Source organism: Bufo bufo, chromosome 8 (genome assembly GCF_905171765.1).
Source record: "Bufo bufo chromosome 8, aBufBuf1.1, whole genome shotgun sequence".
NCBI classification, from domain to species: Eukaryota; Metazoa; Chordata; class Amphibia; order Anura; family Bufonidae; genus Bufo; species Bufo bufo.
In genome coordinates this window covers 41474756-41546844 of record NC_053396.1, presented here as the reverse complement: position 1 = coordinate 41546844, position 72089 = coordinate 41474756, and the positions used below count along the sequence as shown (strand labels likewise).

At 43.9% G+C, this 72089-nt stretch overlaps 1 protein-coding gene across 2 annotated transcripts; it reads left to right on the top strand.

Moving 5' to 3' along the window:
• The first annotated feature begins 20481 nt into the window (after positions 1–20481).
• On the top strand, positions 20482–50034 carry TNFSF15 (TNF superfamily member 15). 2 transcript variants are annotated; one of them, XM_040406036.1, is made up of 4 exons: positions 20482–20874; positions 38283–38304; positions 39386–39430; positions 49278–50034. In XM_040406036.1, exons 1-4 carry the CDS (start codon positions 20665–20667, stop codon positions 49682–49684), a joined length of 684 nt encoding a protein of 227 aa, XP_040261970.1. In that variant the 5' UTR covers positions 20482–20664; the 3' UTR covers positions 49685–50034. The 2 variants fall into 2 exon arrangements, with proteins under 2 accessions (XP_040261970.1, XP_040261971.1); XM_040406037.1 differs by lacking the exon at positions 39386–39430.
• Positions 50035–72089: the final 22055 nt, after the last annotated feature.

Genomic DNA, 72089 nt, shown 5'->3' with positions numbered 1-72089 from the left:
TTTCTGGCCGCCGACAGGAAGAAGGACGGGGCATTTCTAGAAGGTAGACGATGACGTGGGGAGAGGGCGGAACCGTTTGCCGGGCTGTGGGAGGTTATTTGAGGATCAGGAGGCGTTCTTGGGATTCAAATTAAGCCGGGCTGGGCACTGCAGGGGGGTGTCACCGGGCACCGGAGAGGGAAAAAAACACCCCTCTGGGCACCTTGGAGCCTCATTAGCATATCATAAAAAGGGCTTTTTTATCAAAAGGACAAAACTAAATAAAGTAAGAAGAAGACTGCAGGAAATAAGGTACTTTAGTGAACATGGCGATGGTGACAGCTTAAAATGGTAAAAGCAGATGACAGATTCCCTTTAATCATTTACTTACAGTCCCTGGCTGTCAGTAATGTGACTCTGCACGCTGCTTGCTCCGTCCTTCAACAGATAGACGGATCATGCCTAGCAACCCTATTTTAAGCACAGGTAAAAGTAGGCAGTACAGGGAATAAAAATGTGGAATTAAGGGGTAATTGAATACACAGTGAAAAGTTGAAATAGGGCCACCAAGGTGATATTAATCACCACAATCCAATACTCAAAAAAAATATACGACAGTTATACTTTAAACTATAGGGCTACATCAATTCAGCTGCAATTCAAGTGAATTTGAATAAACCCTATTAGTATTTTTAATCTCCTGACTGCAGTTAACACTAAAGATGATATAAATCTATTCTGTACCAAGTGTAGGTGATGTGGGCAACGCAATATGTGGGTGGGGCTGTGTGTGGCTTGAGAGTGGGCAGGGACACAGGGGCCCCATAATGTCCTATTGTCATGGCGGACGTGCACTGTTAAACAGATAACACACCAACCAGGCTCTGGACGAGAGACGGGGGAAGGGTCACCTCCTAATTTATCCCTGACCTCTTTCCCTACAATGCTCAGCCCACAGACCAAATATTGATGGTAGATTTGCTGTGTCCACCAGCCTATGCTAACAGAACCCTGAACTCCCTGAGATGGTGAAGTGGGGAGAAAGGAGCTGCCAGCTCGCACAGAACCTGGATGGGATAGATGACATAAACAACCAAACAAGAAAATACACTTATCTGCTGAGAGCAGGAACAAACAGCCAACCTTCCTTCCAAGACCACAATGAAGAGTATAATCCGCTCAGAGCACCTTAGCTGGAGACTATTTAAACTAATGACTCCACCCAGTGCACCTGATGCGAGGTGGATCCAGCACAGCATCAAAACAAATACTAGACTCGTGCTGCAATCCTGGCTGACCTCCGCACATCGTCAGAGTGGGGCATGACAGTACTCCCCCTCTACGGGTGACCTCCGGACACCCTGGACCAACCTTATCCGGATGGGACCTATGAAAGGCCCTCACCAGACGGCTGGCGTTGACATCTGACGCCGGAACCCACATCCTCTCCTCAGGACCGTATCCTCTCCAGTGAACCAGGTACTGGAGGGAACCCCGCAGAACTCTTGAGTCGAGAATCCTGGATATCTCAAACTCAAAGTTTCCCTCGACTAGAACAGGAGGAGGAGGCAATGGCGATGGTACCACCGGTTTAACATATTTTTTTAGTAAAGACTTGTGGAAGACATCGTGGATCCTCCAAGTCTGCGGCAGATCAAGTCGAAATGCCACAGGATTGATCACAGCAGAAATCTTATATGGACCAACAAATCTTGGACCCAGTTTCCAAGATGGCATTCTCAACTTGATATTCCTAGTGGACAACCACACCAAATCACCCACACACAGGTCCGGACCAGTCACACGTCTCCTGTCCGCCATTCGTTTATACCTCTCACTCATCCTCTCCAAATTCCCTTGAATCCCCCGCCAGATAGAGGATAAGGCAGAAGAGAATCTCTCCTCCTCTGGCATCCCGGAGGAACCAGACCCAAAAAAAAGGTACCAAACTGAGGATGGAAACCGTATGCGCCAAAAAATGGCGACTTACCTGTGGACTCCTGCCTACGGTTATTCAATGCAAATTCTGCTAAGGGCAAGAATGAGGACCAGTCCTCCTGATTCTCAGCCACAAAGCACCTCAAGTAGGTCTCCAGGTTTTGATTAGTACGCTCCGTCTGACCATTCGACTGTGGATGAAAAGCCGACGAGAAAGAAAGTTGAATGCCAAGTCGAGAACAGAACGCCCTCCAAAACCTGGAGACAAACTGCGTGCCCCTATCAGAGACAATATCCGAAGGAATACCGTGCAATTTAACAATATTATCCACAAAAATCTGCGCAAGAGTCTTAGCGTTAGGCAGACTTGTTAGTGGTATAAAGTGAGCCATTTTACTGAAACGATCGACTACCACCAAGATCACTGTTCTCCCGGAGGAACTCGGTAGGTCCGTAATAAAGTCCATGGACAAATGTGTCCAAGGACGAGATGGAATAGACAATGGAAGAAGTGAACCAGGCGGTCGAGTATGAGCAACTTTAGACCGAGCGCAGGTTTCACAAGCTGCCACGTAATTCTCAATACTCTTACGCAAACCTGGCCACCAGAACCTCCGGGACACCAGATCACAGGTGGACTTACCACCAGGATGTCCAGCGAGAACAGTATCGTGATGTTCCTTGAACACCTTGTATCGTAGGCCCTCAGGAACAAACAACCTTCCTGGGGGACACGAACCAGGAGCCCCCTCCTGAGCTCCCAACACCTCCATCTCCAATTCAGGGTACAGAGCGGAGACCACCACTCCATCCGCCAAAATCGGCGCTGGATCTTCTGAATCACCTCCCCAAGGGAAGCTGCGAGACAAGGCATCTGGCTTGACGTTCTTGACCCCTGGGCGAAAGGTAACCACGAAATTGAACCTGGTAAAAAACAATGACCATCTGGCCTGTCTAGGGTTCAGACGCTTGGCAGATTGCAGGTAAGCCAAATTCTTATGGTCTGTATACACAGTAACGGGGTGAGAAGCCCCCTCTAACCAGTGACGCCATTCTTCAAAGGCCAACTTGATCGCCAACAACTCCCTATCTCCAACATCATAATTCCTCTCTGCGACCGATAGCTTCCTGGAGAAGAAGGCACACGGGACCCACTTGCCAGGAGAAGGACCCTGCGAAAGCACCGCCCCAACCCCCACCTCTGATGCATCAACCTCGACCACGAATGGCTGAGATACATCCGGCTGCACCAGAATGGGAGCAGACGCAAAACGCTCCTTAATAGCCGAAAAGGCCTGCAATGCCTCATCCGACCAGACAGAGACATCAGCGCCCTTCTTGGTCACATCAGTAAGAGGTTTGACTAGCGTGGAATAATTCAAAATAAATTTTCTATAATAATTCGTAAACCCCAAAAATCGCATCAAAGCTTTCTGATTCTCCGGTCGGTCCCACTCCAGAACCGCCCGGACCTTTTCGGGGTCCATACGAAAACCAGAATCAGAAAGCATGTATCCCAAAAATGGAAGCTCTTGCACCGCAAACAAACATTTCTCCAATTTGGCGTATAACTTATTCTCCCGCAGGATCGTCAAAACCTGTCTCACATGATCCTGATGGGTCTTCAGATCAGGAGAATAAATTAAAATGTCATCAAGGTAGACTACTACGAACCTCCCCACCAAATGATGAAAAATATCATTGACGAATCGCTGAAATACCGCTGGCGCATTCGTCAACCCAAAAGGCATTACCAGGTTCTCAAAATGACCCTCGTGCGTATTGAAGGCCGTTTTCCACTCATCCCCCTCCTTTATCCTGATCAGATTGTATGCTCCTCTCAAATCCAACTTGGAGAACACCTTGGCTCCAACAATCTGATCAAAAAGATCAGAGATCAAAGGCAGGGGATATGGATCCCGGACTGTAATACAATTCAGCTCCCGGAAATCCAAACACGGTCTCAGTGATCCATCTTTCTTCTTCACGAAGAACAAACCTACAGCCACTGGAGACTTAGATGGTCTAATATGACCCTTTGCCAAACTCTCGGCGACATACTTTCGCGTGACCTCTCTCTCGGGTTGAGAGAGGTTGTAGAGCTGAGACTTAGGCAACTTAGCCCCCGGAATGAGATTCACAGGACAATCATAGTCACGATGAGGGGGCAATTCCTGAGCCCCACCCTCCGCAAACACGTCCGAAAAATCTGAGAGATACTGAGGCAAGGCCGTAACGGACACTTCAGAAATAGATGTGACAAGACAATTATCCGAACAAAACTTGCTCCAACCAATGATTTGTCTCGCCTGCCAGTCTATAGTTGGGTTATGTTTAGACAACCATGGCAACCCCAAAACTATTGGAGCTGGCAAATCCTTCATGACGAAACAGGAAATAATCTCAGTATGTGAATCACCCACCCTTAAATGAATATCATGAACAACGTGAGTAAGGCTCCCTTGAGAAAGAGGGGAAGAATCAATGGCAAAAACACAAATCTCGTTCTCTAACGTGCAAATACTTAGTCCCAAACCCTGAAGAAACAGAAAGTCAATTAAATTTACCCCAGCACCACAATCAAGAAAAACATCAACAAACACATTTCGAGACTCTAGCGCCACCATAGCTGAAAGGAGAAAACGGTAACTGCAGGGAACTTGCACACCAGTCTGCTCCACCACACCATTCATACCACCAAGTGTGAGGGAGGTTTTTTTTTCTTTTTCTTTTTTCTTTATCACTCTCCCCTGTGGTTCAACATACGGACAAGAAAAAACAAAATGACCCCTCTTTCCACAAAAGAAACATAAATTGTGCGCTTTACAAAAGTCTCTACTATCCGAATGGAAAGATATCTGACCTAACTGCATGGGTTCCTCTCCTAGGCCAGAATAACAAGCAATATCTCCCTGGGCAGCTGGTGGAACAAAACTGCACGCGGGAGGAATCCCCTGCACAGAGGGACCCTTACCCCTCTCTCTGATACGTCTATCCAAACGTATCGCCAAAGACATTGCATTTTCCAAAGTATCAGGGTATTCATGAAAAGCCAGAGCATCCTTCAACCTTTCAGATAACCCCTGACAAAACTGGCTACGTAACGCGGGGTCGTTCCACCCCGACTCAGTAGCCCACCTCCTAAACTCTGTGCAGTAAATCTCAGCAGTATGTTTACCCTGTAGTAAGTTACGTAATTTTGATTCTGCCATTGAAACTCGATCTGGGTCATCGTAAATCAATCCCAGGGCTTTAAAAAATTCCTCCACCGACCGGAGAGCCAGAGAATCGGGCGGCAGGGAAAAAGCCCAGGATTGCGCGTCCCCTTTCAGCAAAGACATGACAATACCCACCCTCTGATCCTCATTACCTGATGAAAATGGGCACAAACGAAAGTACAACTTACATGATTCCTTGAAACGGAAAAAATCATCAGTACCCCCTGCAAATTTCTCCGGAAGAGCGACTTTAGGCTCCCCAACATTTTGACCTGTACCTGAAGCCAACACCCTCTGACACTGTGTGACCGTACTACGTAGATCCGCAACCTCCAGGGACAAACCCTGCATGCGGTCAACCAGGGCTTCAATTGACGCCATCCCATAAACACTGAGAAATGGCGGTCACAGTATGGCGGATTATAATGTCACGGCGGACGTGCACTGTTAAACAGATAACACACCAACCAGGCTCTGGACGAGAGACGGGGGAAGGGTCACCTCCTAATTTATCCCTGACCTCTTTCCCTACAATGCTCAGCCCACAGACCAAATCTTGATGGTAGATTTGCTGTGTCCACCAGCCTATGCTAACAGAACCCTGAACTCCCTGAGATGGTGAAGTGGGGAGAAAGGAGCTGCCAGCTCGCACAGAACCTGGGTGGGATAGATGACATAAACAACCAAACAAGAAAATACACTTATCTGCTGAGAGCAGGAACAAACAGCCAACCTTCCTTCCAAGACCACAATGAAGAGTATAATCCGCTCAGAGCACCTTAGCTGGAGACTATTTAAACTAATGACTCCACCCAGTGCACCTGATGCGAGGTGGATCCAGCACAGCATCAAAACAAATACTAGACTCGTGCTGCAATCCTGGCTGACCTCCGCACATCGTCAGAGTGGGGCATGACACCTATTGCCCGGGGGCCCCATGAGTTGTCAGTCCGCCCCTGCGAAGGGTATGCTCCAATCTGCTGCTCCAAGGTGGGACCCTTTCTAGACAGACACAGGAATCATATGTGGTGATTACAGACCTATATCGCTTCTGAACACCAACCTGAAGATATGGGCCAAAATCTTAGCTGTCAGGTTGGGTTCTGTAGTCCTTTTACTTATAGGATGTGAACCATCTGAATTTGTAAAAGGTAGGGATGACAGGGACAACACTCAACATATATTTCACTCTACCCATATGGCACAGTAGTAGAAAGTCCTCCCTAGTTCTCTTAGGCAGCCAAGTCACTAGAAATGAGTGGACCCTAGAGAAAATCTTTGTATGCCCCCTGCAGCAACTTTTTTGTACCCTCTTTTCCTGTGCAGCACTCCTGTGACTTGTCAAGATAGATCTCTCAGACCAGGCCCGGCAGCCTCACTGTCTGTTTCCTTCAAGTATATACTGTATGTATGTCATTGTACAATACTGTTGAGGGGGCCCTGACAATAAAATCTTTTAGTCCTCCTTCTGGGTGGGCCCATTCTGAGGTCAGGCCCCAGAGCAGCAGCTTGCCCCACTACCCCTATAGCTATACCCCTGATTTTAGGTATTGATGCTGGAAAGGCATTTGATAGATTTTGCTGGGTTTTTATGAGACTGGCTTTACATAAATTCAACCTACCAGATGCCTTTAGTCAGCCGGTCTTCACTGTATTTGGGCAACCCCACTCTAGAATGTGGGTTAATGGTACACTGATGCCTGTCTTTGAAATATCCAAAGGGATTAGGTAGGGGTGCCCTCTCTCTCCGAGATTAGGGGCATCCAATATGGAGATAGAGATCTGAAGTGTACTGCCTTTGCAGACGAGTTATTGTTTCTTGTCACCAACCCAGAGACGGGGATAAGGGTCTTAGATGATAAGCTGGGGGACTTTGGCAGACTCTTTGACTTCACAGTAAATCCCACCAAGTTGGAGTTGTTAAATATCACATTGAGAGAGGAGACTAAGTTGCAAACCCTTTCGCTATTTCCCTGGATGAGAGGGTCCTTAAAATATTTGGGAATACAGATCCCGAGATCCTTACCAGATTTATACTCGACCAACTATGTTCCCCTGTTGGACTCTGTGAAGTGACTGTTACAAATGTATAATCTCCTGTTTGTGTCTTGGATGGGTCAGAAAACATACTGAAGGCTTATATACTCCCTAAACTTCTTTAACCCATACAGATGGTACCAATATACTTACCAAGTTTTTTTTACTGATGTTAAGCGAATGTTCTTGCGCTATGTATGGGGAAGGAGGAGGCCTCGCATCACTCACAGCATTTTGGTCAGGGGCCGGGAGGAGGGCGGCCTGGCCCTACTTGATGTTCTCATGTATTATCATCCAATCCAATTAAACAGGTGGTTAGAACTGGCGAAGCCAAGGAGGCATCCTGATGTAGCCACGCTTTTCGCACACAGTGTTGGCTCTTCTTTTCATAAATATCTCTGGCTCCTGGATCAGCATCATTTTACACCAGTGGATTCTGATCCTATGCTTAGAGGTTTACAACATGGCTCACCTTTCATAGCAAACTCTCCCCAACTCCCTCCATGTTGATGCCAGCCAGCCTGATTCCGGCTTCCATGCAAGTCCCTTCAGATGCCTATCCGGATGTGTGGGCGTCCCTCTCCTTCACTACAGTGGAGGATCCCCTGTAAAAACAGAAGGTCCCATCTCCAGATATTTTTCCCAGCTCTCTTAGAATGTCACCCTCTTTCCTTATTAGTATTAGTGATGCGCGGCATAGGCAATATTCAAATTCTCTATATTTTGCAAATTTAGAGCCGAATATTCGCCATAAATTTGAAAATTCGAGAATTCGTGATCTCCAGTCATTATTTACTTGATTGCGAAAATCGGTAATGTAATATATTTGCGAAAAAAAATTGTGATTAGAATATTCACGATCAACACTAAGGGGTAGGCAAGTTTCTTATTGGTTGCTAGGGATGTTGCTAAGTGCCGATATTTGTGATAAATTTACGATTAGAATATTTGCGATCAATGCTATTCGCGAATACGAATATATAGCACTACATTCTAAATATTCGCAAATTCTCAAAGTCGCGATATTCGCAATTAAAATTCGTGATTCAAATATTCGCGCTCAACACTATTCCTTATGTCCTTTTCTCACTTTCAGGCAGTATGTCAAAAAGCACAGCGAAAACACATGTTTCAGAGACCGCTTACCTCTTGAGCAGTACCACTCCTCATTATTACCACTCCTATATTAAAGCTTAAGAAAGTTTCTGCTCTTTGCTCATTGCTGCGAGATCAGGGGAAAGAAGCCACCTTTTTGTTTGATTGGGAGAAGGAACTAGATACGATCTTAACAGAGAAAGAGACAAAGGGTGTCATTTATTAAGACCAACGTTTCAGATGCTAGTCTTAATAACCCCGTGCACTGGCAATAGATCCACCAAAGTTATGAAAAGGGTCCGGCCTATACATAACTTCAGCATATCCACCGCCGGTCTAAATCTACTCCAGCGTCCTTGCTGGCTTAAATGAAAACCAATTTTTACACCTAAAACAGGTGTAGATAAGTAAGACGTATAAGTAAGACGTGCCTACCAACCTGTGCCGTTCCCCATCAACGCCCCCCTTTTTTTAGACCTGGTGTGAACAGGAAAAAAGTCACCGATTGCAGGACAGATAACCATTGTGCCGCAATCTTCGCAAGAAATACGCCAAAAATGACCCCCAAAGGGAATACTAGTGTCTTCCCATGGTTTCTCACCTTGTGAACGTCTCCAGGAGAGTCTCCAGAAGAGTATAGGATGCTTGAGTTTTTATATGAGAGAGGTCTTTCCGGCTGAAAACAATGTTGGAGATGTGGGAGAGAGGTAGGCTCATTGTTCCACATTTGGTGGACTTGTCCTGTGATACAGCCTTTTTGGGAGTGCGGGTTGTGATCAGATGGATATCCATGACTGATTTTCAGATCTCTCTTGATATGATTAAAGGGAACTGATGGGATATATGTGACTCCATTTTGTCTCATTTAGCCACGTGTATTACATTTGGTTAGTGCACTACAAAACCTCCCTCCCCCCTATGGAATGTGAGACACTTCCTTAAACTGTTTCATGAAATCCATACATGTTGAAAGTATGAACAGCCTTCTAGCCATAAAAGGACATCTGACTCAAGTACTTGCTAGCCTATGTGTATATACCTGATTGGTCAAATGCTGTTACTAGGAGTCAGCTATGATGTTAATGCAGAGCTTATGTGTGACCATACTATTGGTCAAATACTAATGCTAACATATGATTGGATGTAAAGGAAGCTCAACCCCCTCTTTTAAAACTGTTTGCCAGCTGTGAATAAACCAGAATGGATTGGAAATAGACATGTGTTCATGTGGTCTATCTTCTTCATTCTCCCGGTACCGGTAAGGCTTAATTCAAGCTGGCCACTGAAATCATGTGTTAAGGGACACACCGTTAGGGAAGAGAATAAGATATTCATTACAGATCTGGGGACTCAGTCCGGGATTGGGAGGGTCAACTCTTCTGGTCTACCGTGAAAGACATCAATTTTTGTCCGCCTTGGACCTGGGAGCAATGACCAAAAATCCCATTCAAGTAAGTCGAACCATCTATTTATGATTTCAGTGGATTGCGATGTCTGGGACACGCGCAAAAGCTCAGGGAGCTTGTTGATTTTAAGCGGCTCATATCATAGGGTCCATATCGTTAGGTAAAAATGTTGATTATAAGAGGCTTAGTAAGTCCATATCGTTAAGAGATAGTGCACTATATAAGGATATCTGTTCCGGGAACAGAAGGATACAAGCTTGAATTAACTCTTATGTATATATAGTATAAGTATTTTAGAAGTATTAAGATTATCTGTCTGTGTGAGATGTTGGCCGGGTGGTAAGTTTACGGTCGCATCCCGCTTTGAAATCATTCTGTTTCTATCACTGCCAACATGTAAACTTTGTTGCACGGTCTAGTCCCACAAATTATTTTCTAGTTAACACATGAGTAGACAATTGGGCAAGATGTGAGAATTGACAGTTAAAATGTGAAACAGAATGTTATGCTAGGCTGGCAGGATTGAAAAGCTGCAAAAAAAAATCTGTTAGAAGCTTACAGACAGTGTACATCAGAGCTCCTGTGATTGTGAAGGGGGGCTATAGTGAGTGACAAGACACAGCAGAGTCAGGAAGTTAATTCATGGCAAGGGAAAAAGTGTCTCAGTGTTTGCAATTAGAAAGGGCTTGTGTTAAACGTTCAGAAATGAACTGGTTAAGTTTTGTTGCCCTAATGATTTGTGTGTGTTTAAATAGTGACGATTTATAGTCCCTGGAATTAGAGATTACAGCACTAAAAGATGGACAGTTAATGCATAAGTGTATTGATAGTTGAAGAGAGAAGTTGTTAAAGGATAATAATAGCCTGGTGCAAGCTGAGTTATGGTGGAAAAGTGTATATGGAAGTGACTGAGAGAACTTGAAGTTAGAGAAATGAAATGAGCAGCATTTCTTATTTCAAGATGGAGGATTTTGAATCCTATAGAGAACAAAGGTTGCCATGAGGCATCCCTCCCCCCCACCACATTCCAAAATGTCACTTGTAGTACTACAAAAAAACTTCTTCCTGTCCTGTTTGAGATGTGTTTTCAGGGAGAGCCCCCTCCCATCTCACCCCTCTCCTCTGCTCAGGAATTTCATATGGGGGTTGAGGGGGGAGGGGGGCTGCTAATTGGTAATGCATCAGCAGAATGTGAAGATACTAACCTGTGTTATCTATAAGATATTCCAGACAGGGCTCCAGTATTGATTGTATCTTTCCAAATTGTATGTTCCGATGGTTTAAAATGTGCCTGCAGTGATGATGCTAATTGGAAGTGTCCACTCGTATCAATCTAAGGTTGCACCCAATAAGTTCTTATTCAGATGTGAGTAAAAGTTTGAGGAACATGTGGTACATGGCATATAAGATGATTTGCTAATTTTAACAAAATGACTGTATGATTAACATGTATATTGTTTTACAGCGACAGACCATCAGCAATTGCTGTGTTTGTCTGTGCTGCAAGTTTTGGGATGTAACAAAGAGATTGTGTGATTGGGTGAAAGATACATGATTCAGTGGAATGTGAATGGGTGTGGCTCTGAGTTATATGTACGTAGCAGAGCTGTGTGTGTAATTCATATTTTATGTATAAGAGCGTGGTATGAGCTGGTTTGTGAAGATGAGTACATGAAAATGTATATGAATGCGTATGGAATACGGTATTTGTTTTTAAATATGCGCATTAAGAATTTTATTTTATTTTATTGGAAGTTTTTTGGGTTTTTTATTGGTACCAACAGCATTGATCAAGCTGTACATTTTTATTTCAATGAAAAGTTTTTATGGGCCCTTTGTGTGTTCATGTCTGTATTGTCAGATCTGTTTGTTTCAATGTTTGCAGTTACATGTTACATGTTCAGTGTTGTGCTTAACATCAGAGCTCTGCTCGTATGGACAGCTAAGATACTAATGGCAGAACAGAAGACAGACCAAAGCGTCCACCAAAAGGGGCGGACTTAGGTGACTCAGAGTGTCAGGAAGGAAATGTGATCCCTCTATGGGAATAAATGGGGCACTGACAAGGACATACAGAACAGATTCCTTACCAGTAGAAACCATGGACAGGGAATACATCATGTCATGTATTTAGCATTATACTAGATTGCCCAGTCAGCCTATTAGGGAGAGATTTGTTCATTAGGCTTAACTTGCAGGTATCAGCAAAGAATCAGGACATAAGAGTACACTCAGGTCTCATTCCAGTCTCTACACCAGTGCCACTGATTCTTGCAAACATACAGGACCACCCAGAATAACATTAACCCTGCATTATGGTCCTCAAATGAATATGACACAGGATTCATAGATTGCACACATTACACAGCTACTGTGAAACCAGGTGTCATCTCAATGTTCCAGAAACAATACCTGCTGTTAAAAGAGAAACTTGATGGGCTTAGGCCAATGATAGAAGAATTCCTACAAAAGGGAATCCTGGAAGAGGTGATTTCACCCTACAGCACGCCCGTGAATCCAGTGACAAAGGCAGATGGTGCTGCCCGCTTTGTACAGGATTTAAGGGCCATCAACAACATCATTGTGCCTATAGCCCCTTTTGTACCTGATGTCACTTAATTATTATCTGCCATTCCAGCAGACGCTGTTTGGTTCAGTGTGATAGATCTGAAAAATGCTTTCTTTTCTATCCCAGTTGATAAGATAACCAGACTACTTTTTGCTTTTTCCTTTGACAGACGCCAACTGACCTGGTGCAGAGATGTCCCAGGGATATGCTGATTCACCTGTAGTGTACAGCATAGTCCTCCGAGCGATGTTAGAGTCATGGTACATCCCCCCAAGGTTCTGTGCTGCTGCAATATGTCGATGATTTGTTACTGTGTAGCATGTCAGCGGAGGCCAGCATTCAGGATGGTTTATCACTGTTATAATGGTTGTCAGGATGTGGTCACAAAGTGACACTTAAGAAAATGCAATGGTGTAAAATGCAGGTTGAATACTTGGGCTTTGTCCTCACAAAAGGTGAACGGAGAATCAGCGCAGAAAGAGTCCAGTCTATTGCGGGTTTGGTCGCCCCGCACACCAAGAAAGAAATGTTATCTTTCCTTGGTATGATAAATTACTGTAGACAATGGATTCTTGATTGCTTTTACTATTGACAATGTTTTGAGGCAAGCCACTCTGGAAGAAAATCCAGATTTGATTAAATGGTCTTCTGAAATGTACAATGCATTTGATTGTCTGAAATGTTCGCTCATGTCGAGTCCAGGGCTGGGCCTCCCTGACTATAATATGCCCTTCCACATGTTTGCACGCCAAAATTGTAAAACCATGGCGGGTGTACTGACACAAGAAAACGGAGGCAAGTTGCGTCCTTGTGTGTTTTTCTCAAAGGTAATGCCCACCTCTGTCCAGGGGATGCCGGCATGTCTGCGTTCTCTTGCAGCCTGTGCTATGATGGTAGAGTCGGCAAATTCTTTCACAATGTGACATTACACCATTTTGCACACCACTCATGATGTTGTAGGCCTACTCAAGGACATCCGCACTCAACACAGCAGGCAGCTGAGCTTATTGCACTCACTAGGACATGTATTCTACATGCTGATAGACCTGTCACCATTCATACTGAGAGTAGGTACACACATGGGGTAGTGTGGGACCATGGTATGATCTGGCAGAGGAGAGGATTTACGGCAGCAGATGGTAAGGATCATGTCTCACAGGGCAATGCGCTGGCAGTTAAGATGGCGAAATGAGTTGCCAAAAGCAACCTCACAGGTTTGTATAACCATTGGGAGATGCCATGTTTGGCATCTCCAACCCCTGAGATGCTGCAAATACTTACTGATCTTCAGTGGTATGTCACTGAACAGGAACAGCAGGACTGGTGTTATCCAGTATTGCAGAAAAATCCTGAGATAGGATTAGTCTGCGAAGAGGGGAAGTTATGCATTCCCCAACACAGTGCTTCCATCTTAAGTAGCACATTTCCACAGAGTAGGACATTCCACAGAGTAGGACATAAACAGCATTGAGATACTCATGGGTAGGCCTTTCCCCACACCATGGGCAAGACGCCCCCTGGTGGTACAGGAAGGGGACTTGGACCTGATCAGAGAGAAGTACTAATCTGATCAAAGTCCTCAGTAAAACTGAAGAAAAAGTGGCTTGTAAGTCTCCTTCTCTTTCACAGGAACCAACCCGTCCATTCCGGATAGGCAACCAGGTGATGATCAAGATCTTAAAGAAGGGAAAGGAACCAGGAAGTTTCACCTACGGACAACCCACCGAGGTAGTCGCGATCACCAGAACAGCGGTCCTCACTGAACAGTCACCCACGTGGATCCACGCCACAAGGATTAAGTTGGTGAAGAAAAGAGAGGTACTAACGGGGGCAGACAGCCCTGACCTCCAACGAGGCCCAGAGGTACTAACGGAGGCAGACAGCCTTGACCTCGAAGAAGATACAGAAGGGGTACTAACGGAGGCAGACAGCCTTGACCCCCAACGAGATGACGCAGTCGGGAAATTCCTCGAGATGGCTGAGATGTAGTGCCTTAATAATTGTAATTTTGTGTCTCCTACTTACTGTCCCATGGCTGTGGAACAGACAGATATACCTGGAAACAGAATGCAGAGGGGAAGACAGTCTATGCAAGACAAAGGAGAACTTATGGCTGTACCTGGCCAAAACTCTGAACTTAACTGACTTTTGTCTCCAAACCACTTTATCGGCATCTAACATTTTGGAGACATGTCTGGTAGCAGTCCCCACCCCACTAGACGTATGGACGGAGCTCCTACGTTCCCAATGGAACGACACAGACTTGGAGGATCATGATGTTAAATATGGATATGTAAATCCTTATCATGCTTGTTATGACTGTCCTACATATGAGAATCTGCAGAGTAATATGATAGAAGTAATTACAGGTCTTGTCACAGCAGCAGAAATATGTTATAACTTCACCTGTGATGAGACACTATTGCCTCCCTGCATACAAGCAAAAATGCAGAATAAGATTAAGCCAAATATTTGTGATAGAGATTTAGATAGTTGTAAAAAGATAATATCAGGAAAGAATATGCAATGTAATATTACAAAAACAGTACCATCCCTAGACAAACATGTACCTCTACCAGCAGGATGGGTATTGGCCTGTGGGAATACTAGTTACACATACATACCGGCCAATATTACAGAGGGACCCTGTACAATAGCCAGGCTGACATTAGCAATGTTACCACTATTTCCAGCAATGCAGACACGACACACGAGAGACACTTCCCTACAGTTACCGGAAAATTGTGATTATAATGTGAATCTCCTCTCTAGATCAGAATATATGAGTTTAGGGGTATCTTTGATAGGAGTACCAGGGTTGGCCATATATAACCACAGGACAATATCAAAACTTGCCTGTTTTATGGTAAAACAGATAAATGTCACTAGTGCAGTTCTGCAAGATATGCTGCTGGATATACAATCGTATGAAAAGGCTATCTTGCAGAATAGGGCAACTATTGACTATTTATTGCTCCAACATGGTATAGGATGCTCAGCGTTCGCAGGGATGTGGTGTTTCAATTTATCAGACCACTCCCGTGGAATAAAAGATAAAATAGGCCAATTAGAGGAGATGAGGAAACATATAAAACAGGATGTTGACCAAGGTTGGTGGGACTGGCTTTTTGGCTGAATACCTGACTTTGGTCAAATAAGATATGTTTTAGGAGTGGTACTCGCCGTGGTCGCTGCAATAGTGGGTCTCTGCTGTTGTCTGTAGTGTGCGCCCTCCCTTCTAGCCATATGTCAAAAAGTGGCCGAAAGAGGGGTACACTCGACATTCCTCTATACTCCGGTAGAGGTAGAAGAGGCAAACCCAACCTCAACAAAGCCTCAGGATTATACTCCTGAAGGGTATATGGAATACCTAAAGGCTTATAAGCAAACCAAGGAAGAGCAGAGAAAGAACCATATAGTATAAGGTATATATATAAGGTTCTAAGAGGGGATTTGATGGGATATATGTGACTCCATTTTGTCTCATTTAGCCACGTGTATTACATTTGGTTAGTGCACTACAAAACCTCCCTCCCCCCTATGGAATGTGAGACACTTCCTTAAACTGTTTCATGAAATCCATACATGTTGAAAGTATGAACAGCCTTCTAGCCATAAAAGGACATCTGACTCAAGTACTTGCTAGCCTATGTGTATATACCTGATTGGTCAAATGCTGTTACTAGGAGTCAGCTATGATGTTAATGCAGAGCTTATGTGTGACCATACTATTGGTCAAATACTAATGCTAACATATGATTGGATGTAAAGGAAGCTCAACCCCCTCTTTTAAAACTGTTTGCCAGCTGTGAATAAACCAGAATGGATTGGAAATAGACATGTGTTCATGTGGTCTATCTTCTTCATTCTCCCGGTACCGGTAAGGCTTAATTCAAGCTGGCCACTGAAATCATGTGTTAAGGGACACACCGTTAGGGAAGAGAATAAGATATTCCTTACAGGAACCTGTCACCAGTTTTATGGTGTCCTAACTAAGGGCAACATAAATAAGTGACTGATTCTATTAGCAAAATGCTGGGTCACTTTCTTTAATTGACCCAGTAAATCTGCCAACATCTTGTATTGAAAAGCTCCAGCTAATGATGAGTCCTGAATATTCATGAGCTCCTGACTCTCCCCGCCCACCTGCTGCTGATTGACAGTTTGTTTCCATAGGAATCAGCAGCAGGTGGGCAGGGGAGTGGCTATAGCTCTGAATTAAATATACGCTGGACTCAATGACATCACGCCGGACTCAAATCAGCTCATTAGCATGCGGCATGCGGCATCTTTGTGTGTATATTATGAGGTAACCATCTGTCACACCAGTAAGTGAATACATCTAAGGTACTTTTTAGTAGTTAATGATTGTATATAATTAGTTAGATTATAATCAAATATCCACATGACAGGTTCCCTTTAACTTGGCCCAACCGAGCAAGTTATACATTCCCTCTAAAAAGAACCTTACTACGCTTCTTAATACAGCCGCAAGAGCATTAGTCCCTTTACATTGGATTGACACACAACCCCCCTCTTTGCAGGAATGGATCTTCAAGCTTAGTAAATTTTTTCAATTTGAAGAAATGTCTAGTTGGATTAACAGGACTCATGACACGTTTCTCCAGGTCTGGCAGCCCTGTCATGATATTGTTAGTTCCCTCTAAGGACTAGTTGGGTGTCCTCCCCTACCTACTGCTATCATGAGTACTCAGGCACTAGTAACTTCCTTTTCAAGTAATTATGTATAGCAATTTCTCTCTTATGTCTCTCTTCAGGTGTATACTTCCTATGACCTCTGCAGCCAGTCACCGGTGTCAGTGGTCATGGCCATAAAGCACTGATGTTAACCGCCTCACGTCCGCCCATAGGATATAAACGTCCTATGGGTGGACGTCTATTTCTGACAGCACGTTTTAAAACGTCCTGTCAGAAATAGCAGCTGCACGCTAATCGTGCAGCTGCTGATCGGGTTGCCCGCTGTCAGTGACAGCAGGGCAACCCTAAGACAAGGCAGGGACAGTGCCCAGGTGTCCCTGCCTTCACGATCGCTGCAGACACAGCGCTCACCGAGCGCTGTGTCTGCAGAGCAGGAAGCGCTGTGCGCTTCCTGTTCCGGCCCGGCGGTCATGTGACCGCCGTGACCGGAGAGTGCAGGGGCTGTGTGAGGTCTCTCAGAGACCTCGATCAGCCCTGCTGTGAGGCTGTACAGCGCTGGATTGCTGCTGTACAGCCTCTCTAGGGGTGCATTTGTCCTGTAACTGGGGCTACTATGTCAGCCCCAGTTACAGGAGAAATCAACAGTGTAAAAAAAAATAAAAAGTGAAGTAAATGTCCCCCAGAGGTCTCGTATGACCTTATGGGGGACGAAAAGTGTAAAATAAAATAAAAATAAAATAAAGGGTTGAAAAAATAAAATAAAAAAAAGTTTCACATGTAAAAAAAAAAAAAATCCCAAGTAAGGAATAAAAAAAAAAATTAAAAATAGAAAAAATAAAATAAAATAGACATATTTAGTATTGCCGCGTCCGTAAAAACCAGCTCTATAAAAATATCACATGACCTAACCCTTCGGGTGAACACCGTAAAAAATAAATAAAAAAAACTGTGTCAAAACAAGCAATTTTTGTCACCTTGCATCACAAAAGTGATCAAAAGTGATCAAAAACGCGTATGTCCCACAAAATGGTACCAATAAAACCGTCACCTCATCCCGCAAAAAATGAGCCCCTACATAAGAAAATCTCTCAAAAAATAAAAAAACTATAGCTCTCAGAACATGGACACATTAAAACATAATTTTTTGGTTTCAAAAATGCTATTATTGTGTAAAACTTTAATAAATGAGAAAAAGTATACATATTAGGTATCGCCACGTCCGTAACGATCTGCTCTATAAAAATGTCACTTGACTGAACCCCTCAGGTGAACGCTGTAAAAATAAATAAATAGAAACTGTGCTAAAACAACCAATTTTTTGGTCACCTTGCCCCATAAAGTGTTATAATGAATGATCAAAAAATCATATGTACCCAAAAATAGTACTAATAAAACTGGCACCTTATCCCCTAGTTTCCAAAATGGGGTCACTTCTTGGGAGTTTCTACTGTAAGGGTGCATCAGGGGGCTTCAAATGGGACATGGCATCTAAAAACCATGTGGAGTTCCTTTCCTTCTGCGCCCTGCCGTGTGCCCATACAGCAGTTTATGACCACATGTGGGGTGTTTCTGTAAACCGCAGAATCTGGGTAATAAATATTGAGTTTTGTTTGGCTGTTAACCATCGATGTGTTAAAGAAAAAAATTGATTAAAATGGAAAATCTGCCAAAAAAAGTGAAATTTAAAAATTTGATCTCTATTTTCCTTTAATTCTTGTGGAACGCCTAAAGGGTTAACAAAGTTTGTAAAATCGGTTTTGAATACCTTGAGGGGTGTAGTTTCTACAATGGGGTCATTTATGGGGGTATCCACTATGTAGGCCCCACAAAGTGACTTCAGACCTGAACTGGTCCTTATAAAGTGGGTTTTGGCAATTTTCTTAAAAATTTGAAGAATTGCTTCTAAACTTCTAAGCCTTCTAACGTCCTAAAAAAATAAAATGACATTTCCAAAATGATGCCAACATAAAGTAGACATATGGGGAATGTTAAATAATAAATATTTTATGAGGTATCACTTTCTGTTTTAAAAGCAGAGAAATTGAAATTTAGAAAATTGCGAATTTTTCAAATTTTTGGGTAAATTTGGGATTTTTTCAGAAATAAAGGTGAAATATTTTGACTCAAATTTATGACTATCATGAAGTACAATGTGTCACGAGAAAACAATCTCTGAATGACCTGGATAAATAAAGGCGTTCCAAAGTTATTACCACATAAAGTGAGATATGTCAGTTTTGCAAAATTTGGCCTGGTCAGGAAGGGGGCAAAGGGCCCAGATGGGAAGTGGTTAATACCTGGAGGACTTGATTGTTGGCGGCAGGCAATAAAATAGGTCAGTATACATTTTTCTATGACTTTAACACAATTGCTGGCTGGGGGGTGAATTTTTGTGTAAGTCGGACAACCACTTTAAACGGAGCCTGTATGTCTTCTTGAGCTACTGTACGTGTAGTAGATTCTTGTAGATGGATCATAAATTCAAGATTTTATTTTTATAAAAAAATAAAAAAATAGAGTTCGGACCGCGCATATCATCAAGGTCAGTATGCAAACAATTTTTCTTTCTTCCTTCTCCCTTTTGACAGAGAACCAAGGGCTGCAAATACCCTTATAATGGATATCCTGCAACTAATAAAAGTTTAAAATAGTGTAAGTCTGTATGATTAGGTGACCTGCACTGCACAGATTATAGTTACACAGCGCTATGTCAACTAAGGCGTGTATATAATCACTCCGTAGCTTGCTGTTCTTATTTTGGGGGAGATCCACGTTCTCATGCAATACCGCAGGATCTGCACACGGACTTAATTCAGGTATACCCCAGGTGAATCTGCTGTTTTCCGATTTCTTTTAATAGAGGTTCTGTGAGGTTCGCGGTCCGAACTCTATTTTTTTATCTGTTTAAACGTGATTGATCCCACAACACTTTTCGGACCTGCAGCACAGCATTGTTGCGGACTGGTGACTAATTTCTTTTATAAGATTTTATTTTGATCCTCTTGCAGTCTTTTTCACAGTTTTCCAGGTTGGCGCATGCGCAGACAGGAAGGACGGATCCTGCACTAATGGAAGTCAATGGGAATTAATGCCGGATCCGGCATACCGGAGACTGATCAGGCATTTTGGACGGACATAATACCGCAGCATGCTGCGGTATTATTTCCGGCCAAAACGCCTGACAGTGACTGAACGGATTTCTATCCATTCAGAATGCATTGGGATATGCCTGATCAGTTCTTTTCCGGCATAGAGCCCTTATGACGGAACTCTATGCTATTAAAGAATAACGCTAGTGTGAAACTACCCTAATAAATCCACTTACATCAGTGTCCGATAAAGCAGCCCTTTCCACTTGGTATTCAGGCTACAAATGTTACAGCAAAAACACCTAATGTTAAGTTGAGCAGTTCACGTTCAGCTATTTCCCTCTGGCTGTAGTTTCACTCTCAGTACTAAATCCCTTGTGTACTACTTCTCTTCTGTTTGCGTAGTGACCAGCCCACGCAACTTCATTATCCTAACACCACCTACTGTACAGGGACTTTCCAGACATTGCACTGTACTACTCGAGCTCATTCAGTAATAAGGAGTATCGACTGTAGGCGGAATACTCCCATACAAGATGGGAGGGGATCGCTGGACACTTGGAAAGGGGGGGCAGGTGCCTTTATTTAGGGCTCTGACAGCTTCATGAGAACATGACTGCACTGGCCTCTGTCAATCCAGAACTGAAGCCAGGACCACAGAACTCAGCAAAGATATGGAAACAAGCAATGCAATGCTGCAGGAAGGGAGGAATCAAGTTACTTCCAGCTCACACTCTCTACACGCTCAGGATAAGAGTATTAGGAGGCTGAAATGGGCTGTTGCTTTCTGTTTCATTCTCCTGGCCACCTTGGTACTGTTTACAGTTTGCCTATTACAAGGTGGTTTTGCTTTACGATGTGGCTTCCCTGACAAGACAGACAAGGTAATTTACAATGTCACTAAGCTGAAGGTTCAACCTTCCACAAAGCATTAGATTTCATATACTATCATTGCTTGACACTGTGGTTTTCATTGTTGGTCTGGTTTCTCTATTTCTCAAACTGTTGAAGAACATTTAGAAGGATTCATGGCACACTTTCATGGGAAAGGCTGTAAGGTCTAGCCTGGTTGCTCTAAAAACCTTATTATTGTTTGAAATGCTCTCCTGTGCAGAATTGGAATGGGAAAATGCAGGGATGGACCATATAGATGATACAGTGCTGCAACCCAAGAAAAGGAAACTTCCTAAGGTGAAGTTCTTATCTTACCTCATGGATGGTGCACCTATGGATGTGTCACATACAGACCTTTCACCACACCCCTTTCCATTGACGGGGTCATCTGGCTTAAATATTGATGACCCATCATAGATATCTGATCAGTGGTGGTTTGACTTCCAGCACATTTGCTTCTTAGCTGTGTGAAGCGGTCCTGGCACTCCGGCGAACACAGGAGCATTTTCCTCAGCCTGTGATGGCCTTTCTGCAAGGCCACGTGTCTTGGATTGTTTTTGAGCTGCAGTACCAAGAACTATACAATCATTGGCCTTCTACTTGGTACACTTTGAAAATGCTGCAGCAAATGAGTGCCACAGCCCCAGGAGTCGGCCCCTAAATAATGTTATATTGACATCCTCTCCTGAGGATCAATCATCATTGTTTAATTCCCAGACAACCCCTTTAAGGCAGTGAGATAGATAACTACAGTGTGCCCAGGCCCACCAATAAAATACATTCTGGGGGCCCACTTTACAGCTACATGCTAATCTTACCTGACCCTGTTTGCAAATCCCTAAAGTTAGAGTACACATTTGTTTTGGAGTAGCAAGCTGCTTCCTAGCCTTTGTCCTGTAGTCCCTGCCAGCATCCTATTGTCTGGTTCTTGCCTTGGACACCTGCAGGCAAATCAGCAAGGCTCTGCGAGATGACACTATGGCCTCTTTCGCACAGGCGTCCCGTATTTGCTCCAGATGCGTCGTGTGTGCATTGTGGGAAACCCGCACGAGTGCGCACACAATTTCAGTCAGTTTTGACTGCAATTGCGTTGCGTTGTTTAGTTTTTCTCGCACGGGTGCAACAAAAACTGAATGTGGTACCCAGACCCGAACCCGGACTTCTTCACTGAAGTTCGGGTTTGGGTTAGGTGTTCTGTAGATTTTATTATTTTCCCTTATAACATGGTTATAAGGGAAAATAATAGCATTCTTAATACAGAATGCTTACTAAAATGTGGCTTGAGGGGTTAAAAAATAATAATAATTAACTCACCTTATCCTCTTGTTTGCACAGCCAGCATCGTCTTCTTCCTTCTTCTTCTTTCAGGACCTGCAAAAGGACCTTTTGATGACGTAACGGATCTTCTATCTTCTTTCAGCAGGACCTGGGCTGACGTCACTGCGCTCACCACTTTGGTGAGCGCGATTACGTCATCAAAGGTCCTTTTGCAGGTCCTGAAAGAAGAAGAAAGAAGATGATGATGAAGAAAGAAGGTGAGTTTATAATTTTTTTTAACCCCTCAAGCAACATTTTATTAAGAATGCTATTATTTTCCCTTATAACCATGAAAAGAAATATTTTCCCTTCTAACCATGAATATTTTTCCTTATAACCATGAAAAAAAATACAGTGAATTTACTTTAATGGGGTCCGGGGTTGCTCATCCCTATCATCTCCTAGCAACCATGTGTGAAAATCGCACCGCATCCTCACTTGCTTGCGCAATCTTGCGATTTTCAAGCAGCCCCATTCCTTTCTATGGGGCCTGCGTTGCGTGAAAAACGCATAATATAGAGCATGCTACGATTTTCACGCAACGCACAAGTGATGTGTGAAAACCACCTCTCATGTGCACAGCCCCATTAAAGTGAATGGGTCCGGATTCAGGGTGGGTGCAATGCGTTCACCTCACGCATTTCACCCGCACGGAATTCTCGCCCATGTGAAAGGGGCCTATGGGGTTCTCTTTAGCAACTTCTTGAAGGTGTGTCCCTGAGAAAACAGGATACTGGCTGGCAAACCTCTGTGCCAAAAAGTCATCTCAAATACCCAAGGTATCTATGCAGCGTACTCAAGTTGTGTGCAATAGGTGTTTCTGGGTGATGTAGTGCAATAGACACTAACCTGGTACGGCTGACTCTCTGCAAGGGCAGGTATAGGTAAGGAATAGTTCGTGACGCCAGTGCCAAGTAAACGGTGGCACGCCGTTTGCGGATGCAGGAATAAATTGAGGAAACGTAATGTTAAAACAGAACTTCAACTTTAGTAGTTTGCAGGCAGAGACAATATTGGAAACGCAGTTCCTCAGCATACAGTCGATTTCGCAATTCGGTCGATGCAGGCAATTCAGTACAGCAGGGTAATTACAGAGTGTTGAACACAGGATTTGCAGCAAAGGAGCTTGCACTCTAACTCTGTCTGATCCTGGAATGTAGCAATTCTTCACCAAGGCCCATTAACCTAAGTCTGGCTTTATCTCCTTGATTATGGCTTAAATAAGTACCTCCTCTGTTTCTCTCAGTACCTCTGGCTCCTCTGGTCTTTGCCTCAGTCTCTCCTAGCTTCTGAATGGTTCCTCAGGCCCTTAGGCTAAGATGTTCCTGCTTCTGCATATGGGTATTCAGGAGGGAATCTTCTCCTGAACAGCAGGCTTCAGGCCTGGACTTGTCTCAGACATTGTCTAATCTCCAACTGTAGCTTACTGAAACTAGACTCCGTCTCCCCTGCACTTCCCTGTCTGGCCTTATATAAACTAGGGCTCCCTAGCTCCCTCTATGGACTAGAAGTAGGAATGACACCCCTAGCAGGCCTGTAAGTGCAAGTTTCAGTGACAGGAAAATACACACATTACATTACATTTTATAAAACTGACATATAGCAACCTCCCATAATTAGGAGGGACGACAGCACACCAAGTGACCTTTGGTAGTAACGGGTATTACAACTCCCGTATACTACATACCCCACTGCTTTAAGCTGAGTACGACCTCGTACTCCATCATGGGTCGCCCAACTGGAATCTCTACCTGAAACAGAAAAAAGAGACATGCAGGCATACATATATGTCATTCATCTGCATTTACATTTGCATCAGGTCCAATTGGCAAAGGTGCAGGGTAGTGACAAGGGGCGTCGTTCTCCTCTCTCAGGATAGTGAATGGAACGGGGGCGCTGACCTGGCACAGCGTAACATTATAACCAGGATAGTCCATGACAATGAATAAGTCCATGATAAAACAGTAGAAAACGGTATAAAAGTTCTTGGAGGCTCAAATAACAAACATGAGTCCGTACCCAGGTCATTTCTTATTAATCACAGAGGCTCTCATGCGGTGGAGTCCATCTCTGGGCACAATACTTTTAAAAGAATAAGAATCTCAGAGGCTCAGGTACTTTTGAGTCTGTCTCCGGGCACGGTTCCTTAGTATGAAGTTGCACAACAAACGGACAGCAAAGACAAGTGCTGTAATACCCCTGATCAACCTGAAAAGGGGGTGAAGGGTAAAAGGTGCAACAAAGGAACAGGCACAACTTGGCGTGGGTAGCAAAAGCAGGCAGGAGGTCCTGGAAACAAACGTGGCCTTGCTGACTTTGTGATTTCAGTGGTCAACACCTACCACTGAGCCGTGGACAAACTGGCAGCTGCAACAAAGGACCAGCAACATAGGACTCCTGTCCTGGAAGGGTTAACATCAACTTCTGAAGAAATAAATCAAAGGCCTAGCAGGCTGATCACAGTGGCATATTGTAGCTACTTGGCTCTGCTGGCAGGTACCGTCTGTAGTAGTCCTCTACAGGAGGATGGGCCCACATGACAGTATCAGGGGGCAGCTGCAGGGTAAAGGGGCCCCTAATAGGTATTGGCCCCATAGGCCTAGGGGCGAACCCTCTGGTGGGCCGTGCCGGCCCTGGCATAATCACTGCAGGGTGTGACATGCTTGGCACCGCTGCAGCAAGCGGTCCGGTGCTCTGGGTGCAGCAATTCACGGCAATAGCGGGTCCGGTCTGGGGCACTGACGGAGCGGTGGCAACAGAAGGTGGTCTACGGGTGGTGACAGGCACCCTTACCTCATCCTTACTCGGCGGTGTCTGGATCCTGGCGGTGTAGGTCTTACGCAACTCCCGCAACTTCTCCTCCAGCCGGACGATCTGCTCACCGATACTCTCTGTGTCGGAGTCGCTGTCCTCTGCTGGCGCCGCCGGCGCAGGTACAGTCACCGATGATGCGGACTCGGCCTCTTCAGGTTCTGGACTTGCCTCTGGTCTCCGTCCCATCCGGATGTTCTCAAAGGTAGCACTAAGTCCTTTTAACTGCTCCAGCTCAGATATTGTCTTCTCCCGACGAGGCAACTCGGGGGAAGGGTAAGGGCTCACCCATTTTTCCAACACGGTTGGCTGCCAGAAGACATTTGGCCCAATGAAGGAGCTCCGCTCCTGAAAGGCGTGATGGGCCGGCTCTGGAGAGCGTTCAGGTTCCCGCTCGCAGCCAGAGTAGTCTTCTTCTTCTTCTGCCTCCCAGTCCTCAGGGTTTCGCTTGGGACGGGTCACAGCAGTCGCATAAGGGCCTCGCAGGCTCTCGGCAGGGGTGTACTCCACTTCCTCTCCCTCGCGGAGGCTGTGCTGGTACGAAGGGAGGTAGTCTCTCTTGACAGACCTTCGATTCACATAGAGGTCTCTGCCAGTCATATAGTCCTGATTAAACCCGTAGCCACGGGATTTGTCAAACGATAGCACCACTCCCTTTCCCCTTTCCAGGCGGGGTTGGGTGTGCGTATGTTTCTCATGTATGGTCTTGGTCAGTTCCTCATACACGATCTTAGTCTTGGTATTCCGCTTAATAGCGGCCTCTCGAATCTCCGCCATCAGGGAAGACCATTTGAACGATGGTTGGAAAAAGTCCCTCCATGAGCCATAGTAGGGCTCGGGTTCTTTCTCCCTGGTGCGGCAGGCGGGTTGCTCCGGTCCCGGAGCGTAGGCCGGTGGAGCCTCCTCTGGCTCTACACCGGTGTCGGTCATCTTTTCAATCCTTGGTGCGGACGCTGCGGCAACACTCTGCTCACAATTCAACATGCTCGATCCTTCTGAGGAGAGCGATAGGGTCGCGTCAATTAGAGTAGCCAGCTCCTCCCACTGCACTGGGGAGCCGCCCCCCAGGTATTCCAGTATATGGAAGGCGGTGTCCATGCTGGCAGACATGCAAATGTCCAGATAAGCCGTGGCGCCTGCCCTTGACCTTCTTCCCGCTTTTTCCTCAGAAAGGCGCCAATTTTTCCCGCCTTTTCGGGATGAAGGTGACGCAGCAGTAAATTCAGCAAGCCCAGCAGCCATCTTTAGGTACAAACGCTGTCTATTCACTGACAGCAAGCAGGATTGTTTAAAGTCCACAAAACCACACTCCAATGCGGCGATTTTCTTCCTCTGGGTAGCGCAACACTGCACAGCGCTTTTTTAGAAGTTTTTGACACACTTTGGGTATGATTTTTAATCCACAAAGTCCACTTGAATAAAACAGGGAAATTGTCACTTTGGTCACAGGGCAACTGTATAAGGCACAAAGTTCACGCTTCTTGCACTAGAAAGCGTGCGTATCCTGTTCGTGACGCCAAAAGAGAAGTGCAGCGTACTCAAGTTGTGTGCAATAGGTGTTTCTGGGTGATGTAGTGCAATAGACACTAACCTGGTACGGCTGACTCTCTGCAAGGGCAGGTATAGGTAAGGAATAGTTAGTGACGCCAGTGCCAAGTAAACGGTGGCACGCCGTTTGCGGATGCAGGAATAAATTGAGGAAACGTAATGTTAAAACAGAACTTCAACTTTAGTAGTTTGCAGGCAGAGACAATATTGGAAACGCAGTTCCTCAGCATACAGTCGATTTCGCAATTCGGTCGATGCAGGCAATTCAGTACAGCAGGGTAATTACAGAGTGTTGAACACAGGATTTGCAGCAAAGGAGCTTGCACTCTAACTCTGTCTGATCCTGGAATGTAGCAATTCTTCACCAAGGCCCATTAACCTAAGTCTGGCTTTATCTCCTTGATTATGGCTTAAATAAGTACCTCCTCTGTTTCTCTCAGTACCTCTGGCTCCTCTGGTCTTTGCCTCAGTCTCTCCTAGCTTCTGAATGGTTCCTCAGGCCCTTAGGCTAAGATGTTCCTGCTTCTGCATATGGGTATTCAGGAGGGAATCTTCTCCTGAACAGCAGGCTTCAGGCCTGGACTTGTCTCAGACATTGTCTAATCTCCAACTGTAGCTTACTGAAACTAGACTCCGTCTCCCCTGCACTTCCCTGTCTGGCCTTATATAAACTAGGGCTCCCTAGCTCCCTCTATGGACTAGAAGTAGGAATGACACCCCTAGCAGGCCTGTAAGTGCAAGTTTCAGTGACAGGAAAATACACACATTACATTACATTTTATAAAACTGACATATAGCAACCTCCCATAATTAGGAGGGACGACAGCACACCAAGTGACCTTTGGTAGTAACGGGTATTACAACTCCCGTATACTACATCTATAATAATAAACTAGGTGGTTTGCTAAATAATTGATCCAGTTCTTATATGAAGACAGGCTGCTTGAGATGTTGTATGCTGCCTATCTGTACAGTGTGAGGGGGGTAAGGGACTAAGGGTCTGCTCTTGCTCATGGGCCCATCAACTGTTCCCCTGTGGGCCAGTCCCAGCCTGCATAACTATTACATACAAATTACAGAGGCAACATGAAGTTTAGTTTACACGTATGAATTTTGGAGTATCTAGGTATTATATTAAAGCTTCCTTATGGAAATACTGCATTGGAAGTATTTTACACTGTAATGAATGCAATATTTAAAAGTCCCATTCATTACAGTATTTAGTACATTTTTTAAAGCAATAAAAAGCACAATCATGACGTGATTTTTGTTGGGGTTTTTGTGGTGTTTTAATGGCGTTATAGCACGCTACTACTGCTACATGTGGACATACCATCATGATGCAATATACCGTATTAGCTATTTATCAAATGTTATGCATTTGGAAAATGTATTGTTTCTATTACAGCCAAATGTACATGGCATTTCCCTGTTACTCAACAATTAGTTGCAGTACTTGGAAACTTTTAGAAAAAAAGATAAAGCAATGATAATATCCATTAAAAAGGTTCCACATCATAGTGTCATTAATTTCTGTACGGTACTATTTCTATATTAATTGCTGTTACCATGCCATTTAAAATACATGTGCCTCTGAAATAACCAAATAGATAAGCCCTTTCTTGGTTATAGGGGAATGGTCCACATTGTGATAACTTATATTAACCCTTTATACCCTGGAGGTTGTTTTCGTTTTTGTGTTTTCATTTTGCGCTCCCTGCCTTTCCAGAGCCATAATTTTTTCTTTTTTTCGGTTCACATAGCTGTATGAGGGCTTGTTTTTTTTGCGGGACAAGTTGTACTTTCCAACGCCACCATTTAATGTTGCATATGCTGTAGTGCGTTTTGATACTGATAAAATAATAAAAACCTTGGAAAAAATCTGTTTTATTTTTTGTTACGATATTCTGACCCCTATGACTATTTTGTATTTATGTATGCGGAGCTATGTGAGCAATGATTTATTGCGGGGTGATCTGTACTTTTCATTGATACCATTCTGGAGTGTGTACAACTTATTGATCAATTTTTATAAAATTTTTGTCAGAAATTATGTGACCAAAAATGACGAATCGGCCATTTTCACGTCTTTTTCCATTTCGCCAGTTGCCGTGTAAGGAAAATATTTTTATTTTATTTTTTGAATGGGCATTTTCACACATAGCGATACCCATCATGTTTTTGTTTTGTTTTTGAGAAGGGGGGGATTACAATTTTTTTTTTTTTTATTTCTAAAAACTTTTTTTTTTATTAAACTTTTTTATAGTTCCCATAGGGAACCATACCAAGCAATCATTAGATTGCTATTCTCATAGACTCCAATGCATTAGCTTTGGAGTCTATGAGAAATGTACTAGTTTCCTATTGAGCCCTGCTACAGACAGGGGCTCCATAGGAAACACTATGCAGCAGTCTCCTGATATTTCCTATGATAGGGGCTTCTGCATTAAACCTCCGCCTCCTCCAATCACAGCTGGAGGGAGCCAGCGATCACGTTTGCACGTGCTCAGATGCCGTGGTCAGAATTGACCACGGCATCTGAAGTGTTAAATGTCTGCAATTGCAATCATCGCCAGTCACGGACGTTGAGCCGCGGGTGTCTGCTGTATGAAACAGCAGGCACCCCGCGGCTATGGCGGCATCAGGAGCGGGCTCCATCTTTAAAGGCCTAGTTCGGCGTTGGTCGGGAAGGGGTTATGTAACATGAAAATGTTTATATTGGGACTTTACCAGTAATGATGTCTATATAGAAATGTCTGTACATTTGGCACATTGCCAAGCATTGTAGTTTGCCGGTTATGATACCCACTAATGTCCCAATAAGGCCTAACGTGTTAAACATTGTGGGCAGGCTATAGAAAGGGAAGACTCTTATCACTCTCTGCAGTCAGACTTTGCTAAAACTTGACCAATATGACTAACAGGTTGGCAATTTGACATCAGTTTATAAAATATGTATTAAAAATCGAACAACATGATTATACAGAGAAATGTATTTTCACAAAAAATCTCCCTCAACTGTCTTGGTATATTTTCTGAAATATTACATAATTGCCATTCAAGCAATTTCCTTATAATTTATGTTACATTCTTCAAAAGTGAAGGAGCACTTTAATCTGTCATTACAAGCTCACTGTTAATGCCTTTTGGATAAGGTCCATGTGATTTCATCATCATAAGTTGTCTTGGGGTTTTCACTTGCGTGTGTACTTCCTGCATTTCGTCAATCATTGAAAGAGACTCAATGTGACCACACGTTATGTAGCTTCTCTATTAGGTGGAGATCAAAATGCATGTTCTGAAACACCAAGTGTCTGTTGTACAGATTGGATGATGGAAATCAGTCTTTTTAGCATCTTCAGGACCTCTATGGCATGTATGATAAGAGTAGATCAGGATTGCTGATGGGCTTCAGGAAACTGTGGGGAATTAGAATTTTTTTGTTGCATGCTTAAGATAAGATAAAATGCCTTTATTGTCATTGTACAATACAATGTAATGTTGTTTGGAGCAATCCTAGATGCCATGGACAGAGGAACAAGAACTGACATTTAAACTAAAGCATTACACTAGAAAAAACAAAACATTGCACTAGAAAGCATTACTATTCACAGTTCACAGCATATATATAGCAAGAGCAAAGTAGAAAGTGCTTATGAGTATATATACACACTGATCAGACACCACTGCAGACAAGAGATCATGGGTTCATGAATGCACAGTCACTTTCAGTCTGTGGTAGTTTCTATCCTTGGAAGGGGCAATAGTCTCCGAGCATTTAGGAGACTGATTGTTTTGGGGTAAAAGCTGTTCTTCAGCCTAGTGGCGCGGGCATGTAGGGCTCTAAGACGCCTACCAGAGGGTAGGGGAGTGAAAAGACTGTGGCCGGGAGTGAGTTCGATCTCCGCAGATAATCTTTGTCCTGTTGCTGCAACGAGCAGTGAAGATGTCATCCAGTGATGGTAACTGAGTACCAGTGATTCTGCCAGCCATTCTGATGATGCGCTTGAGGGTCTTCTTGTCCTCAGAAGAGCAGCCGGAGTACCACACTGTAATGCAGTATGTGATAACAGATTCTATGGTGCACCTGTAAAAATTGACTAGCAGCTGTTTTGGGAGTTGTGCTTTCTTCAGACTCCTTAGAAAATGAAGCCTCTGAAGGCCTTTTTTGGTAATTTCTGTTGTGTTTTTTATCCATGACAGGTCCTGACTAATAAGAACTCCCAAGAATCTGAAACTTTGAACTATCTCCACGTTTCCACCATTAATGCTAATTGGATGGTGTCCATTTCGTTTCTTCTTCCTAAAATCCAGAATCAGCTCCTTTGTTTTCTTGGTATTGAGTATGAGGTTGTTGTTCTTACTCCATCTCTCTAGGTTCTCAACCTCTTTCCTATAGGCTGTTTCATCATTGTTGGAGATTAGGCCTATCACGGTCGTGTCATCTGCAAATTTTATAATGGTATTGGTATTGTGAATAGGTTTACAGTCATTTGTGAAGATGGAGTAAAGGAGAGGGCTCAACACACAGCCTTGCGGTACCCCAGTGTTTAGTGTTAAGGATGAAGAAAAGTGCTTACCGATGTGTACGATTTGTGGTCTTTTTGTAAGAAAATCCAGTATCCAGTTGCACAGGTGTGAGCTGAGACCCAAGTTGTTCAGTTTCGTTGGCAATTTGTTGGGAGGGATGGTGTTAAAGGGCGAGCTGTAATCAATGAACAGCATCCGCACATAGCTGTCTCTCTGCTCCAGTGTGACAGCGCAGTGTGAAGGGTAAGTGAGACAGCACCCTCAGTTGACCTATGTGCTCTGTAAGCAAACTGGTATTGGTCCATGGAGGTGCAGATCTTGCTCTTCATGTGCCTGAGGACAAGTTGTTCAAAGCACTTCATAGCAATAGGAGTGAGAACCACCGGGCGATAATCACTTAAGGTCTTCACCCCTGCCTGTTTTGGAATTGGGACAATTGTGGAGGACTTCAGGCAAGTGGGGACAATGGCCTGCTCTAGTGAGCTGTTAAACATACTGGTAAACACTGTTTTCAGCTGTTTAGCACAGTTTTTTAGGACTTTTCCAGGAACTTCATCAGGGCCAGCTGCTTTGTGGGGATTAATGTGGTTTAAGGCCCATTCTACCTCATGTGCTCTCAGCATCAGGGAACATGATGGAGTCTCTTGCTGGGCTAATTTGATGATAGGCAGCTCATTGTCTTTGTCAAATCGTGCAAAAAAATGATTTAGGTCATCAAGAGAGAAAGAATTTCCAGTGTTGATAGAACAGGTGTTGCTCTTATAATTCGTAATGGACTTGATACCCTGCCACATGCATCGGGAATCAGAGCTTGTAAAATGATGTTGTATTTTTGTTTTGTAGCAGTGCTTTGCCTCCTTAATGCCCCTCTTCAGATTGGACCTGGCTGTTTTGTACTCCTCTGGGTCTCCCTTTCAGAAAGCAATGTCACGTGCCTTCAAAAGGTTTTGGACATTTCTGTTTATCCATGGTTTCCTATTTGGGAAGGTCCGAATGATTTTGGTATCAGTGACATTGTCCATGCAAAATTTAATATAGGATAGGACAGAGGAGGCATATACACTCACCTAAAGAATTATTAGGAACACCATACTAATACGGTGTTGGACCCCCTTTTGCCTTCAGAACTGCCTTAATTCTACGTGGCATTGATTCAACAAGGTGCTGATAGCATTCTTTAGAAATGTTGGCCCATATTGATAGGATAGCATCTTGCAGTTGATGGAGATTTGAGGGATGCACATCCAGGGCACGAAGCTCCCGTTCCACCACATCCCAAAGATGCTCTATTGGGTTGAGATCTGGTGACTGTGGGGGACATTTCAGTACAGTGAACTCATTGTCATGTTCAAGAAACCAATTTGAAATCATTCGAGCTTTGTGACATGGTGCATTACCCTGCTGGAAGTAGCCATCAGAGGATGGATACATGTTCTCATTCTGTTTACGCCAAATTCGGACTCTACCATTTGAATGTCTCAACAGAAATCGAGACTCATCAGACCAGGCAACATTTTTCCAGTCTTCAACAGTCCAATTTTGGTGAGCTCGTGCAAATTGTAGCCTCTTTTTCCTATTTGTAGTGGAGATGAGTGGTACCCGGTGGGGTCTTCTGCTGTTGCACCCATCCGCCTCAAGGTTGTGCGTGTTGTGGCTTCACAAATGCTTTGCTGCATACCTCGGTTGTAACGAGTGGTTATTTCAGTCAACGTTGCTCTTCTATCAGCTTGAATCAGTCGACCCATTCTCCTCTGACCTCTAGCATCCACAAGGCATTTTTGCCCACAGGACTGCCGCATACTGGATGTTTTTCCCTTTTCACACCATTCTTTGTAAACCCTAGAAATGGTTGTGCGTGAAAATCCCAGTAACTGAGCAGATTGTGAAATACTCAGAACGGCCCGTCTGGCACCAACACCCATGCCACGCTCAAAATTGCTTAAATCACCTTTTTTTCCCATTCTGACATTCAGTTTGGAGTTCAGGAGATTGTCTTGACCAGGACCACACCCCTAAATGCATTGAAGCAACTGCCATGTGATTGCTTGACTGGATAATTGCATTAATGAGAAATAGAACAGGTGTTCCTAATAATTCTTTAGGTGAGTGTATGTTTAAGTCTGTGTGATTTTCCTTTGTAGCTGCCTGTTTAAACAAATCCCAATCTGTGTCCTCAAAACAATCCTGTAGTCTCATTGTGGCTCCTTCAGGCCAAACTCTGATTGTATGCAAAGTAGGCTTAATCCTGGTGATAAGAGGTTTGTATGCTGGAGCTAAAAACAAAGAAATGTGATTCGACCTGCCAAGATGGGGGGCAGGTGATGCTGTATAAGCATTTGCTATGTTGCAATAAACACGGTCCAATGTATTTCTCCCCCTAGTTGGGAATTTAACAAACTGGTAAAATTTGGGGAGCACAGTTTTGAGATTGGCTTGCTTAAAATCACCCGCTAAGATGAACACTCCATCTGGATGGATATTTTGCAGACTGTTCGTAATATCATGCAATTTGGACAGTGCCAGCTTAACATTAGCTTGTGGAGGAATATAAACTACGGTGAGATACACGACTGTGAATTCCCTCAGTAAGTAGAACGGTCTGCATTTAAGTGTCATAAGTTCTAAATCAGCAGAGCAATATTGTTCAGCAAAGACTGTGGAGGTACACCAAGCCTTATTGACATAAATACACACTCCACCTCCCTTATTCTTACCGGACTCAGCGGTTCGATCCATTCGGTAGAAAGTCCGATCCGCAAGTTCAATAGCCTTGTCCGGGATGTTAGTATTTAGCCAGGTTTCGGTGAAAAATGAGGCGCAAGTGTTCATCCTATCAGATGAGATCCTCAGTCTCAGCTCATCGATCTTGTTCACTATAGACTGGGTATTTGCGACGAACAGGCTGGGTAGTGCTTGCTTGTTTGGGGGGTTCTTTAATCGAGTATTGATGCCGCCCCTCTTGCCCCGCTTCTGCTTCCTTTCCCATCTCCTCCTGTGCCGTCGCTTCGACGGTATAATCATCCAGTCGGGCACGATGTCCTTAGAATCTCATCCGGGATATTAGGGGGTGGTGGTGGAACAGGACCTTTCATTCTGATGTCCAGTAGCTCTTGCACACTATACGCTGTGTGTGCTGTAGCAAACTGAATACAGTTGCTTGCTGTGCTTAAAATTAAGGTAATAACTATGTACAAAATAAGAAATTGGCATCTAAATGGAGAGCTCCAGGCTGCTGCCATCTCATACGTCCATGCGCGCTGCCATCTTATACTGTATATTTAAACATTTAACCATGTAAGATGTTCCTTTCTTTAGGATGATCACAGGATGCAATGGCTGAACAGACGATTTATTTAGATCAGTGACACAATGACTTAGATTTATTAAAATTGGTATAACGGAAAGCTGGCTTAGTAGCCTCCAACAACCAATCAGATTCTACCTTTCATGTTCCAAAGGAGTCTGAAAATGAAAGATGGTTTCTATAGGCAACTAAGTCAGTTTCCTTTACACCAGTTTTGATACATTTTCCCAATAATAGCTGCAAATCGTGTTATGTGTTACAAAGCACTTGAAATTTGCAAAACTCACCTTTAAGTCCAATTCTAAGTGGTCTTGTATTGAGGCTGGGGGAACATGCAATGCTCCACAGGTCAAGTGAGAGACTGTGCCCGAAGTGGCTGTTGGCTTCTGTCCCTTCTACAGTGTCAATGTGGGTCTCTGGGGATGGAGGGGGGGGGGGGGGGGGACTACCTATGAGAGCATGCACAAGTTGTATCTTGCTGGGTTGCACCAGCCACTCCTTATAGATCTTCCCACCACCTCCAGTGACCGTTCAGCCTCTACCATTAAGAGAATTCTTGCCCAAGACTCTGAGCAACAATAATATGGATCCCGACCACAGAGTGGTGTACCCAGTTCAAGTCCAAGTCCTTTTTAGAAAGGGGTGCCTTCTTTTTAAAGAGTTTGTCTGACTTAGGAGTCAGCTACCCTAGTGGTCAGAAGGTGTGCTGTATTTTGTTTAAAAGAAAAAAAAACACTTACCTGTCCACAGTCCTGCTGGTCCAGTCCTACTAGCTGCGTCTGGTACCAGTTAAATTAGCAGTTAGATTAACACATGTGACCGCTGAGGCCATCAATTGGCCACAGCGGTCATGGGACCAGCAGCCAAGAAAGCTGTAGCAGTGATGTAATACTGGGGCTGCGGGCAAGTGAGTTGCTTTTTTTTTTAATAGGATACACATTCCAGCCACTGGGGTTGTCAGCTCTTAGGTCATACAATCCCTTTAAGGACTGTTCAATTAGCAAAAATAGCAACACTCAACACAGAACAACCATCATCCTCACACAGGTCAATGTTATCATCACACAAACATACTTCAAACAGGGGTGGACTCACCATAGCACCCAAGCGCCCCCCCCCCCCCCCATAGCCGCCTGCTAGGTACATAATGATCTATCACCATCTTGAGAAGTTCTGCTGGGGCAGTATATTGCATTTCACTTTAGTAATTGGCTCTGTTGCAACCCAAATATCAAAGTGTAGCACACTATACTGTCCCTCTAAGGTATTGCTGACCCCGCCAACTTGAGTTGACTCCTCATACTCACCTACCTTTGGTCAATTTGGGCCCGCTTGCAAAGTGGGGCCACTTTAAATTCCCAGTCTGCCCATGACTTTGAGTAGTCATATGTTAACTTCAATTTGAAATATGAAATGGCTCAGCTAAGACTCGCCTCAGGGCTGAAATCTCACAGGGACCACACTGTCTCAGGGGTGGCTCATCTCACTTACGTTTTCCTTCTGCACTGTAAATGTTTATTCAGTGTTCTCAATAAAAAACACTAACAGTACAACTGCTAATGTGTTAATACTATAATGACATTGTCTTTGTCTATAATTGACCTATTTATTGTACAACCAATGTGAGCCACATAATATTAAAGTACAACCAACAAGTACATAGCATACATTACATGGCACTTACAGTACATTAACAATAAGCATTTTGTTAAAGTGGTATGCCCACATTTTTCACTAAAAGAGGGAATATAAGGTTTAGCCGCCCTACAAGCCACAAGGAGAAGTACACATTGAAGGGACATTACCATAATTGAGATTCACATGTCACCCCAACAATAGGGGTATCCTCTACAAGACCCTAGAACAATCGATTTCTCATTTGGAAATCTCACATAGGTCATGAAAAGGCAAATCCCTTTCCTAATTTTTGGAACACAGGTGGTAACGTGTGTGCAAAGTGCCCAGAATTCAATGAGTAAGAGAAACCAATGAGGAAGAGGTGTCCTACAGATCTGACTTTTTTGATATGTGGAATTCACATGTCATAAAACTGAATTATGGGAAAATCCCACGTGTGTAATGTTTGTTAGTCAAAATTTCCAGATGCATAATCTAGTAACTGTTGGTGCATGTGAGTGTTTCATGCATTTAATTGTCATTCATCTTCAATTTTTATAAATATGAATTCTTCATAATGTTGACCACTTGGTATTAAAAAAAAACTGCTTCTCTTTTCTTGGGTTAAATTACATTTATTGAGCACTCTTTTAGTTTTCACCCAGGGGCATACAAGGAAGCTCTTTCCATGACTTTTTGGGTTACTTTCCTAAAATGATGTTCTCTTACAGTTTGTATGGAAGACTGTATATGTTCTTGCCACGCAGTAGCAAATGGAGTTGGATCAACCAAGTCTGGGTCCCCTATTTTCATGGATGTCATAGCAGTTGTGTCATATTTGTCTATGATACATACAGTAATTATGCCTTGAAATTCAGATATAGATTGCATTCGGCCCCCCATCCTACTGGCAGACTACATACACCCTTTTGATTAAAATCACTATTATAATTGACATGACCATAGGTCCTATCACTGTTATAGGTCCTGAAAATGTAAAACCATATGCTGTACAATACATGACAATGTTAATTAATATTGCCATGGAGTCTTCTGATCAGTGATGGCCAGTTCGCAGTGTTCGCCGACGAACACATGCGATCTGCCATCTTTATTCCCAAGCCCGGCGATGCAGAGGTAAGTCCTTACCTGTGCCTGCGCCGCAAGCTGCTCTGAAACACATGCGGTCACCGGGAGCAGGCAGTTCCGAGAAGCAGAACAAGTAAACCCTTCATTCCACTATAAACATATAGTTACACATAAAAATGGATACAAAATTATAATTTAAAAGGCCCATTAAGGGGAATGTGTCACATCTAATCTTTGTTTCATTAGTTAGATAAAGTAAATAGATTAAAAATAACATATTTGGTCTTTTTTAATATTGTAGCCAATTGTTCATTATAAAAACTTCTCTGGGCAGCCATATTGGAGACACACACTTCCTTTCGGTACTTTCTGTCTAGTCAGTACAGCACGGTATGTGCACTTTATGGCAGCTGAAATGGATGGTAGCGAATTGACTCAGAAATTGTATCGATCTTTACAGTCTTCAGGGACCCGGAAGTAGATGGAAGATGGATGCAGAGCCTTATACTTTATCTTAGAGTATATTTTAGCAGTACAATGCATTTTTAAGGGGTTATTTGGGACCCAGAAAATTAGTGAGGAAGGCCAAGTGGGCATGTTATAAAATAAAAAGTTGCCCTACTTGCTCAGACCCCTGCTATTCTAGTGCCATTGCTCAGGGGCTCCTGGCGGCCTGTGCTTTCAGTACTGCAACAATGAAAATTACTGGCTGCATGAGACCGCTGAGAGCTCAGGTACGATAGAGCATGACAGGAGATTGAGCAGGTGAATATGTTTTTGTTTTATTTTTCATTTTATAACATTCGCTCAAACCCCTTTAAAGTGCCCCCCCTAATGATAATGAGATGATTGTCCTCATCCACGGAATTTATATACAGCAACTTTGACAAGTGAGCTACAGAGAACAGGGAATATCAGCTTATTGGGACTGCTGTAGAGGAAAGTGTAAAAACCGCAAAAGGTTTCTTTTTAAGTGGATAGTCACATAATATATAAAAAAAATAATAATAATTTATATTAGTATGATAGTAGCATAAAATAAAGTGCATAGTAGAAACCCTACTTACATAAGATGTTGTTTTCTGATGATACATTCCCTTTTCCTTTAAATCTAGAAGAAATTTGATAATGTACATTTTATTATTATTTTCACTGATTATTTTTATGTTTTTTTTTTTATAGGGACAAATGGACAGACAGGAAGGTACGTTATACAAACTTTAACTTCTATAACTTATCTCCATCTACATCATCATGGACTCACTATAACTGAACAGCCAAGACAACATTAAGGACATATAGGACCTGATTTAACATAGATCCTGGCTGGTGTCGATTTCAGTCTTCTGGTATAAAAACCCCCTCCCCGCTCTCACCGCACTCCCTTTTTGGAAAAGAGGTGAAGGCAGCAGAGAAAAACCATTTTGCAAAAGTGATGTTTAAAAAGTTTCAAACTCACAAAAACTAATGATAAATCAGGTCCTGTAACGTATAATTCTAACTCAGTATGGATGATATATTAAATAAAGGTTTTTTGAAAATAGTATTAGTAGAAAATGTATAACCTATCCTCAGGATAGGTTATTAATTTCAGATCGGTTGGGTTACAACTCCCGGTACCCCCACTGATCAGCTGTTTGAAGAGGCTGTGGTGCTCCAGTGAGCGTCAGATCAAGACCACCCACAGTGCTGTAAAGTATGTACAATGTACAGGCCAATCCACCAAAGTGCAGTGGTCTCTTCAAACAACTGAACGTCAGAGGCACTGGTTGTTGGACTCCCCTAATCGGATATTGATGACTTATCCTGAGTATTGGCTATCTACAGTATATGCAACTCATGGAAAACTAATTTAATAATGTTAAGATATAAAAAATTATTAATAATTTTAATAGTGTCTCTCTTGTGAGAGAAAATGTAATATTTTATTTATTTATTTTTGGGATTTTACTTTGATAGTTTCAGTTTGTGATTTATGGAGATCCTATCCCCAGGACCCCCACTGATCAGCAGTACAAAGGTCCCCTGGTGCTGTATTCTCCTCCCTGCAGTACCTGGCACAGCAATATCCATTCATCCAAGTAAACAGGACTGAGCTGCAGCACCAGACCACATGTATTTGAATGTCGCAGTGTCAGCTGCTGCAGTGAAGGGACTACAACGCTCCAGTGAAAAATAGACCATGAATGTACTGTAAGATTTTTTTTTGTTGTTTTTTTTTTTAACTTGGAGCTGTTTTTCATTGTCAACATGGTGATTCATTGATCATTTTTACTTTTGTAAAGGGCTAAATCTAGACACAGAGAAAAGACCCAAGGCTCATCTAACAGGTATTGATTCTATTGATTCTAAACTTCAGACTTTAAAAAACAAAGACCGATCAAAATTGTTTTACATTATTCAGAAGATAAAAAAAAATAAAAAAATTCAAGCATTGTGGTGTGGATCAGGGGCGTAGCTAAAAGCTCATGGGCCCTGGTGCAAGAGTTCAGCTTGGTTTCCTCTTTGTGGCCAGAGGCAGGGGAGCACATAGCCTTCGTGCTGCCTGAGGCAAAAATTGAAACGGCAACCCCCCAATGCGAAATTCTTGACCTAACCCCTTCCCTCCAGCCAGAGATGTAACTTGACCAGCATGCACTTTCTATAATACCAATGTCTTCTTATATGCACAAGGGTCTTTGGCCCCCTCAGGCTCCTGGGCCTGTGTGGATTTCTGCAAGCCTACTTCAGATAAATGGGACAGTCTAAGAATTTCTTCAACAAATCCGCCATGTGAATCAACCCTTATAAAGCGCCATTCAAACAAAGGTGTTTGCGTTACAGTTCCGTACAGAGAGGGTGACCAGTAGCATTGCTGTGAAAGAAAACTGTGTAATGAAGCGGTAGCTCCTTCATTCTAAGGCCCCTTTCACATGGGTGAGTATTCCGCGCGGATGCGATGCGTGAGTTGAACGCATTGCACCCGCACTGAATCCTGACCCATTCATTTCTATGGGGCTGTTCACATGAGCGGTGATTTTCACGCATCACTTGTGCGTTGCGTGAAAATCGCAGCATGCTCTATTTTGTGCGTTTTTCACGTAACGCAGTCCCCATAGAAATTAATGGGGTTGCGTGAAAATCGCAAGCATCCGCAAGCAAGTGCGGATGCGGTGCGATTTTCACGCACGTTTGCTAGGAGACAATCGGGATGGGGACCCGATCATTATTATTTTCCCTTATAACATGGTTATAAGGGAAAATAATAGCATTCTGAATACAGAATGCATAGTAAAATAGCGCTGGAACGGTTAAAAAAAAATCTAAAAAAATTTAACTCACCTTAATCCACTTGATCACGCAGCCGGCATCGCTTCTGTCTTCTTTCTTTGCTGTGTGCAGGAACAGGACCTGTGGTGACGTCACTCCGGTCATCACATGATCCATCACATGATCTTTTACCATGGTGATGGATCATGTGATGGACCATGTGATGACTGGAGTGATGTCACCACAGGTCCTGTTCCTGCACACAGCAAAGAAAGAAGACAGAAGCGAGGCCGGCTGCGCGATCAAGTGGATTAAGGCGAGTTAAATTATTTTTGATTTTTTTTTTAACCCCTCCAGCGCTATTTTACTATGCATTTTGTACTCAGAATGCTATTATTTTCCCTTATAACCATGTTATAAGGGAAAATAATACAATCTACAGAACACCTCACCCAAACCCGAACTTCTGTGAAGAAGTTCGGGTTTGGGTACGAAACATGCCCGATTTTTCTCACGCGCGTGCAAAACGCATTACAATGTTTTGCACTTGCGCGGAAAAATCGTGCATGTTCCCGCGACGTACCCGCACCTTTTCCCGCAACGCCCGTCTGAAAGAGGCCTAAGAATCATTGGGGTTTTCAGGCCCTGTGGGGCAATTATTGGGAATTCAAATGCTCATTCCCGATAATTATCTCGTACAACTGAGTAGCTGGTTATTCATGATGAAAGATGACAGATTATCGGCAGCACATCTTCTTGGGTAATCAGGGATGTGCTGCTGATAACAGATAGGACAGAATGATGGAGGAATGATTGCAGTAGCAATCGTTCCTCCCACATTCAGTATGCATCTGCCTGTGTAATCAGGGCAGTGGAAACGAGCAATCATCTTCCAGCGCTTGCTATGCCTGAAGACCGGGCAGTGTAATGAGGTCTTTAAGCAGTCAAACTCAAACAATCAATAAATTATGCCATATCCTAGCTGTTCATGAGTAGTATAGATAGCGAATATTCTAATTGCAAATTTTTAGCACAAATTTTCCATGCAAAAAGCTGAGTGCTATACGGTGTGTAGACTCTATTGAGCAGGGTGCCCCACTTACCAGCGCAACAATATTAACAGCGCCATTTATTGGTTTCATAGTCTTATGACAAGACTAATAGTCTTGTCATAGGACTCATAGTCTAATAGTCTTGTCATTAGACTATGAAACCAATAGATGGTGCTGTTCATGACTCATGAACAACGCCATCTATTGGTTTCATAGTCTTATGACAAGATTATGAATCCAATAGATGGTGCTGTTCATGAGTAGTGTAGATCGCGAATTTTCCATGCAAATGGTTTTTCAGCTGACAAACAAGGGAGATTTTGCCCATTTGCATGTCTTTCCCATATGCCCATGTTTATGCAAATTAGTTTTTACATGACAAAACTGTATAGAAAGGCTATTGAAAAATATGTTAGGACAATCAGAAGACTTTTTGTCACCCTAACGATAGTGATTTAGATGTGCAGGTCTACCCAAGCCATCCAACAGATGTGAAGCAACTTTGAGGCTTACTGGCTCTCAGTCAGATGAGAGCTGGTTTGGAATGTCTCATAGTGCACAAGGCTGCTTTTGTAAGGTATGCTGACTGTTATCTGTCTCATGGATAGATTGTTGGCTTCCACATACCTGGGTTTTGGCATATAGCCTTTGTGTGGTTGTCTATTGTATGTCATAGATAATAGGAGTCCAAGATGCATGCAGCCATCCTCTTAATGCTGTTTCCAAACCATTTTGATGGGGTTTCTATCAATTTCTAACCTTTTTTTGTGAACCAGACACCCTCTCTTCTTCAGAGCAGGAGGCGCCTGGTTTGATGCTCGGGTCTCCCATTGACTTTTATTGTATTAAATTGTACTCGAGCACCCGCAGTAGTCGGCTGAGCACTGCAATGTGCCGAGCATAGCGATGCTCGAGCTGAACAGTAGTTCGGCCAAGCATGCTTGCTCAACACTACTCCTGACTTGTAGCTACAGTAACCAAAAGTTACAGGTAAGGAGACCTGAGAAGCAGCACTAAGGTGAAAGAATCAACACAAGTCATTTGTTTTTTATGCAAAGTGCCTTCCCCTTTCTACCTGATGTCCTTGGCACATGACCTTATGTGCATTGTTGTAAATAAGGCCCCAGACATATGGAAAACACTGTTGTCTGGCTTGTCCTATTATCCTAACCTATAATTATTGATATGGGTTTACTGTGCACTATTTATCTGATACCAACCACTGTCTTGTCAAGATAAAACTCATCATGCACACTATTATACTATGATTAAATTTGAGTGCCCTGTGAAATGGCCACCATTTGACAACTGCAACTATTTTTTAGTTTTCTGACATTCCCAGTTACAGTATCCTTTCTTTGACCACATACTGTATGTTTGTTCAGAAATTGCAAAGTTTGCAGTTTCTAATTTAAAGCCTACCAAAGGTCAACATACACTTTAAGATTATATAGTCACAAAGAGTTCCCAAGGGACTTCATAAAGATAAATATCAGTCTTATAATTTCTTCCATTTAGAGGCAACTCACGTTTGTAATTGTATGTGTGTCTTTTTGTGTATTTTACTGTCTTATATGCCATGCAGCATACTTATTAACCACAGTGGAACTGCTCTATAACTTTAAATGGTGGAGCAGTCCCTGTTATCTCTTCAACTTCACTTATAAACAGCTGCTGACGTTTCTATATGCCAGGGCCATGTGGTGCTGCAGTAACCACTTAGATGCCACAGTCTACTGAGACCACAGCATCTAGGTGACTAGACATAGGGAATCTCCATCTCCACCCCATGTGATTGAGGGTTGTCGATGGTTATCATTACAGCTAGTGATGGATGAACATCGACCATCAAATGTTCGCGAACCGCAAGTTTGCGGCGGCCCCCATTCACTTTAATGGCAGGCGAACAGGAAAAACCTTCAGGTCATATTTGCAGCCACCAAATACTTACCGTAAGTGCACAAATCTTCCCACAACATGGACAGTGACATACCAGAGGGGGATCAATGGCAAAAATTCCAACAAAAAATATGTATTTTAATCAGGGGCCATTTTTATGCGTCTTAAAGGGAAACTGTCATAAATGTGCCCTGCTGGAGCCTGAAATTTTTTATTTTAGACCACGGGAGTACAGGCCCCAAACATTAAGCATTCACCGGACAGAAAACATCAAGTGATTATGTGGCTGGAGGTATATTAGACGGTCATTGGATATCAATTTTACTGCAGGCCAGTGGAGTATAGGCCCCAAACATTAGGCATTCACCGGACAGAAAACATCAAGTGATTATGTGGCTGGAGGTATATTAGACGGTCATTGGATATCAATTTTACTGCAGGCCAGTGGACTACAGGCCCCAAAAATTATTAATTCAAAAACATCAAGTGCTTATGTGGCTGGAGGTATATTAGACGGTCATTGGATATCAATTTTACTGCAGGCCAGTGGACTACAGGCCCCAAAAATTATTCATTCAAAAACATCAAGTGATTATGTGGCTGGAGGAATATTAGACGGTCATTGGATATCAATTTTACTGCAGGCCAGTGGAGTACAGGCCCCAAACATTAGGCATTCACCGGACAGAAAACATCAAGTGATTATGTAGCACACCTAAACCAGTCCTTAAAAGGACTTTTGTGGCCCTATTAGCTAGCGTTTGGTGTCCCTAACAGTCTGTCGCTACTCCACACAGCAACCTCTTCCTACACTGGCAAAAAACAGAATGTAAAATGGCTGCCAGATCGGGTTTATTTATAGGGTAGGGGGTGTGTCCATGTGCTGAAACATCTCAATTGGCTATCCTGTCCCACCTGATGGATGTGTTATGGGTCAAAGTTCTTCACAATGCTAAGAATATGGCGCCGGCGAACCGCGAAAGAGCAAAGTTTGCTGCGAAACGACCGCCGGGCGATCTGCAAGGCAATCTCTAATCACAGCCAAGGACCTAACAAAGGCTACCAAGTCTGCCATGACTATATGCTTATTTGGCTGTTACATAGAAACATAGAAACATAGAATGTGTCGGCAGATAAGAACCATTTGGCCCATCTAGTCTGCCCAATATATCTGAATCCTATTAATAGTCCCTGGCCCTATCTTATATGAAGGATAGCCATATGCCTATCCCATGCACGCTTAAACCCCTTCACTGTATTTGCAGCTACCACTTCTGCAGGAAGGCTATTCCATGCATCCACTACTCTCTCAGTAAAGTAATACTTCCTTATATTACTTTTAAACCTTTGCCCCTCTAATTTAAAACTGTGTCCTCTTGTGGTAGTTTTTCTTCTTTTAAATATGCTCTCCTCCTTTACCGAGTTGATTCCCTTTATGTATTTAAAAGTTTCTATCATATCCCCTCTGTCTCTTCTTTCTTCCAAGCTATACATGTTAAGGTCCTTTAACCTTTCCTGGTAAGTTATATCCTGCAATCCATGTACTAGTTTAGTAGCTCTTCTCTGAACTCTCTCTAGAGTATCTATATCCTTCTGGAGATATGGCCTCCAGTACTGCGCACAATACTCCAAGTGAGGTCTCACCAGTGTTCTATACAGCGGCATAAGCACTTCACTCTTTCTACTGCTTATACCTCTCCCTATACATCCAAGCATTCTGCTGGCATTTCGTGCTGCCCTATTACATTGTCTTCCCACCTTTAAGTCTTCTGAAATAATTACTCCTAAATCCCTTTCCTCAGATACTGAGGTCAGGACTGTGTCAAATATTCTATATTCTGCCCTTGGGTTTTTACGCCCTAGGTGCATTATCTTGCACTTATCCACATTAAATTTCAGTTGCCAGAGTTCTGACCATTCTTCTAGTTTTCCTAAATCCTTTTCCATTTGGCGTTTCCCTCCAGGAACATCAACCCTGTTACATATCTTTGTGTCATCAGCAAAAAGACACACCTGCTGTTCAAAGGAACAAGCAAATAGACAGCAATAATGCTTTGCTGAGAATACTACGTATACTAAAGCATTAGGAAAGTGATTAGATTGTGAAACAAATTCATACATAAAACTATATTTAAAAGTTTAATACATTTTTTACAAAAAAAAAATCTTCACATTGAAATAATAGGAAAATACACATACCTGTAAAGAAGTTAACACAACATTTAGGCCTCACAGTGAACAATATAGGACCAAACACGCCAAATACAGCGGCAAAATCGCTTTTTTCCAATTCATCCTCTCAAAAAAATAAGTAAGAATAAAGTAATTAAAATAAGTAATTTATATTTCGTCCAAAATGTTTTTATTTAAAACATATGACTTGTCTTCCAATAAATATACATGTGGTCACTTCACCTGAAAAATAAAAAAGTTTGGAATCGGAGAAAAATTTGCATCTCCATCCTAAATTGACCCTGGGTAAATGTGTATGTGCTCCAAATGGGGAAAGACAAGAAAGCTGCTGCCAGACACCTTTGGTCATGGCCCATCTTCCTTGAGTGCAAAAAAGGATCAAGCATGTTGAAAATGAAAGCCCAATTCTTTTCTCCTCTAACATTTACTATCAGGAAATAGCCAGCACTCAATATATGTATATGTGATGTTCAGCCAGTCCCTCTTATAATCCCTCAAACAATTGTCGAGTTGTATGGTCAGCTTAAAGGGGTTGACCCATCTGGATATATATGGCATATCTATTAGTATATCATAAATGTCCCAAAGGTATGGGTCCCTCATCTAAGACTGACTCCTGTCTTAGGAGCTCAGACCCTATTGCCTTCTGCAAAGGATAGAGAACAGGCCGCACATGCATAGCACTCTCCATTCACTACTATGGGACTTCCATAGCCAAGTAAGCACGATCAGCTATTTTTTAAGTCCCATAGCAGTAAATGGAAAGAGATGCATCCTATAAAACATTTATGGCATATCTTGTGGATTTAGTGGTGATGTGTCATGAATGAAACTTGACCATTGAGCCTCAGCAGTCATGTGCTGTTCTGACACATTACTGCTGAAGCCAGTGACTGGCCAGCAGAGATAATGTGCATGTTGAAAGCGCATCACACTTAAGGTCTAGTGAGGAGAACTTTAAAGGGGTTGTCTCATTTCAGCAATTGGAATTTATAATGTAGAGAAAGTTAATACAAGGTGCAGTGGCTAGGGTTGGGGTGACCCCAAGGCTACGCTGGGTACCCCGGACACCGTCGAGTTGTCACGGCGTGTTGCTGCTCTCCGAAAGGGATGTTAAGGCGTGGTGCACCCCAATGGGAAATAAGTCAAGAGAGCCAGGGTGCTTATTTACTGGAGGGATAAAAACAATACAGGTGAGGCATAGGACTGGCTTCTCCAGTCTCCTCCCTGGCAGAAGAAGGTTTTGATGCTGAGGAAAGGCCTGAGGTAGCTGTCCCTCTCTCTCTCTCAGAAGGCTGGCATCCTGGTCAAGGGCCCACAGTCTGTAGCTCAGTAGTCTGGGTGGCTCCTTGGTCTGTGGCTCAGCATCCCCATCTCAGCGTCTTCTTCTGGTCACTCATGCAGGCTGGCATGAGTCTCCCCTCCAAGCATTGTTCCCTAAATGCAGCACACTAGGGGCTCTGACTGCTCTCCTTATATACAGTTTCTAGCTAGACTTGAACCTTCTAGTGGGAGGGGTGGAGTGGAGAAGCTCAGCACATACAGATACATTGTAACACTTTCCGTCTCTCATAGACTTACATTACAGCTTCAATGATACTCAATGACAAAGCAATTTTTCCAGACAAAAACAAGTTTCCAGACATAACAACATAGCTAAAACCAGACATTCAAAAGGTTAGTCTGTCTGGGTTTGGTGGTAAACAAGTTTGTCTTTTTCCCTCCAAAACATGCTCTTCTTTAAACCCTATGGCAGCTGTGGAAAAGCTTTCTTATTCAAAGTCCTAGCAGTATCTCAGTATTCATTAACCCTTTCCACAGAGCCTTGTAAATGCAGTGATAATAAACAGGATCACAACATACATATAAAATGCAGTAACACAGTATTAAATAATATAAATTAACCCTTTCAAGAGAAATAAAGTAAGAAGTTTTAACTTTGCATAGGGAAAATAGGCAAATGTTCACAAATGTCCAAACATCAAAGTACCCCCAGCTCTAGCGCACAAACAAATGGACTTACTAATGTATTGTGATTTTCCATATTGTCTTTGCTGGCTTGATTCAGGTGCTCATGCCGCTCTACAGAGCACTAGTGAGACCTCATTTAGAGTATTGTGCTAAGTACTGGAGACCATATCTCCAGAAGGATATTGATACTTTGGAGAGAGTTCAGAGAAGAGCTACTAAACTGGTACATGGATTGCAGGATAAAACTTACCAGGAAAGATTAAAGGACCTTAACATGTATAGCTTGGAAGAAAGATGAGGCAGAGGGGATATGATAGAAACTTTTAAATACATAAAGGAAATCTACAAGGTAAAAGAAGAGAGGATATTTAAAAGAAGAAAAACTGCTACAAGAGGACATAGTTTTAAATTAGAGGGGCAAAGGTTTAAAAGTAATATCAGGAAGTATTACTTTACTGAGAGAGTAGTGGATGCATGGAATAGCCTTCCTGCAGAAGTGGTAACTGCAAATACAGTGAAGGAGTTTAAGCATGCATGGGATAGGCATAAGGCCATCCTTCATATAAGATAGGGCCAGGGGCTATCCATAGTACTCAGTATATTGGGCAGACTAGATGGGCCAAATGATTCTTATATGCCGACACATTCTATGTTTCTATGATTCATTTTTCCTTCACATAATACACTGATTGTTAGGCCTCATGCACACGACCGTTTTTTTTTGCGGTCCGCAAAACGGATTTCCGTTGTTCCGTGATCCGTGACCGTTTTTTCTTCCGTGGGTCTTCCTTGATTTTTGGAGGATCCACGGACATGAAAAGTGGAAAAAAAAACTAAGTCAAGTTTGCATTGAAAATGATAGGAAAAACGGACACGGATCACGGACACGGATCACGGACGCGATGACTATCTTGTGTGCATCCGTGATTTTTCACGGACCCATTGACTTGAATGGGTCCGTGAACCGTTGTCCGTCAAAAAAATAGGACAGGTCATATTTTTTTCACGGACTGGAAAAACGGAACACGGACGCGGAAGCCAAACGGTGCATTTTCCGATTTTTCCACGGACCCATTGAAAGTCAATGGGTCCGCGAAAAACGGAACAACGGCCGCGGATGCACACAACGGTCGTGTGCATGAGGCCTTAATAGGGGTTTACGGCCACCCCTCCATTGCAGATATGAGGTGGTCGGGAGCTGCTGTGCATGTGTGCCTATGCGCACTCCCACGGTCCCGCCGCCCAGAGGCTGGGGCTTTTTTCTATAGTGTGTAATCACTACACCACTGCTTAATTGCCAGATGGTTGTAACCACTGGATACGAGCAGTGTATAATACGATGGAAAAATTAATCCAGCCAGTAAAGGAGGCAATATGGACAATCACAATACATTAGTAAGTGCCTTGTATTAACGTTCTCTACATGATGCCATTTGCTGAAGTAAGACAACCTCTTTAAGCAGCAGAGATGGGAGCCATAACACTGAGAAGAGGACAGGTTAAAAAGGTAAGTGGGGTTGTTTTTAGTAGTCTCACCCTTCCCAGTTTTATTATTTTTGTTTCAAACTACTCCTTTATGTGTGTTAAAGACTGTTATAAATTCTGAGAAACGTGTGCTGTATGTTGTGATAGATTTATCAAAGAAAGCACATCCTGTCATAAATCTGTCTCAGTCCAGTTTTCACTTCAACATTGGCTAAAAATGATGCCACTTTTGATAAACTGGAGCCAAGTCTATTCTGTTATTATATTTCTACTTTGTTCATTTTATTGCAGTCCTTGACTAATGCATAAATTGCTAATTTCTTCCCAGGAACAAGGCAAATTGACGCAAGTGGTCGACTGCATTGGGAATCTAAACGTGGTCTGGCATTTCTCACAGGTGGAATGATATATTCCAATAAATCCATCGTCATCCCTAAAGAAGGATATTATTTTGTCTACTCTCAATTGTCATTCCGCCCTGCAGGCAGTACATGTGCTGATGACACGTCTATATCACAGAGCATCACAAGGTTTAATTCCAACTATCCAGAACCAGAAATTATCCTCAGTGGAATTTCATTTTGCACAAAGGGCAGTAAAATATACCAACCCATTTCTCTTGGTGGCCTTCTTCATCTGAAGACAGGTGATCAGCTGAAGGTGGATATAAGACCTGTCAGTCCCATTGACACCTCTGTCAATCACAAAACCTTCTTTGGTGCTTTCTTGGTGTAATGGAGGGTATGTGCTGGGGGTATACTGCTGATAGATACTATGATAGAGCCTTATCCTTTGAGTATGTTAATTTATCAAGCTCCTATATATTATTATAGATCACATCATCTATATTTTCAAATTTTTATAGTTTATTTTAGAGCTATTTATATTTGACCAAACTAATTGTACATCTTTATTCCACATAAGTTAAAGAGGTTTCCTGGATTTTCATATTGATGGTCTATAAATATGAGATCAATGGGGGGAGTCCAACTCCTGGCACCCTCAATAATCAGCTGTTTGAGGAAGCCGAGCTCTGATGACTGCCACTGCCTCCTCTCAGCTTACCAAGCACAGTGTTGTCCATTTTATAGTGGCTGTGCTTCGTACCTCAGTATAGCCCCATTCACTTGAATGCTAAGGCCATGTATCTGATGAACGTGACGTCACATGGCCTAGAAAGAGGTGCTCAAGTAGCGCCGTCACCTATTTGAACAGCTGATTGGGGTCTGGCGGAAGTTAGACCCCAACGATCTCCTATTGATGACCTATCCTGAGGATAGGCCATTATTATGAAAAACTCCTTTAAAACCAAGCCAAAGATTTCACCATATGCTAATATTATACATTTCAGTTTTCTACTACTAAAGCTACTACATCATTTCTACTAATTATGGGGCTTTCTCAGTGTACAAAGTTGCAACCCTTCATATCCCGAACAGCTTAGCTCAGATAATGTAGCAGGACAATTACTGTAGAGCGCCAGTTGTAAAGGTCTCGTTTGCCAGAATGCAAATTGTCTAAACAAGTTCTGTGTAGACATTGAGTCATAAGGGAATCCTGAAGCTCTGAAGCTTAAAGAATTCTTAATGCAGCTCTGAAGTATTATACCGTCTGTAAACATAGATCAGTAAATATGATGCAATGTATTTAAAACGTTACTCAACTTTTTGTTTATACTAATTGCATATGTAAATTATAAGAGGTGCTCATAGGTGGAAATTAGTTTTAAAGGGGTTCTCCAGTGGGGAAAATTATTGGGAAAGGGCTCAAAGTGGGTTAAAATAAAATACTTAATCTCACCAATCCCCTGTAGCTCCCATTCTGTTACCATGTCCCCATTGGCCTCTACTTTCTAATCCCATCTAGAAATACCCACTCAACCAGTGACTGACAGTAGTGACTCACCTCAGTTAGTGATTGGCTAGCTCGGAATTTTGAGGCATCTCCTATTTTTCTGGATAGGACTGTGAAGTGCAAATCAGTGGGGATCCTGTAAGTGTTGGAATGGGAGTTGTGGAGAATTGGAGAGGTATTACATTTTTTATCCTTTAATTCACTATGATCAATAATTTTCCCCATTGATAACTCTTTTAAGCATCACCTTTGCTCTCTGTTGTGCTGCAGGAAGGATTGCACAACTATCAAGGAGTTAAGTTACTACATAAGAAACTGGAAATAGTTTTTACTGCGCATTAAACACGACTGTGGACTTATCCTTTATTGGGTAAACCAATCTTACATTTGCTCTTGATAGCTGAAGTGCAGTATAGTACACAATGCAAGTTCCAGATGGTGCAATCCTCCTTACTGCCCCCAAGAAATGAATAGATCTCTTCCATGAAGAGTTCACCAGACGTGTCTCATTCTTAAAATGATGTATAAACAATGTGGAAATGTCTCAACTTTGACTATGAAAATCTTTTTGTGACCTGAATATGTACACATTCAATGGTTATAAATGTTACGCATTTTACGCCTTTTTTCACATGTGAAAGCTCAGTTTGTATTATTTAACCGCAACGTTTTGCACTGTATCAGTTTTGTGATATGCAAGTTATAAATTTTTTGTTTTAAAAAAAGCTGTGAAACATAGAAGGAAATGTATTAAAACTGGCGTTATATATGCCGGTCGTAATCTGAGTCACCATAATTGCACCACTTAATTATTAAGAGGCACACAATTCTTAATATTTGCATCAGAACTCAAATCTATATCAGTTAGGAGCTGGCACAGATTTCAGCTGTACTGTAATATACAGCAGTTTTCTGGTATAAATTATAATAGGCCCTGCTGCCCATTTCCTGTTCAACCTCCAAAGATTTTTTTTAGCAGACCTCAGCTCAGACCTCCAATGTTAATCAGACCTCAGATCAGAGGCCCAATCAGACTCCCAATGTCAGGCTACTTTCACACTGGCGTTTTGGCTTTCCGTTTGTGAGATCCGTTCAGGGCTCTCATAAGCGGTCCAAAACGGTTCAGTTTTGCCTTAATGCATTCTGAATGATAAAGGATCTGCTCAGAATGCATCAGTTTGCCTCCATTCCGTCTCCATTCCGCTTTGGTGTCCGTCTGATGAAACTGAGCCAAACAGATCCATTCTGACACACAATGTCCGTCAATGTGGACGGATCCGTTTTCACTGACACAATCTGGCACAATAGAAAATGGCTCCATCCTCCATTGACTTTCAATGGTGTTCAAGACGGATCCGCACCAAGCGCAAGTGTGAAAGTAGCCTTAATCAGACCTCAGCTCAGACCCCCAATGTTAATAAGACCTCTATTTAGACCATGAATCTGACCCCAATGTTTATAAGACCCCCAATTAGACCTCAGATCAAACCCCCAATGTTTATGAGACCCCCCAATTTGACCTCCCTTGTTTATAAGACCCCCAATCAGATTCTGTTTCCGCATGTACTCTGGAGGCAGAGCTTCCCTGAGAATTGCTCTCTGTATGGAGCTTCTTCACAGTCACAGAATTGCTTCCCAATATTAATGTCTGACAAATGGGTCCATCCAGGATACAGTATTTATGACAATTTGGCACAAACCTAGACAGGTTTATTGGAAAGTAATCTGACTAAGCAGAAAATACTCTTCTAAATCTATTTCTATGTGCATGCACTTGTAGACATTCTGTCACCTGCTCTACAATGTTTGACTGTAAAGTAGGCATAAAGGAAAATAGTGATGCAGTGAATGTAATGGAAGATAACATTTGGTTTGCCTATGTGAATACTTTCTTGTGTAAGTCATCCCATTTAGACAATGGCGGAGATTTATCAAAACTAGTATAAAGGAGAACTGCCTTAGTCTCCCTTATCAGCCAATCAGATTCCACCTTTCATTTTCCAGAGGAGCTCTAAAAAATGGAAGGTGGAATCTGATTAGTTGCTATGGGCAACTAAGCCCGTTTTCTTTTTTACCTGTTTTGATAACTCTCCTCCAATGACTTTAAAGGGGTTTTCCGATCAACGACACTTGTTCTCTATTCATAGGGATGTTGTGGATAGGGGATAAGTGATACTAGTGGTAAAATCTTTTAACTAGAGTGTTTCATCAGAAAATTTAATATTATTTAGATCAGGTGTTCATTATAAAGAACTTTTCTAAAAAATATTGGTGTACTGTACATACAAATCTTGAGAGAGTGCAACTTTTACACTGGCCACTAGAGCAGTTACACTAAGCTTTTGCATCCTGTTTTTTTCCATCCTGTTTTTTTTTTTGTTGGTTTTGCTGTGTAGACTAGGACAGAATAAACAGAGTTATTTCATCATTAGGAGGCAGGCGAGCTGATAATATATTATTATTCTGTTGGAGCCTAGGTTAGGCAGGGTAGTCAGGGTCCTTTTATACAGATAATCTTAGAAAGTTTCAATTACTTATTTTTTTTAATCTAACCCATCATTTCCCTTCTAAAGTCTTACATCTAATAAAATAAAACTAAAATGAAATAATGAGAGATTGCCTTTAATAAATGTTAAGGAAAACTTGTTTTATATTAAAACGTGTGTACATTTTGTACTTGCAGTAATTCAAGCATTAAATTGGATGTATCAAAGTGCAAGTTATGTATTTAGAAATGGATCACAGTAATAAAGACAAATATATAGCAATTATTTTGTACTTTGTGGGGTTTTTTTCAATATCAGTCACTCAAGGTCAGTCACAAATATATAATTGCTTATTTACCTTGCCTGAATATTTCATTATTAAAGTGGTTTTCTGGGAGTAAGATATAGAGAACCTATCCTCAGGATATCTTCGTTGACCGCAGGCACCACCACAGATCAGCAGTTTGAAGAGGCTCCAACAAGTGTTGTGGCTCCTCACAACATACCAGGAACAGCAATGTTCACTGCATAACGGTTGTGCTAGATATTGCAGCACAGGCCTATTCACTTGAATAGGACTAGGGCTAGTTTCACACTAGCGGCAGGGGAGTCCAGCAGGCTGTTCCGGCGGGTGAACTGCCTGTCGGATCCGTCCTGCCACTAGTTTACATGTGCCCCTGGACTGCTGCACCGTCCCATTGACTATAATGCGGGCGGGGGCGGAGTTCTGGCGGCAGCATGGCAGCGCACGGCCAGAGGCAGCCAGACTAAAAGTACTACATGTCATACTTTTAGTCCGGATGCCTCTCGGTGCTGGGAGTCAGACCCCTACCAATCAGATATTGATGACCTCTTCTGAAGATATTGGGTATACATGCCATTAAATCACAATATATGACATTAAATAACATGACAAACATTAAACAACAAACAATTTGCACGTACCCCCAGCTCTGGGATGATGTATAATCAAGTTGAGCAGGTAGTTCTGTTCGTCCAATATGGCACATCCTTAAGTGCCATCACACAAAGGTTCTGCTGTGCCTCCCAGCACAGTCTCAAGAGCATTGAGACAACAGCAGAACAAGTATTGCTACATGAGAAGAGCTGGACAGGGTCATAGAAGGGCATCAACCCATCATCTTGACCAGTATTTGCTTATTTGTGTGAGGAGGACCAAGAGTAAAATTGCAAAATGACCTCCAGCAGCTATTGGTCTGCATATTTCTGACCAAACTGTTAGAAACAGACTCCATGAAGATGGCATGAGGGCTCGACATCCTGTACTGGCACCTGTGCTGACAGCCTAACCCAGTGCAGCTCAATTGGCATTTGCCAAAGAACACCAAAATTGGCAAGTCTGCCATAGGCACCCTGTTCTCTTCAGGCATGAGAGCAGATTTATGCTGAGCACATGAAATAGATGTGAATAGAATTACCGTAAATGACAAAGGCATTTATGGCATTGAGTGACCTTCATGTTTCTGGTCTGAATCCAACTGATAACCTCTGGGATATTCTGTATCTGTACATCTAAACCAGCAAGAAATGCTACAGACTGTCCAGTAGTTCACCAACACCCTGACCCAAGTCTGGGAGGAGGTCCCCCAAGATACTATCCTCCATTTCATCTGGAGCATGTCCAGATGTTGTCATCAGTGCATACAGACACGTTGGGGTCACATTATAAGGTGCCATGCAAATTGGATGTATATGCGATTTCAATAATTTGCTTAGATTTTTGGGATGATTTTATAATTCAACCCTCAATCAGTTGATGATTTTTGGCTTTGATACATCATTTTGCACCCAATAAATTACACAATTTACATCAGTAAAGATTTTCAACTTGCATTTTTCATTCATTGAGATCCAATGTGTGTTTTAAAAGGTAACAATTAAAAAAAATAACTTTTATGTCATAGAGACATATCAAAAGTTTATATTGGTGGGGGTCTGAGGACGGAGACCTCCACCGAATTTCTAGAATCAAGTGCATGCATATCGAGCTGTCTCTCCTCCCTGCAGAGGATAAAATAGAGAAGGGTCTGTAGACTGCTATGGAGTTGTCTCGTGCAGGGTGGATATGCACCTGCTCCTTTATTTATTTTTCTCACTTATATAGCAGCAATATATTCTGCAGCACTGTAAAGACATAATCACTCGCTGTTTCCAGTGGAGCTCACAATCTAAGTTCTCCATCAGTATGTTTTTGGAGTGTGGGAAGAAACTGGAGAACCAGAAGCAAACCCAAGCAAACACAGGGTGAACATACAAACTCCTTTCAGATGTTGTCCTTGGTCAGATTAGAACCTAGGACCCCAGTGTGAACCACTGAGCTCAAGGGGGGGTTTAAACGTTAAGACCTCCACAAATCTAAACAGTTGATATGTCTTTATTTTTTGAGCATTGTATATTGATCTTACACTCTAACCTGTAGAAAGAAGAAAATTTGGTTAAAACCTTGGCAGATAAAATGCAGTGTTAGTAAGATGATGAATTTTGAGACGTATCAAAGTATATAGGGTTGGACATTTTAGAGAAATATTCATACTGCCCAGGGGTGGATGGGCCATAAACCCTGCAGGGAAAATTGCTGGTGGGCCAATGTCCCAGGGGCCACCCAAGCCCTCTTCTGAGTACATAGCGATCTGAAGCTCTCAAAATTAATTAATGCTAGGCACATCAGGTCATTATGAATCTGGCCACTGGTGGAAAGTGCCATCCTGCATGCAACTGTATTACTGTCCTCAAGATTGCGATACAGTTGAATACTGCAGCTAGGGCAGCATTATTTTATGCTGCATTGTGGTATTTGGTTCTGTTGGGAATGTATTTTGCACTGTACTACAGTATTGCTGGTCCCGCCTATTTATGTTGGTACTACCTTCTGTCAATTTGGATCGATCTACAAAATGGGGCTACTGTTCGGTTTTTTCCAGGGCCACTTTAAGTTTATAGTCCCTGATTCTGCCTAACTATACTACCTATAGCTTGATTCCAAGATTTCAATTTTGTAGAGCCTTTTTACCATCTGAAATTTCTTTATAATATTGGGCAGACTAGATGGGTTAAATGGTTCTTATCTGCCGACACATTCTATTATAGTGTTTTATATGCCCCCTTTTTTTTTTTAAATAGAAAAGTAATATGTCTAACACCATACAAAAATGCCATTAAAAATGCAACACACACTGGCACTTTAAAAAAAAAAAATTCAGGCAGGATGTTTATGGGGAATGCCAGGATGGTCATTTTAACATGATTTGCTGTATTACCGTAAGATATTTTGTTAGATGTGTACATTGCAGAGAAATAGAATCTTCAATTTCAGAAATGAAAGTTGTCCTTTGCTATAATCTAAGTTGTAATTTAGCAATACTAAAGTACTGGCAAAGGAGAATGTGAAAAAATGAAAACAAGAAATTTCCACCATTGCCCTGATCGACTGTGGAAATAAGCAACAATCGGAATGTGAAATAGTTGCAAGATTCTCTAATATCTCGGTCACTAAAAGTAATTTAACATTTTATATTCACAATTGTTCCCGAAAGATACTCATGCAAAATTACCATTCCCAGCATGCTGTAGTTTTACAACAGATGGAGATCGCTGTTGTATTAGATATAGTAAATCAAGACAAATAGACGTACTCATGCAGAGTCAATTAAGAACGTACAGTATGTGGGTGTGATGGGGAGCAAACTGTATCTAGATAAACATTTCCTACTTAGAGGCTGCACTTACCATGTATGCACTGGTTGTATATATGGAGGGATAGGGAAACACAACCACTTGATAAGAATAAAGTAAAACAGTGTTCAATTCTGCTTTAACCCCTTCCTGACATGCACAGTACATGTACAGCACAGCAGACCAGTAGTTCCCGCGTTGCGCCATAACGCTGTGCTCTCTCAGTCAGGACAGGGGCCTGGCTGTTACTGCTGTAACTGCCGGCATCAGCGATAACTCCGATCCTGGCCTATTTTAATCCCTTAGCTTCGGCAGTCAATGCAGACCGCTGCATCTAAGCAGTTTACATGATCGGTTCAGCAAAATGTGATCACAGAATGCAGGTAATTTCTCTGGCATTCCAAGGCCTTCTGTAGCTGCATCTGCTGCCTACCAGGACTTGATAGGCAAAGTGTAACTGATAGTTACAGTGCATTACAATACAGTATGCACTGTAATGCTTTGTGCCAGCCATCAGACCATCAAAATTTTAAATACCCTAGTACGACTAAAGTAAAAAAAAATGGATTTTAGAAGTATGCCCTTTTATCCCCTTTCGCACATAACCCTGTCTATAGATTATAGTAACAAGGGACTGATCTTGAATTAGACAGAGAGAGGGCTCCTACAGATATCGGGCTGAGCTGTAACAGTGTTACTCCTCAGTGCTGCAATAAACACTAAGAAGCAGTGTTTTAATAGTTCTGCAGTTTAAATAAGCCTATATATTTGAAGCTAATATTTGTAATTGTCCAAGCTGTCTGAAGAAACGAGATCTAAACGAGTCGAGATCTAAAAGATGGTAAAAAAAAACGGGAGAAAAATTTGGGAAGCAGAGATGATCAAGGGGCCTTCTATTCACCCAAACATAGTGCAGAACTGTCACTGATTAATGGGTGAGAACCCACTTTGCCACTGACTGGCTATACTCTGGAGTGGCATGTCTAAGCAACTACCTGATTTTCACTAGAGCCTCTGATAGTGAGAATAGACTTGAGCTGTTAGAGTAGTTGCCAGGGGCTACTCCAGAGCAATCCCCGAGTCAATGGCAACTGGTCCGGGCTGACCAGGAAGTACCAGAGTAGGTTCCTGAAGTATAAGAGTAGTCAGGCAAGCAGAGACGTTACCAGGAGCAATGGTGCTGGACCAAAGGATGCAGCAGAGATGTGGTCAGACAGGCAATAGGTCAGGGCAGGCTGCACAGGTACAGGTCAGGCAATCCGGATCAGCAACAGGAGAGTCAAAGCAAGCAGGCAGGGATCACATGATAAGCAGAATCTAGGAATGAAGTATAGGTCAGGAGCACACGTGAGTATCAGGAACTAACAAATGCAAGGACCTTGACACTGAGGCCTCTGGGAGTAGGGCTGAGCCACTTTAGTACCTGCAGGAGAGCCAGGGTTGGTCAGTGAGGTCACCTGACCTAACCCACACAGCCCAGGGCAGTGAAACATGAAACCAGCCAAACACAGGCTGTGACCAGGGCTGAGTGGAAGCTGTGGAGCGGAATCCTCAGAAGTGATAGCAGAACCCAGACAGAGCCCAGGAATACAGCCGTAAGTGGGGGAACAGTGGCACCCGCAGCCGCTGTTACAGTACCCTCCCTCCTTACGCCCCCTCTTCTTGACAGATGGCCCAAATGTCTTCCCGGGAGGTAAGTCTTTTAGCAGGACTGGAGCCACAGTGATCAAGCGGGCAGGATCTACGATGTACTGGAACTCTTCCTGTTGGTCAGAGAAGTCAATTGAGCTAGACAGTGCATCCGCAGTGATATTCCTCTCCATAGCCATCTCTTCTTTGGAGTCATTCATGACTAGTGGAGATGGAGGCAGCGATTTCTTAGAACCCTTTGAAACCGCAAGAGTTGTGCTGTTTGTGCTAGCATTTACTCCAGATATGGTTTTCTTTGAGGACTTTTTATTTTGTGATGGGCGTGCTTTACCACACCACCATACATCATCATCTTTCACTTCCTTCCTTTCAGAATTCTTCTTCGGCTTGGAAATTGGAGCCCGTGGTAGAGCAGTGATTTGCTCATGTACTGCACAAAGCTACTCCTGGAGGGGGCGTGGCTTGCTCATGGCAGAGTGAGACGTGCGTTGCTGCAGCTCTCCCGCCATTCTAACGAATCAAGCTATTTCCACGATACCTATCAGCCTATAACCGACAGATATGGGGAGGAAGACAGCCAAGAACACGGCGGACACTGACCAGCCGGGTGATGGAGCCGGTATTCAGAAGTTCTTCGGCTCCCAGTCGAGCACAGCGGGACATCAGGGAGCTCCCAAGATGGCCGCCGGCACCTCCATGCCGCTTCCAAAGAGTGCCTCCCGGTCGGTTCCCTCAGACACTGACTCCAGGAGTCCCTCCTCGTGTACCTCCGATATCGGATGGGACCTGCGTGCACAACTGAGAGCCCTACCTACAAAGGACGACTTAGAACACTCGGTCTCCCGCCTCGAGCAAACTTACAAGACAAAGATGGAGGTACTGAAGGGGGAGATCGTACACTTGTGTCACCGGGTGGAGGCCTCGGAGAAAACGCAGGAGGCTGTCTTCGAACACCTAGCAGATCATCAGCAGGTGCTTTCGGCCCACTCCTCACAGATATCCCAGATCTTATCCCACATTGACGACATTGACAATCGTCACCGTAGAAATAACCTACGGATTAGGGGTCTGCCGGAGTCTGTTACACCGACCGACTTGGAGGCCTCTGTTCAGGAGTTGTTTATCTCCCTGCTACAGGGATCGTCCGATTCCCCCATTGAGCTCGATCGGGTCCACAGGGCCCTTGGGCCTAAGTCAGCTGACCCCAACAGACCGCGGGACATTGTGTGCCGGGTGCATTTTTTCAGAGTCAAGGAGGACATTATGAAGGCAGCGCGCCAGTCCGAGGACTTGTCCTACCAGGGGACCCCGATTCAGATCCTGCCTGACTTATCAAGGAGGACACTACAATTACGGAGAGCGGTGCGCCCTATTCTCACCTTGCTGAAGGAAAGGGACATCATATATCGTTGGGGCTTCCCATTTCAGCTTCATGCCAGGAAGGACGGCAAGACAGCGACGTTCCGAGACCTGGAAGATCTCCCGAGGTTCCTGGAGTCCTTTTCGCTGCCCAAAATTTCTCTCCCTGATTGGCCAGTGATGCCATCTCCTGCACAGCTGCCAGACAGAGTACAGTGGTCACAAGTTTCTCCGCGGTCCGCAAAAGCTAAGAAGTCCCCGTGACTCTGGTGGATAGTCCCCATTCTTTAGGCCCACTTACTTAGCTTTCTGCCCATTGTTCTATATAATCTATTCTGATTGTTGTCGGTTCTCATTTTTACTCACCTGTGTGTGTTTCCTGTAATGTTGTCGGTCCTGGCCGTGCCTAGGCCTTGATTTGGGATCGCCATACGGGTAGTACTATGTTTATATAATAGCTATTCGTCTGTTTTCTGTTCATTATAAATGGCGGGAGGGTGTCTGCTCATCCTGGGCTTCTACTGCTCCCTCCGATTGAGTGTGTGTGGCAGAGACTTCCCTGAGATGTCGTCTTTTCAGACTGTTTTCCACTGGTTCATGCCTCATGTGCTTAGTGTGAGTTTATGTGTTGTCTCCCCTGTTTTGTCTTGTCCTGTCTTCCATGACGTTCTTTCCCCTCCCCTCTGTCCCTGACAATGATGTACTTTGGTCTTTTGCACCTACTTTCTTAGATGGCGTCTATTAGAATTAGTTCTTATAATGTGAATGGATTCAATAAACCTGCTAAGCGCAATCAAATTTTGTATAACATGCATAAACAAAGGGTCTCAATAGCTCTTTTGCAGGAGACACACTTTAAAACTGGTCATGTGCCCTCCTGCAAAAACAGGTATTTCACGACTTGGTCGCATTGTACACATTCCGAGTCCAAATCTCGGGGCGTCTCCATTGCTGTCCACAAATCGGTGTGCTGTCCACAAATATTAGACACAGTCTCCATTGCTGTCCACAAATATTAGACACAGTCTCTGACGTTTCTGGTCGTTTCCTCTTTATTAAGGTCTCCCTGTCGTCAAGACTTTTGATAATTGCTAACGTTTACTTTCCTAATTCAGGACATTCTCGTTTTGCATCCAAGATGAGCTCCGCCTTGATTGACTTCGCGGATGGCCTGCCGATCATTCTGGGTGGTGATATCAACTTTCCCCTGGACGTATCTCTAGATGCCTCCTCCGGTAGGTCCTCTACCACGAAAGACTATACATACTTCTCTGCATCTCACAACACATATCACCGCCTGGACTTTGTATTTGTTTCCCACTCCCTACTCGACTTGCGCCCAGCTGCAGGGATTGAACCTGCTTTATTTTGACATGGGTGACACTTGATATTGGCGACCCCTCCAGGTCATTCGGTTCCTGGAAACTCAATGACAATATACTTAGGGATCCTATTTGCGCTGCGGACATTAGATCCGCCCTCACTGACTTTGCCTTAAATCACGAATCTGACCCCTCTAGCCCGACCATTCAGTGGGAAGCCCTGAAATGTGTAATAAGAGGCAGATTCATCTCACACGCTTCTAGACTCAAGAAAATTAGAGCTGGGGAAGTTAAATCGCTATTGATAAAACTGGCGGATCTGGAGCAGAAGCATAAGGGATCACTCTCAAACGAGGCTTTTCAGGAGCTATGTGAGACTCGCGCAGCTCTGAGGAAAATAATTGATCAAAAGTACCTGGGCGCTAGGGACAGATTGCAAAAGCTCTTTTATGGTCATGGTGATAAAAGTGGCAGACTGCTGGCGAGGATGCTGCGGCCCAAATCGAACGCTTCTTACATTTCTTCCCTGAATAGCAGATTAGGTGGGAAAATACATGCTACAGGAGATATACTACAAGAATTCCGCTCCTATTACGAAGAATTGTATAACATTAAGGGGAAGTACGCGGATTTATCCATAGAAGCTAAAACTAAAAAGATTAGGGACTATATGTCCAATTTACTTGGCCCAACATTGTCCGTCGGACAGAGAGAGGAGTTAGAAGGTGAAATAACGGAGATGGAGATCCTTAAATCTATTAAGGGATTGGTGGTCGGCAAAAGCCCAGGACCGGACGGCTTCACGCCTCGCTTTTATAAGAACTTTTTGAACGAGATCTCATCCCCCTTTGCTAGAATGTGTAACTCCTTGGCGAAGGGCTCGTCTTTCCCTCCGCAGGCTTTAATGGCCCACATTTGTGTTATTCCGAAACCCGGGAAAGATCCGTTAGTTTGTGGCAATTACCGCCCTATCTCTCTGATCAACGTGGATGTGAAGATCTATGCAAAAATATTAGCAGATCGAATGAAGCCCCTCATTCCATCTTTGATCCATGTGGACCAGGCGGGCTTCGTCCCAGGGAGGGAAACACGAGATAACACCATCCGTACCATGGCCATTATCGACCATGCTAGCAAAGGGGGATTTCCTCTGTGTCTCTTGTCGATCGACGCAGAGAAGGCGTTTGATCGGGTAGATTGGTCCTTCTTATCTGAATCCCTAAAGGCGTTCGGTTTTGGCCCCAGCATGATAGATAGGATCCTAGCTTTGTACCGTGATCCTAGCGCCCAGGTCCGAGTTAACAGATCATTATCGACTCCCTTCCGTATCCATAATGGAACCAGACAAGGATGCCCACTTTCCCCTCTGCTATACATTATGGTTATGGAATTTTTAGCTAGAGCTCTACGGGCTAATGACTCCATCAGGGGCCTAAGTACGGGTGAGCTGGAGTCTAAGATTGCCATTTATGCAGATGACCTCCTGATTTTCTGCACAGATCCGCTAGTTAGCTTCCCTAACATTCTAAAGGAATTCGCGATCTTTGGTGACCTCAGTAATTTTAAAGTTAATCTTCATAAGTCCGAGGTCCTCAATATTACTCTGCCCCAGGAACTGGTCGGTAACCTACAGTCCTCATTCCCCTTTCGCTGGGCCTGCGGCCACATATCTTATTTAGGTACGATCATTCCCTCCGACTTGACCAGCCTCTTTTCTCTGAATTTTGCTCCCCTTATTGAGGAGGTCCGTAGGGACTTGAAGGACTGGAAGGGGTTGCCATTATCCTGGTTTGGTAGGATTCACACACTTAAAATGAATATTCTCCCTCGTATACTATACCTTTTTCGCACCATACCAATACCCCTCCCGAACACCTTTTTTAGGACTCTGAGATCTTTGATCCTTAAATTTATTTGGGCAGGGTCCTCCCCTAGATTGGGGATGAGATTTTTAATGCGCAGCAGGGTGAGGGGAGGAGTGGGGGTTCCGGATTTACCAAATTACCTTAAAGCAGCAATCCTTTCCTACATTTTAGATTGGTTCCATAATGGGCGCTCTAAAAGGTGGGTCCAATTCGAGAATCAGGTGGTAGGATTCCCATCCCAAAATCTACTTTGGATTTCTAAACCCAGGAGACCCTCACGACTCCCCTTACTGACCTTGGGTATATTGAAAGTTTGGGACAGAATTGCAATCCCTTTGGATCTTACTCAGTTCCCCAGCCCTTTAACTCCCCTTTTTAACAATCCTGACTTTCCTTTGGGCCTAGGTTGTACGTCCTTTTTGGGGTTAGATCGCGCAGACAATCCTACGGTTTCTGTGGTCTGGGTGAGGGGTTCCCTCCAGCCAATTTCATCCTTCCCGGGGGGGTCAGCTAGAGGGGCTTGGCTTAAATACATTAGTCTGAGAGACTTCTTATCTTCACTTGGCCCCAATAACACTTTGTCCAGAGACCTTTCCCCATTTGAGGCGCTATGCACCCAAACATCCCCACCTACACATCTGGTGTCTCTGGTTTACGGGCTGCTCCAGGGGAGAGATGATGCCATATCTGACCTTCCCTTTGTGAAGGCTTGGGAACGAGACTTGGGAAAATCTTTTCCTTCTGACATATGGGAGAAGGCATTTGAGATATCTTATAAATCATCAATAAGCAGCAGTCTGCAGGAGAAGAATTTTAAGATTATGTCCAGATGGTACAGGACCCCGGTCCTGCTGCACTCTTTTTTCCCTTCTTGTCCCAGTACTTGTTGGCGATGTGGTCAGGAGGAGGGTAGCATGTCTCATATCTGGTGCTCCTGCAACAAAATCACCCCATTTTGGGAGTCTATTAATGATTTATACGATATGGTTTGTGGCAGTTCCTCCAGATGGACTCTTGAGGGCGCTTTGCTTTCTATGTTCCCTTGCACTATATCTACTCTGAAAAAGGGTCTTCTGAGATTCTTTGTTCAGGCTGCACGTCTGGTTATCCCTAGATTTTGGAAGTCCACGCGCGCCCCTCTCCCTGGGGACTGGCTCACCACCTTTGAAAAAATATATAGAATGGAGGAACTCTGGGCGGAGGACATGGGCAATACTAATAAGTTCTTGAAAACCTGGACCCCTTGGATCCTATTTAAGGGTTCTCCTGATTTTATCACGTGGTTGAACAGGGGTGTCGCCAGTCCCTAGGGAGATTGCACATCCCATTGGATCTTAACCCACATGTATTCGGCACGCCTTAACAAGATATATTTTACATAGCCCTTCCTACCTCGACTTGTCTGATCAGGGATTCCCCCCCCCCCCCTTCTCCTTTCCTCCTTCCCCCCTGTGGTCCTGTCTTGTTTGTCTAAATTTGTTGTGTATCTTATGTGGGAGCTCTCGATACCTCTTTCCCGTAATTGGGTCTTTGAGATTCCTTTATTCTGATGTTGGGATCATATGTTATCTCTTTGCTCATATTCATGTCTACATGGTACTTGCTTACATTTAATGTGACCACCTACTTGTATGCTGATATTGTATATGGTCCCGATCTGTGTTCGGGTTATCCTTAATGTAAAGTGATTATTTTGGCTCTTGCTAATAAAAGTATTTGAACAAGAAAGCTACTCCTGAGTCCTGAAGTTCTGCCAGTCTGAATGCTTTCTCCTTCTCAGAATGTTCCTTGAAACTCATATCAATCCTTGTGGCCAAGGTGATCAGGTCATTCAGAGTAGACGGACGGTTGCAACCGGCTAGTTCATCCTTAATCCGGTCAGAAAGGCCATCCCAGAACACCATCAGTTGAGCCTCATTGTTCCATGCAAGTTCAGTGGCCAGGGTACGGTACTCGATTGTGTACTAACCCACAGACGAGAAACCCTGTTGAAGATGTAGCAGAGCTGATGCAGCGGAGGACGTGCGGCCAGCTTCCCAATGACCTGCCGGAAGGCAGCCAGAAAAATTAGCAGATTAGTGGTCTCCGGACCTCCATGTTCCCAAATAGGATTTGCCCAAGCCAGGGCCTCCTCAGACAGCAGGGACACGATATAGGCAACCTTGGAGCGCTCCATAGGGAACCTCCGACCATGCAATTCAAAGTGGATCACTTATTCAGAAATCCACAACAGGTTTTAGGATCTCCCCTATAGTGGGATGGCAGAGGAATTTGCACACCAACAGTACACGAATTCGGATTCACCGAAGTGGGCATAGCCGAAGTAGCCGCGACCGGCTACCCTGCAGTAACGGGGACGAGATGGAATCCAGACGAGCAGCAACATTTTGCAAGAACTGCATTAAGACATCCTGACGTTTGCTCAGGAGCTTTACTTCGCGTAACAGTTTCTGGACAACAGGCTTGGGATGACAAGCGGGGTCCATGGCATCAGTGTACGGATCAGAGGGTCACTGTGCCACTGACTGGCTATACTCTGGAGGGGCGTGTCTAAGCAACAACCTGGTTTTCACTAGAGCCTCTGATGGTGAGGATAGACTTGAGCCGTTAGGGTAGTTGCCAGGGGCTACTCCAGAGCAATCCCTGCATCAGTGGCAGCTGGTCTGGGCGGTCAAAGCAAGCAGGAGAGTCAAAGCAAGCAGGCAGGGATCAGACGATAAGCAGAATCCAGGAATGAAGTATAGGTCAGGAGCACACGTGAGTATCAGGAACTAACAAATGCAAGGACCTCGACATTGAGGCCTCTGGGAGTATAGCTGAGCCATTTTAGTACCTGCAGGAGAGCTGGGGTTGGTCAGCGAGGTCACCTGAACTATCCCACACAGCCCAGGGAGTGATGCGCTCCGCCCTTAGAGCAGTGAAACATGAAACCAGCCGAACAAAGGCTGTGACAAGGACTGAGTGGAAGCTGTGGAGCGGAATCCTCAGTAGCAATAGCAGAACCCCGACAGATCCCAGGACTGCAGCCGTAAGTGGGAGAACAGCGGCACCCCGCAGCCGCTGTTACAAGAACATATTAAAATGGACCGTAAAGATAATAAAATGAAAAAATATCTACAGAGCCCAAGCTTAGGGGCAAATAAACATGTAAGAACTATTATGCAGAATAAAGGGGAAACCGCCTCTATTGAAAAGACTGATGCAGGAACGGAAGTGCACTGTGTATTAACTGGCCATGAAGCACCAACACTAACTGATATTCTGGCCTTAACATAAAGGGGTTCTGCAGTTTGTTTTAACTGATGATGTATCCTCTGGATAGATGATCAGCATCTGATCGGCGGGGGTCCGACACCCGGGACCCCCGCCGATCAGCTGTTTGAGAAGGCAGCGGCGCTCCAGCAGTGCCGCGGCCTTCTCACTGTTTACTGCTGGCCCAGTGACGTCACGATTAGTATCAACTTGAATGGAGCTTAGCCCCGCCCAGGCCAGTTGATACTAGTCGTGACGTCACTGGGCCAGTGGTAAACAGTGATAAGGCCGTGGCGCTGCAGAGGATAGATCATCAGTGAAAACAAACTGTAGAACCCCTTTAACTTAACTTAACTTTGGAGGTGATAATAGCACAGATAGGAGAGTTAAAAATGGATGTTCAATTAATAAGGGAAGACCACAAGAAAGTCAAAGAGAGAGAGCGAATGAGACTAAACAGCGTATCAGTTATCTGGAAGACAAAGTAACAAATGTTAATAATAATCTGGAAACCGTGATGAAAGAAAATAAATTCCTAACTAAGAAAGTAGCAGACATGGAAGGTAGGGATAGACGCTCGAATATTAGAACAATTGGGACACCAAACGGGAAGGTGTGGACTGTGCTATGTTTATACAGGACTGGTTGATAAAAATAGTGCGTCAAGAAAATATGACTTATGGTGGAAAGAGCCCATAGAGTTCCTTTCAGAGTTCCTTTCAGAAACTATATACCAAGCAACAATCCCTGCACTAGAATTGCAAAAATAATGACATTTAGAAATAGGGATGTTATTATTCGCAAAATGAGGACATTGAAAGCAGCGGAGCTCCGCGGATCAAAAGTGGTTATTAGAGATGAGCAAATTTTTCAAAAATTCAATTCAGCCGATTTGCCAAATTTTAGAAAAAATTAGCTTCGATATGAGTTTATTTGTGGCGAATATCGTAAAAAAAATGGCTATTTCCTGGCTGCAGAGAGCCTTTATAGTGGTGTAGAACACTGTATCTTGCAGTAACACGCATAGGGAGGCGTCGCTCTAAGAATCACTGCACACTTCACTTATTTGGGCAGTCACAGAGCCAAAACTGACCAAATAACTCAAATATGAACTCAGCCTTATAGGTCGATGTTAGTGCCAAGAAGCAGCGCACTCCTTTTACACCGTCGTCAGCTGATTCCACTTAGATGTTTATAGAGCCTGTTCTATTAAACGCTTATACAAGTAGAGTCCCCAAGTGGAGAGGGTGTCAGCAGTAAGTTTGTGTTGACGTCACTGATTATTTTTCCCTCCCTCTGATCCGTCAGAACAATAACCCCTAAAAACGAATCCTGTCTGTTGAGCATCCGCTTGGTCAGTAATCCATTCGCTAATGCCCAAAAAAAACAGGAGTGGATCCAAAACAGAGATGACACGTAAATTAAATATTTGCAAGTCTTCTGTGTTTTGTACCCACTCCTGCTTTTGGCTACCAAATCACAAGCCAATTCTGATGGAACCATAGAGGCCTTACAGCTACTACACAGACAGGATCCGTTATGTGTCTGATTTTTCATTCCTTCTGACAGATCAGAAGACGGGTCAAATAAATGATGATGTCAGAAAGGCCGAAAGGCAAAATAGTGGCCCAGTCATGAAGTGGGGAGGGTGGGAACAGCATCAGATGTCCACAGAGTGGACCTATGTAATAGTTGTGAGGTGGAAGCAGCATGAGTAGACCACAGAGTGGCCCAATGTCAGAGTCTGGAGGTAGCGGCAGCATCAGAAGGTCACAGAGTAGCACAAAGACAGTGTGGAGATGGTAGCAGCATGAGGAGGCCACAAAGCGGCACAATGACAGAGTGTGGAGATGGCGGCAGCCTCAGGAGGCCACAGTGTGGCAAGGTGACATAGTGTGGAGGTGGCAGCAGCATGAGGAGACCACAGAGTGGCAAGGTGAATTAGTGTGGAGGTGGCAGCAGCATCAGAAGACCACAGAGTGGCAAGGTGACATAGTGTGGAGGTGGCAGCAGCATGAGGAGACCAAAGACTGACCTGGTGACAGAGTGGGGAGGTGGGTGGCAGTAACAGTGCCCGCTAATGATGGGCGGTGTAAGAAGGAGCACTTGGAATCAGATGTGTGGCATAAGGTGGGTGGCAGTATCAGAATAGTAGCTGAGGCAGGTAGCCAAAAGAAACCAGTCTCTTTTGTCAAAGTGTTGGTGTGGCACCATGGATGATCTAGTCTGATGCATCAGGAATTGGTGGGTGGAAATCCTGGCTGATCCATGTCTAAATCATCTTGACAAAGGTCAGTCTCTCCACATTTTGGGTGGACAGGCGAGTTATTTTTGGGGTAACTATGGCCCCCGCTACACTAAATGACCGCTCTGATGCCACACTACTGGCCGGGCTTGATAGCTTTTCCAGGGCAAACTCTGCCAGTTGCAGCCACAAATCCAGTTTGTCTGCCCAGAAGTCAACAGATGTTCAATGTGGGGTGGCAGTGTGCTGTCCAAGTATGTCAACACCTGCTGGTTCAGGTCCTGCTCCAGGTCTAGCTGCCTCTGCTGCTGGTGAGTAGTTTTTTTACTATGCGGGTGAAGAATGCTGCTCTTCAGCAACACTAGACTCAAGTTGCTCATGAAGAAGCTGGAACTGCTCCTACCCCCCCCCACCCTGGCACAGCAGCTATGGCAGAGGAACATGAGCGCAGAGGGGCCCCCCCTTCTGTTCAGACCTGCAAGAGGATGGACTATGGCGCAGATAGCCATCAGCCAACTCACTATACGGATGTCTATATAGTAGTTCAGTCTGTCCTCCCTCACAGCGGATGTAAAAAAGGCAGCCATTTTGGACCGGTAGCGATGGTCCAACAAGGTGCAGAGCTAGAAGTCATATCCCTCTGCCGAATGGTGACAATTCGGCTGTCACTACACAAGCAAGTGAGCATGCATCAGGCCATTTGTGCAAATGACTCGGATGGACTCCCTGCCTCCATCTCAACTGCATACTGCCACGGTGTGTCTGGGTCCTCTGTCTCATCTTCCTCTTCGCCCTGTAGCTCCTCTGGCTGCTCCTGCTCCTCCTCTCCTGTCACCTGTGTATAAATACCACCCATTTCGCTACACATTGCTTTTGCTCCAATGTCCTCCTTCTCCTCCAGTTTAGTCCCCACAGGACTCATTTGGCCGTGAGATCTAGGCGTCACGTCTCCAGTCCCCTGACCAGCCAGACTTACCAGTATCTGTTCCAGGACATGAATCAGTGGAATGACATTGTTCATCCTTTACATTCTGAGCAAACGGCAGGTGTCACACATGAGCTGCCACTGGCTGACATCGAAGTTACACAGGGGAGTACTTCTGTCTGCTTGGATCATCAAGAAATTGTTTATGGCCTTTCTCTGTTTGTATAGTCGGTCCAACATATGGAGGGTGGAGTTCCAATGGGAGCAAATGTTGTATATCAGCCTATGATGTGGAATGCCTTTCTGCCGCTTCAGCTCAAGGAGGGTGTGCTTTGCGGTGTACGAGTGGCTGAAGTGCATGCAAAGGTCCTGGCCTTTTTTACGATGCTTTGCAGATGGGTGGAAGACTTCAGGAACCGCTGGACAACCAGATTGAACATGCAGGACGCATGGCTCAGCCTTCCTTGATGCAGCGCCGACACCATGTTCTTTCCATTGTCGGTCACCATGGTTCCGATTTTCAGTTGTCACGGAGAAAGCAAGGATTCGATTTCTTGATGAAGGACATGGAGCTTCCTCCCCTGTGTGACTCATTTCGCCCAGGCAAACGAGGTGCAGAACAGCGGGACACCACCGTGCCCTGCACATGTGGTATGCTGGAGGGGCACTGTGAATTGTCCCTGTAGTGGAGGCTTAGGACATGGAGGGTGAGGAGGCAGATGGGGACATTGTCACAGGACCAATAGAGTGAGAACGTGGAGGCGGAAGCGGCATCACCTGGCCAAGTTGCTGGTGTGGCTGTGCATGAACCACATTCACCTAGTGGGCCGTAAAGGACGTTATTGTCCCGGACCGTAGTTACAGCTCCACGTGTCGGCTCTGCCGTGTACTTTGGCAGACACCGACAGGCTCAAGGACTGGCCCACCTTCTGTTCTAAATGTGTGTGCAGGGCTGGCACTGCCTTATTGGCAAAGAAATAGCATCTTGGGACTCTACACCTCGGCTTGGCACAAGCCATCAGTTCTCTGAAAGGTGCAGAGTCCACCACTTGGAAAGGGAGGGACTGCAGCACCAGAAAATTGAATAGGAGCATGTTCAGCTTCTGCGCTGTTGGATGAGTGCACATATACTGTTGTCTCTTGGCAATCGCTTCGGTGATCGATTGCTGACAGAATGACTGATGAGGGGTAGTAGGGGAGGAGCAGGAGCATCAGGACCAGCAGATGATGGGAAGGACAGACAGCACGCTTCGGCTGAGGTGGTGGAGCCTTGACTGTCTGAAATCGGCTGCGTGCCACTGGGTGATGCAGCGATTGCTGCGGCAGGCTAGACCACTACATCGGAGCCACAGTTTACCCAGGCCACTTTATGGTGACACTTCATATGTTGATGCAGGGCCGTGGTGCCAACATTGACACTCTGGCCACGCTTCACCTTCTGCCCATAGATTTTACATATGGCCATGTTCACCTCCTCCGGCGGCTTATCAATAAACTGCTACACCTCAGAGTAGGTGATTTTACCCCCAATACTACACACAGACTGACTTCTACCGCTGCTGCCTCCGTAAACTCGCGCACCTCTACTTCCCGGGCAGGTAGGCTCTTGTGAAGCAGGTGGTCTACCCCGGGCACGCTTGGCTCCCGCCCTCTCACTGCTGCCACCCTGCTGACTCCCGGCCACGCTAGCAACTTTCTGGCTCCACTGCTGCCTCACAGGCAAGCTGTCACCCTCTTCTTCCAATGATAATGAAGCCCCTTCTTCACCCGGCTCCCAAGTGCAATCAGCTACATTATCATCATCGGGTACTGTCTGCATGTCACTGATGTCCTCCTGAACCGTCTCTGGGTCAGGAGCTTGACCGCTCACAACACCAGCTCCCACGTCACTCTCCTCTTCACTACTTGCCCGCCTAGTGGAGGAAGTGACTGATGTCTCCTTCACATCTTGACTTGCCAGTAGCTTCTAGTAGCTCGTCCTCACTGTAATATATTTTTCTTTTTCCACAGTAAGCAAATTTTCACTTAGATACGTAGCTGTACTTATCGCGCTGCAGGTCCTCTATGTGATGTGGGCAGAAATCACAAAATCCAATAAATCGTTATGTAAGAAGACCGCGCTGCTGCTCCCTCCTCTGAGCCTCCTCTTTTTCCAGTACAGAGCAAATTTATGGCATGGGAAGGAACAACAAGCTCCACAGATAGGTGTCTCTCCTTTACCCCATCTTCCTGTAGGTAACATAGTAACATAGTAACATAGTAACATAGTACATAAGGCCGAAAAAATACCTTTGTCCATCCAGTTCGGCCTGTCATCCTGCAAGTTGATCCAGAGGAAGGCAAAAAAAACCTGTGAGGTAGAAGCCAATTTTCCTCACTTTAGGGGAATAAAAAATTCCTTCCCGACTCCAATCAGGCAATCAGAATATCTCCCTGGATCAACGACCCCTCTCTAGTAGCTATATCCTGTAATATTATTACGCTCCAGA

What these genes read in the sequence shown, in the direction of transcription:
- TNFSF15 (XM_040406036.1), top strand. Translation starts at nt 20,665, where the DNA reads ATGGAAACAAGCAATGCAATGCTGCAGGAAGGGAGGAATCAAGTTACT. An exon ending in ACAAATGGACAGACAGGAAG is followed by an intron (nt 38,305 to 39,385) that starts GTACGTTATACA and finishes ACTTTTGTAAAG; the next exon opens with GGCTAAATCTAGACACAGAG. An exon ending in ACCCAAGGCTCATCTAACAG is followed by an intron (nt 39,431 to 49,277) that starts GTATTGATTCTA and finishes ATTTCTTCCCAG; the next exon opens with GAACAAGGCAAATTGACGCA.